General features: G+C 40.8%; 4 protein-coding genes across 4 annotated transcripts in view; 2 read left to right on the forward strand and 2 right to left on the reverse strand.

Annotated features, from left to right (window-relative positions):
* Window positions 1-941: 941 nt before the first annotated feature.
* LOC307269071 (solute carrier family 24 member 2) lies at window positions 942-41767 on the reverse strand (the record flags this gene model as incomplete). Its single annotated transcript, XM_080051897.1, has 11 exons — window positions 942-1191; window positions 2895-3061; window positions 3739-3828; window positions 3925-4059; window positions 10877-10959; window positions 13238-13336; window positions 16744-16794; window positions 21179-21193; window positions 24135-24243; window positions 25643-25687; window positions 40892-41767. The coding sequence occupies 11 exons, from the start codon at window positions 41765-41767 to the stop codon at window positions 942-944; spliced, it is 1920 nt and encodes a 639-aa protein (XP_079908023.1).
* Window positions 41768-60101: 18334 nt separating this feature from the next.
* rpl34 (ribosomal protein L34) lies at window positions 60102-63191 on the forward strand. The gene is made up of 5 exons (XM_080051756.1): window positions 60102-60136; window positions 60585-60656; window positions 60770-60869; window positions 62740-62843; window positions 63064-63191. Exons 2-5 carry the CDS (start codon window positions 60592-60594, stop codon window positions 63146-63148), a joined length of 354 nt encoding a protein of 117 aa, XP_079907882.1. The 5' UTR covers window positions 60102-60136; window positions 60585-60591; the 3' UTR covers window positions 63149-63191.
* Window positions 63192-64490: 1299 nt separating this feature from the next.
* On the forward strand, window positions 64491-68150 carry ostc (oligosaccharyltransferase complex subunit). The gene is made up of 4 exons (XM_080051721.1): window positions 64491-64688; window positions 66499-66592; window positions 66982-67179; window positions 67603-68150. Exons 1-4 carry the CDS (start codon window positions 64550-64552, stop codon window positions 67619-67621), a joined length of 450 nt encoding a protein of 149 aa, XP_079907847.1. The 5' UTR covers window positions 64491-64549; the 3' UTR covers window positions 67622-68150.
* Window positions 68151-69897: 1747 nt separating this feature from the next.
* Window positions 69898-72089, reverse strand: part of etnppl (ethanolamine-phosphate phospho-lyase) — a 10683-nt gene continuing 8491 nt past the window's right edge. Inside the window, exons 10-13 of the mRNA XM_080051716.1 lie at window positions 71599-71688; window positions 70710-70840; window positions 70559-70611; window positions 69898-70434 (exon numbers count right to left, since the gene is read on the reverse strand). Of these exons, the coding sequence (XP_079907842.1) occupies window positions 70333-70434; window positions 70559-70611; window positions 70710-70840; window positions 71599-71688 (376 nt within the window). The 3' untranslated portion in view covers window positions 69898-70332. The remainder of the gene's footprint in view (window positions 70435-70558; window positions 70612-70709; window positions 70841-71598; window positions 71689-72089) is intronic.

Here is a 72089-nt window from a genome sequence, read left to right on the forward strand (position 1 = left end):
GAATTAAAAAAAGAAATGAATGTAATCAAAAAAAAGAAGAAAAATCCTCTGAAGAGACATTTCAGTGGTGAAGAAAGACATCCGGCAGGGGGGAGGGGAAGCTTCAACTGGTCACACAGACTGAGCACATGATGAATGTTGCAAATATGAAGTAACAAAGAAGTCCGTCTGCCCAGTGAGAGGGTTCCATCCCTTGTTTTTTGAGTCTTTTTCGCTCAATACCATCAGACGGAAAACAACTTTTTTGGAACTCAATCTTCATCCACACGGCCTGTCATTTTCCTCATCCGCAAATTCCATTCACTCTACTGGCGACATCGTCTCTAGTCTGTTACACTAGTGTGTGCGTGTGCTCAAATATGCTCACAATTTCAGCTCAGCCACTGCATTTATTATTGAGAGTCTTAACACAGTGCATCTCTTATGTCCCCCCCTCCCCCCCCCCCCCCCCCCCCAACGTCCAGAGGAGGAGATTCTCTTCAACCTACCATGTCGTAGTCTGGATTCCAGCTCATCTAGTGACACTAATGGCATGCATATAATGCTTCTATATTTGGCTGGTACACCCATAACCTCTCCCCATCCCCTCCCCCTGCCAATTGAAAAATAATAATAATAAAAAATAAATAAAAATCCACTCGGGTTAGGCCTACGCTAAACCAGCCAATCCAAAGTCTTGTGCCCTTTGTCCACCACCACATCTGCTTACTGAAAAAGACAGGTATAGATTCCATATTTTTTCCACGTTTGAACAATTATTCTCTTGTCCAGTCCAGTCCTCCTATGTTCTTCTTCTGTTATTCCAGGGGGGGAGGGGGGGTTGAAAAAGGATCTCAAGGGTTCAGGTGAGAGCAATGGCAGAACAAGAAGGATGGTAGTGTTGTAGTTGTCGTGGTAGTGGTGGTGGTAAAGGGAGATAAAAAGCACTGTACTCAGTCCTTTCAGATGGACACGGGACATGAGATGACCTTGTCTTCCAGCATGACACTGAGCACCAGGAAGACAAAGTACAGCAGGAACATGATGAAGCCCAGCAGCTTGCTCATGCGCCACTTGCAGGCGGCGATGGAGATGATGACAAAGAGCAGCATGAGGAACAGCAGCACGATGGCACAGAAGAGGCCGTTGGAGCTGACCTGCACCGGGGACATGCCGTTGATAAAGGACCACATGAGCCAGGGGAATGGCAGCCTGCGGGGAAAAACACACAAATACACGTTTACAGACATCGTTACAAGCAGTTTTTTCTTGCATTTTCTGGCAGACTAACCCTTTAAAGGAAAACTTCACAATTATTTTTTTTAGCTATTTGCCATACTCTCGGGCTCAAGAAAAGGTAACATAAATTGTTCATGAAACTGGGCGTGCATTTTTGATTTAGAAATGGGCAAAGGTCGCTCATCCAGGTTAGCGCAGCTCAAACACTGGTAGTCATTTCTAAATTAAAATGCACACATTGTTACAGGAAGTTTTTCTTTGTCGCCTTTTCTCTAGGAAAATAAGGCAAAAAGAAAAAAAATTAAGAAATTGAAAATGTGACCATATATTTAAGAAGAGCCATCCATTTGACTCATCCTGTTAAGAAGAGAGACACACGGAATAAGATTAAAGCACATTTAAGCTAAAAAAAAAACGTGTTTTTGCCTTTCAAAGTAAAATTTCCATGATCAAGGTTTTTTGATTATTGTGTCCGAACAATTATAGACAAGTTTGAAAACATTTGACACATGTTTTAGTGCTTTAGTATGCTACACTTTGAGTCTATACAGTTAGCACGATGTCAGCCCTAAACTGCTGCATCATGCCTATTATCCAAAATTCTGGGGTTGGGGTGATTTGTGCCAAAGGGCCTAGGTGAGTTATAAGTAAGTAAGTAAGTAAGTAAGTAAGTAAGTAAGTAAGTAAGTAAGTAAAATATATTTATAAACGCACATTTATGACAGTTTGCACTGTCCAAAGTGATGTACATAGTGCATTCAGTAGGTAAACAATGAAGGTAAAATAACGATAACAAAAATAAAAGACATAAAGCCCATACATCCACAAATATAAACAAAGATAGTAGTGCAGAGGTAAGATAGTTAATGGGGAGGAAAAACCAGGGTGTACAGATGGGTTTTGAGCCTTGATTTAAAGGCAGAAATGGAGGGGGAATCACATTTGTCAGGTGGCAGTCACAAGCATGGAGCAACTAGTGCAAAGTACATTTCTGAGAGTTGTGCCAGTGGCATGGCTGTATATGCTGGTCACCAAAAAGAAAGTGATTGTCTACAGTAGCTCAGAAGAGACTGACATCTCCATTCCACTTAACGACACCACTGATGAGAGTTCAGATGGCCAGAAAGATGATGATGGTGACTTTGTCATTGTGAGCTTTGCAGGCAAAACCACCCAGATCTGCTAGGCCTTGTTTAAGAAAATTGACCTTCAATCTTTGTAAAATATTTACTTTATTTACTTTAAATAAACCTTAAATAAGTAATTGTCTTATGGATTTGTCTTGCATTACAGTTTATGAGATATTTATCAATGGCACAATTTACCCCATGGTATTCTCTCTTGTGGCACAATTTACACCACACCGGGGGCAAGTTGTGCCACAAGACAACTTTTTTTCCGAAAGCTATATTTCTTAAACAGTTTATTCCAGATCCAAAGTTTTTATTGCCAGGGATGCACAACACCCTGAAATATATGTTCATATTTGAGTTGGAGAAATAACTGTCAAGGCCTCACTTTAAAATCACTTTGAGTAAAAAGTGGCACAATTTAGGCCACTCTCCCCTATCATTTAAATGTAGGACACCTCAGTATTCATTACCGAACCAGTTATCACATTGTTGATCTGCAACCATTTTGTAAATATCAATAGATACAGTGCTCAGATGGCGTACCCAACGGTGATGTCAAAGATGTTGGATCCTACGGAGCTGGATACAGCCATATCTCCCAGGCCCTTGCGTGCCACGATAACACTGGTGATGAGGTCAGGGATGGAGGTTCCAGCTGCTAATATAGTCAGGCCCATAATCTCCTCTGTAATCCCAATGGTCTCTCCAACCTGCAAACAAAAAGAGAGGAAACTAAGCTCAGGGGTATATAAAACCTAATCTTTTGTTCCAGTTATATTTAATATCCTCGCAATGCTTGGAAGCTGATGGAGGTGACAAAACACCGGCTCTGACAATCTCTTTGATTTGAATGAGACAAATGAAATTATTCACGAGTGGGTGGATTAAAGAATTTGGTTTGGTTTTAAAGGTGGAGTGAGCGATTCTGTAAAAGCTTGTTGTCAAATTCAACTTTTTTCAAAATCAGTGAATATCTCCTCACCATCCGCTACCTGTCCGTACTGTGTGTACGCTGAGAAAATCCAGTGTTGATACACAGCCTAGGATCTGTAAACGGACATGTTGCTAGCTACGGGTGGGCCCCCTTTGTTTACATACCAGTTTACAGAGCCTAGACTGTGGATTAAAATCAGATTATTTTTCAGCACGCACACAGTACAGACAGGTAGCAGTTCACAAGGAGATATTCACAGATTTTGACAAAAAAGTAATGTTGTCAACAAGCCTTCACCAGAATCGCTGACTCCACCTTTAAATGTCAAGGATGGGGAAATAAAATACTGTTGTTTTTGAGAAAGACTGTGCTCATGTTTGGATTTTATTTCTATATATTAGACTGCTGCGGTGCTAACATAACACCAGGCAGGTTTGAGATCTGACTGTGTACCTGGTGGGCCCACCACACCATTAGGTAGGAGAAGCACGCAATCCAGCCGATGGCGCCCAGGAACGTGATGGGGAAGAACTTCTGGGCCGACTGAAAAAAGCAAAGAAGAAGTTAGCTGCGGAAACGTGTGTCGGCCATTTTGTTTCAAATGTTTTGATTGGGTGAACTCTCTCTGGTCTGGCACACCTGTTTCCTGACGTCGGGCAGCGTGATCCACAGTGGGAGGACAATAGGGATGATTAGGAGGTAGGTGATTCGCTTGCGGCATGTCTCGGGCCAGGACAGGCTCAGGGGCTGGTCCTCCTCTTCCTCATCCTCAGCCTGAGAAGACACAGGGAAAGGAAACACATTACATTACATTTACATTAAAGGAACATATTATGCCCATTTAATTGTGATTTGGGTTTCCTGCGACGTACACAGACGTTTACAGTGACGTCATGATGTTGCTCTCTTGCCGGCTCTGGTCGGTGTGAAACCACAACCGGTTCATAAATGGTATAAGGCTGTAACCAGTTCTGAACTGGCCCCAGCACCAGCCCGGAGCTGGCTCTTGGGTCCTGCTGGTGTGAAAGGGGTAACAGTCCCTATGCTGAATCTCCTCTTTTAAGCCTCCGTCTAGAACGCCCCGTTTTAGAGCCTGTCTCTTTAAGGCCCGCCTTTCAAAAATCCCAGTCTGCTCTGATTGGTCCTGAATCTAACTGCTTGTTTGAATCTAACTGCAGGTTAGATTCGGTGGTATATGGGGGTGTGGCTTATCACAGGTGGAGGTAATGCTAGGTTAGGTTGGTAATGAGGGGCCATAACAGTTTTCTTTAGCACAGGTTTGCAGAAAGGTGGATGCGGAGAAAAAGAGAGAAGGTTGTTTTTTCTCATACTTTGGGACTCTCTTGTCACACCCGGAACACGTATTAATGTTGAAGAACCATGGGAAAAAATTCCTTTTTCTCATAATGGGGGACCTTTGAAAAGTGCGATGCTGTTCTTGCGTAATAGTGGTCAAATGTATCACAATCAACTTAACACTGGAGGGTAAACATTAGGCAAATATGAGTCAATCTGAACATTGAGTCGAGTCATTGTTTTTTGCATGGTTCTAAGGGGAAAACATGTCTGAACAATTAATTAGAAAATCAGAGTGTCTCCTCTGGCTTGATAACTTGTCTCATTGGGATACACCTCTCCATAGCAACTATCCGGAGAGGCAGGGAAGGAACATTCTTTGCAACACAAGCACTTCAAAAGGTGTGGGGGGAAAAAAGAAGAGGTCGGCAGAAAAATTGACGGAAGGACCTGGATGTGCACATGCCTTTGCTCTGCGGTGACCTTAAGACAGAGCAGGCTGATGACTGTGATTTGAGAGATTGCCTGAAGGGCCGTGCCTCTCCAGTCATCAGAGGCCTCATCACTGTGGACTGCTGATGCTGGACCCTGAGGTATGACCAGGGCCTGCCAGCGTAATGCCAAGGCAAGCCAATGACTGTCCCCTCTTCTCCGCAGATCAGCATCAAATTATTCGTCACTGTGACCGTTCATTGTCAAACGGTCAATTTTTTGTTCATTGTCAAACACATTCTAAAAAGCACTTGCAGGGAAGAAGACTAAAAATTATCCTTTTTTTGCAACTAAGGTAACCTACCTTAAAGGTGCACCCTTTTTCTAAAGAGACACCAAAAATGTTTGCTCTATTGTGTTTTATTAGTGGGTGTGAGTCTTTTTAATATCTATAGTCTACACTTTTTATACTTTTATATTTCCATATTTGCATATTTATTATCGTATTGTTGCCTATATTGCTGCTGTCTGTTTTTGCATTTTGCACTGTGAGTGGTGAGCGCCACACCAATTTTTGTTGTACAATGCACAATGAGAATAAAGTCTGAAATCTGAGTCAGCACTTGGATAATGCTTGTTGTCAAAATCACTTTTGGTCAAAATCATGAATATCATCTTATGATCCTCTACCTCTCCGTACTGTGTGTGTGTGCTGAAAAATACAGTGTTTATACACAGCAAAGGCTCTGTACATGTTGTTAACTACGGTGGGCCACCCGTTTACAGAGCCTAAACTGTTTGTTAACTCCAGATTCTTTGTCAGTGTACACACAGTACGGTACAACAAGCAATTTTCAAGAATCACTAACTCCACCTTTAACCGTAACTTTAACTGCCTACATCTGCAAACGGCAGCACACTTTCAATTAAACATTCTGGTACTAGTAAAGCTCAATGGTACAACAACAAAGTCTTCTGAGACTGGAAAGATGTCTTGGGTCCCTTTGTTTCCAATTATACAGGATGCTAAGGAGCCGTGGGGACCTGCAAAGGACAGGTCCACACATGCAGATCTGAGCAGAGCACACTGATGACCTAGAATGTGTCTCGTGCCCTTTTGAGAGTTCCACTAGGAAGAAAATCATATAGCAGGGCTGCTGTTGATGACAATTGTTGATCAGTAAATAATCATTTTCTCACGGAAATCATTTAAGTCTTAACAGCATCAAATGGCATCAGCTGAGCATGCCTAGACAAATATTTTAAGGCTCAAATCATGAATCATATGGAGCTTATCCTGCTGTGACAGCTACTGCTGTAGAGTATTGCCTGGTAACCTTGGCAATCAGAGCTGCCAAACAAAAGGCAGCGCTCGTATCTCTTACGCTGCAGCATTCTGATGTTGCCTCCTCTCCATATCTAGATGGCTGCATTGTTATCTGTTAGAAAAGGCCCAAAACCAATGAACCTGGGGCTATAAGGAGGGCCTGCGCTTTTTATAGGTTTAAATTAGGGCTGTCAAATTAACGCGTTCATTTTGATTAATTAATCACAGAAAAATGAACGCGATTAAAAAAATTAACGCAGATTAATCCCACTTCTATAATGCACTTTGACCCGGTGCAAAAGTGGTGCGCAGCTGCACCTGTAGCTTGCAGACAAGGCCCGCACGGGTAAAAGGGAGAAAAGTAAAGAGAGATTTTGTTTTGATTTTGTATTGATTTAGTGGGTGCAACAATGTAGGTTCAAAACAGTATCTCTCAATCTTCCTCCGTGTGTCTCAATTTTGTTTGCTAGCTGTCTCGTCTCCCGCATAAACGGACACCCGTACGACGATGGTGAATGAATCGGCATAGGCTATATACGCATCTGTGGCAGTGCAGCGCTGTCTGTTGTGCTGTCTGTTGTGGGAGATGGAAAGTCGTCATTTAGTCTGCTTGCTTTTTTGAGAAAATTTGGCGCTAGTTCCTAATTTTATTTCATGTAGAAACCTGGCTGAGGGGAGGAGACAGAAGTTACGAGAGAGAGAGAGAGAGAGAGAGAGAGAGAGATAAACAAACTGTACTAGGCTATACAGCTGTTTATAAACAGGTATAAGAGTGTCATAAAAGAATGGAATTAATTTAGATTAATGAATCACAGAGCCTGTAATTAATTTTTTTAATCGCTTGAAAGCGATCTTTATATAGTTTAAATATATGAGTGGTTTTCAATTGTGTTACTTTGTTCTGACTTTGGTGTCTGCAGGATAATAATAGCATGCAGCAACAACAGCTTCTTCTTCTTCTTCTCCCTGTAGGTTCTCGCAGCAGAGGTTGCATTATATTGCCCTGTAGCTCTTTTATGGATATGTGACCCCATGCAGGTGACTATTTCTGGCTGACACCGCTCACTATGAGTCTTTCATTTGTCTATTTTTTGATTTTGCTTTACCGCCGTTCTCTGCTAAAGGTACCCCATAGAGCTGGTGCTCCCTACTCCAAGTTGGCTTCCAAATGTCAGCCCTTTGGGGGCCTTTACTGCCCCGTGGTGCCTCAGTTGGCAACAGTGCCAAATCCTAGCTTTAAGGCACTGACTTTTAACAGGCCCCACAGAGCTGCGAGGGGAGGCGTGACATTTGCTATTTTTCTTTCTTCCCGGAGGGTAGCGTGTGTGCGCGCTGGCACCTCAAGTAAGGCCACGCTTACACTTTTTCATGTGGTCACAAAAAGTGTAAGCACTTACTCTAAATGCAGCTGCAACCAGGCTAAATACAGCCGGCAGCATTAGCATTCCTTTGCTGATCCAACTTTTTGTATTGGTCCCGAGCGCAGCCATCTATCTGAAATGACTTATATCTTTATCTGGTCCAGTTTTCTTTCTCAGAGTGTTAATGGTAATCTTCCATCCCAGGACACAAATACAAAGCAGTGCTCTAGAACATAGATCATTGTAATTTAGACAAGTTAGTAAGTTAGAGTTAAGAAAACCTTTAATGTATAGCTTGCTTTCACTCTACAAGTTGTTATTTAATTTAAAAGTTTGCCTATAACAAGTTTCACGTTAAAATTGTCCAATTTCTCACACAGAGGACTCATCTTTTTGGAACATAACTCGTCACTGTGGCAGCTGCCATGTCGTGAATATCGGCATCTGCTATTGGGATTTAGTTTGTTTCTGACACAGAGGCTCCATCTGGATCTGAAATTCTCCTACCATTTAGTGAAAAGAGAAAAAAAGACGAATGGACATTCAGTCCTGATGTTAGTCCATCCTAAAAAACAATGATAAACCCATGATACGCACAGAGGCGCTTTCTGTCACAAGACGTTTTAGTTGTGTTAGAGGAGGTGGGATGAGTCATAAATTCCTGTCGTTTTGATTTTCTTTTCGGTGTCCAGTATGTTATTTAAAGCAGCGTATGCTCGTTTGAAATATTCAAAATGGGCCCTGAAAGCAGAAAAACCAAATACAATTTGCTGTGAGTCATACCATGGATGTGCTCATTATGTATATTTGGAAGCAGAAAGCATTATACAATTTGAACCAGATGAATAAGTTTGTTTACGCTTACACACTACAAAAATGTGCTTTTATGAAAAACTAACCCTTTAAAATTTCCGTTTCTGAAAATGTTACAGTATATGATCATTGCAAGGGTTCAATGGTTTTTAACAACAACAAAAAGGGAGGGAGGAAACTGTGCCACTAGTCTGCTGCAGATTTTAATGTCACCCTCCCTGTCCCCTTATTCTCCAGTCTTGGTTACCAAGGCATCCAGGAGGAATTGAACAAGTGGTGAGATGGGGGGGCCTGTGGCGTCATATGAAAGTGCATGCTGTTTCATGCCACTTCCTAGCCGACTCAGAGAGGTGCATTGTGGGACAGACAGGCAAAAACAAAAGCGTCTGGCTCTTCCATATTCAGGGAATAGTCTGTGTATTCCATCTATTAGATTTTGTTTCCTTCATCTCAAACAGTGAAGTTCTGAGGCGAGTCTAAAAATGATCTGAGGTAGGCTGAAGTTCAAAATGTTTTCATCTTCCGGTGGGAGCGATGATTCATTAAGATGGACCTGAAGAACAACTTGCAGTGCAGTGGAATATATCAAAAGGACACATGGTCATCTTGCAAACCGGGCTCTCTTCTTTGCAGTCTATTTCGAGAACCCATCGAAATGCGTTCACACCAGTTTGCCTTTATGGGCTACTTAATCTTACCCAGAAGGGACGCTGTATGTCAAAGTGTTACAGTGTCTATTATGTGGGCGCAGAAAGATCTTATTTTTGAAGAATCATGCAGTTCCTTCAACTCAGCTTACTCAAGTGTTTTTCAAGGACAGGGCTTTGATCCAAAAGGGTGATGGTGCAAGATTAAAATCCCTATAGTTTTGTGGGGACCTTTGTGTGGAACACTACTAGTCACATTATTGTGTTGGCAAAGCCTTACATAAATCCTTGCTATACAAGATTAGACGGATATAGGGGTTAGTAGCTTGAATCAAGGTTAACTGCATCGGATAAACCCCTATGAAATTGTTTTATAGACCTTGAGAAAAAATATATGAAAATGTTGGTGTGCAAAAGCTGAGATTTGAAAACAGTTTGTAAGTGTCACACTTTGCCTTTGTCTTTCAAACAGAGTAGCTGGTCACAGCCCTCAGTGATCACTTAACATATAAATTCCAAAATAATTCTGAATTTGTGTTACTATAGATATTCTTAGCGATACCAGCAGTAACCACAGGTGTTGCCAGATCAAACAAAACGGTCAATTGTCAGTGTGTGACCTCACAAATGCGCTTCTTGAAGAATGGTAAAAAATTCCCATAAACACACTCCTAAAACCTTGTGGAAAGCCTTCCCAGAAGAGTTGAAGCTGTTATAGCTGCAAAGGGTGGACCGACGTCATATTAAACCCTATGGATTAACAATAGCATGTCACTTAAGTTGCCAGTCAAGGCAGGTGGGCCAATACTTTTGGCAATATAGTGTATGTGTATTTCACTCACTATAACTCACAAACAGCAATAACATGTTTGCAACTTCTTGAAATGATTTGTTAATTATCATCTGAAACTTGTTTAAGCCCCCCCCCCCCCCCCCCTCCCCAAGACCAAGGTCAAAATGATTATGATGATATATTTGCTGGGTGCAAGAAATGGTAGCTCATGCTCAGGCTGTCTTGGGGTTACTCTTGGTCACGACAATGTAGGCCTATATGGGGTGAAGCTCCTGCAGGATGACCCACACGTACACTTCCTCTTCCCTTTTTCACTTGAAGTGTGCGACTTTGAATGGCTGCCCTCTTTCCCCAGGACCGTCTGTTGGCCTGGCATGGTCGCTGCGTCCCACTGCAATCGCTCCTGCCAGCACGACATGCTGCAGGTGCCATTCTTAGGCTTCCGTGCCAGGCCGTACGTCACGACTGTGTGTGTGTGTGTGTGTGTGTGTGTGTGTGTGGGTGTGTGTGTGTGTGTGTGTGTGTGTGTGTGTGTGTGTGTGTGTGTGTTCATTTGGAGCACCCAGCGGTGGGGAGCAGCAGGTGAGTGAGGAGTATGATTACAGAGCTCAGTGGGAGGCGGGGCGGGTCTCTGGCAGGCTCTGGCTGTAGATGGAGGAACTCTCCCCAGTTGCATGCTGGGAAATGATCCGCAGCAGTGACCCGTGCCATAGTCGGCGCAGCCCTTTGCATCAATCACACTCAAGGTGGAACACGGGCAGGGGTGAGAGAGGCATAAAACATTCATAAAGGCCTCTCTCTCTCACTTTGATATCCGCCCCTCCGCTTTTGTTGCCTTTTCATAACACGTACTGGGTTAAAATTCGTATAAACTGTATGTCCTTTTTTCATTTGTGCACGTGTGTACGGCGAAATGTCTTACCGCCTCGCCCTCTTGCCCCGCCGTGCCGTTCATGGGTGGAGTCACTTCCACTTCCACGCTGGAGCTGTTGGGAAGGTTCTTATCTGTGGGGAGGTTTGAAAGAATGATTTAGGTGCAACACACTGTTACAGGGACCAGAAAGCTGTCATTGCCTCAAATAGAAACTAGTGTGAAGCTGTCATGACGTTGCAGAGGGTGGTGGGACGTGGCACCGTTGCTATATAGAGAAGTTAACCCCTTCAACTCTCGCTGGTTCATTATAATGGGGTATTTTTCACATTGTGCTAGTTTTTGTTGAAGTGAACCATCTAAATATAATTTCCACCACTTCCGTTTATCAGTATTTGATTCATGAGATAGATGGATAGATAGATAGATAGATAGATAGATAGATAGATAGATAGATAGATAGATAGATAGATAGATAGATAGATAGATAGATAGATAGATAGATAGATAGATAGATAGATAGATAGATAGATAGATAGATAGATAGATAGATAGATAGATAGATAGATAGATAGATAGATAGATAGATAGATAGATAGATAGATAGATAGATAGATAGATAGATAGATAGATAGATTGATAGATAGATAGATAGATAGATAGATAGATAGATAGATAGATAGATAGATAGATAGATAGATAGATAGATAGATAGATAGATAGATAGATAGATAGATAGATAGATAGATAGATAGATAGATAGATGGATACATATACCCTGAGCTAAAACATTTTTTGACCCAGTCCAAAAGCATTTCAACATTCAACATTTTAATAACAAATACTACAGCCAATATGTATTATATACTGCAAGAGTGCTCTGAAGTCTGTCCCATTAATACAGTTGTATTTCCATATTATATTCAATGACAGTGAGGGAAAATCCAAATACTACCACGCTCATGTTCATTTCAAGTATCTTTTTCTGTGTGTGAACAAGTGTGTACATAACTGAAGCTGTTGCTATCGCCGTCCCCACCGTCACACATCCCGGTGGCTGAGATGACTCCATTTAATTTGAGGGGCCGGACTAACATAACAGCCCTTATTAAAAAATACAAAGGGCCGAAAAGCCGTTGTAATCAGATGATGGAACTATAATTGCTGTGGAAAATGCTTTAATCCGAGTGTTGTTATGATAATTAAAAAGATTCCCAGATTGATAATGTGACTTTGGTCCGGCACATGACCTCTCCTCCCCTTGTTTTCGAATGCATGTGCTATTACAGATAAAGACCAAAGATTTATGAATCCCGATCACGTGCGTCGTATATGCTACACTAAGCCACGGCAAATGTAAATCCTTCCACTTTTATACCGCACACTAAATTGAATGTGATGCCGGAAAAGTAGAGCATGCCGTGATGACTATACAGTCGTGGGTTTTTAATCAAGATGGTAATATGTTAATGCGGGCGCTGTTAGCATAATTTCTGCCTTGTTGATACACATCTGTGTATCTGCTTTGATTCTGCTGCTCTGACTACACTGAGGCCATGAAAGCATTTTCCTTTGGCCTTCTGTTTATCCCATGGTCAGGTGCTCTTTGAAGTGAAAAGAAAGGCACATAAATTACCCATTGGCAGTGACGGTGATTGATTTGAATACTGCTTGAAGACAACAATTGGTCACTTCTTGATAATGCCATGCTTGTTTAACATCAGTTGTGATACCCAAAAACAATTTCAGTGGGCAATCCATAAAACTAGTAATTTAAGGAATATTAAACAGATGTTAGGGACACTAAACTAATATCTGTGAATGATCAGCTGATATTTGGTTAAAGGAATCGTTTTTGGGGAAAAATGCTTATTCGAGAGCTAGATAAGAAGGTTAATACCTCTTTCATATTTGTATGGATGTTTTGTTTCAAATTAAAGGCTGTATAGAATTCGATTGCACAACCTATGCTACCCTAACTATTTCCCCAATTGTTAAGCTTTTATGCTAAACTAAGCTACGTTGTAGCATCTTATTAATAGCACAGACAGAAGATCGCTATCAATCTTCTCATGTAGCTCTCAGCGTTAAAGTGAATAAGTGTATTCACCAAAAGTGCTGAATCATTACCTTAAAGGAGAAGTAAGTGCATTTATTTATTGTTAATATACTGTACATGTTAAATCACTCTATATTCATACAGCAATCACTTAAACATAATGCACAGTTAACACAGGTCTCCCAGTCATTCAGCTTTGAAGTAATTGCCGGATAAAATGTTGAGTATCCTGCTCGTTTTATCCAATCAGGAGACAGAGCACTATAAAGAGGCGGGTCTCTGTGCCCGTGAACGATGACTTGCTGTTCTCCATCACAACATGTAAGGAAAACACGCACAAAAGAGCTTTTTACCTGAACGGCTTGCTACTCCATTGGCTTTCTCGCTGTCCTCCACCTGGCATTTCTTTTTGGCGATCTTGTGAAGGATGGACGCCTTCTCTCGAAATTTACCTGCAGAAAAAGAATGTCCAGGAGGGTTAAAAGGTAGGCCCGGGGAGCTGCACACCGCAGCATCTTCAAAGCCTCTTCTCTCGGCTTCATCCCAGCTCAGAGCTCCTTGGTTGCGTCACCTTTGACCCCCCCAGACAGACGGGTCACATTTCAAAAAGCACAGTGCACACAGAAGGCCGGTGGCTCCACACAAAACTGCAGAGAGTCGATATGACATAGCATATCATATACTGATGATCCTGCAATGTCCTGCAGGTCCTGAGTGGCGAGAGGCGAAGCCAGCAGGGAGAGAATGTATTGTGGAGAGTGCTAGCCTTCTGGAGGTCAGATTCAATCCTGTTCTCGTATCAGAAACTCACAAGGGATGGCGGAAGGAAGCCAGCGGGCAGGGCAGGGGAGGGGTGGGGGGGGGGGGATTAAAAGCAACCAAAGGTTTAGCTGGGAACAGCATAACAGCATAGAAGACAACAAATTAATTGGTTTGAGACATTGTTTTCAAATTTTCAAACATGGTAGCACCTGTCTTGAGCCTTTCGATCTGTAACATTACTAATATGAGAGTGCCTCCTGTTTATAGGTAAACCAGCTGTGTGCTAAGCTTCTTAATAACAGAGATAAGGTAGCATGTATACGAGACATCTGCTAATTAAAGAATTCATTAAATCCCTGTATGGTGATGGGTATATGTTGTTACCGATAACATTTATCGATTCAATTACTCCATTCTGAGAAGGCGCTCTAGTGACGCAGTAGTAGACTGATTTGAAATCAGTCACCGAAAAAACAACAACATGACCTTGTGGCTTACATAAGCAAGCATGTCCTCATGACATCATTGGCTCCCACAAGGCAGTTGGGCCGATCCACGTGGTAATGACTGGACATGGCTGGCTTCTGGCTTTTGGAACAATTCTTTTTTTCCGAAAATCAGGAAAACCCCCCCAGCGACACAAACGCAAACAACAATTCACTAATTCAGTACACAAAACGAGAAGTAATATGACTCCATATGCAGTGCATGGTTATAAGATCTCATGTTATACAAGGTAGATTTAAGCATTTGATATCTATGCTAGGCTAGAGGGCATACTGAAGCAGTAGTACTTTTCATTTGAGACCAAACCATGCTGTAACAAAATGTTTGTGTCTCAACTATCGTGTTCTTTTTAGTGCGTCATTAACATAGTTGCTGCCAAGTATCCATATTTGATTTCCCTGACTTCCTGTGCGTGTCACGTTGTATTATGTCCTGCTGCCTACTCCCAATCAGCGCATTGCAATCAATTTTTTTTTGCTGATTTGTCAGTGCATGACACATAGACATACGTCGATACGTACTCCACCCAACCATGTCAACACCGTCTGTGACCTTCTGGACTAAATCATTATCCATCCCGTCAGTCCAGTCACCGCCGGCCATCCTGCCATCTCGCTCTACATTTCTCCATGGTTACTACTGTGTTTTTCTCAGCCCTCTTTTTTATTACACTTTGTCATTGTTCGGCCCCTGCCCTGTCTACTCCAGACACACACACATGCTCACCAACACATACACACACAAGTACTGGACATTTTTCACAATACGTCATCGCACATTCCATTGCCTTGACATCACTCACCTTAGGCGGTCATAGACAGTTGGCACAGGTGTACAGATTTACAAATGTGGATGTGTGGATCATGACTTTTGCTTGGGTACAAGTAGCATGGTTGGGCTATCTTAGTACTATCGGGGTTAGTAAGTATGTCAATTCTCAGATGTTAAAGTAAAATCGGTTTCAGCAATAGACGTATGCCTGATGAAGGTCTAGCACCGAACAGTCGCCAACAAATAAATAAATATATTTTTTCGCAAGTATGCGGGAATTCACCTTTATTTTGGATTTACTTTTCCCTCTCTGCCACAAGTTACGGATGTGCGGACTACCGTTTTGTTTTTTCATTACTAGATGTAAAAAATATATATTAGGCCTAAAGAAAAAAAGGCAGAGGACAGTTACTACAGAAGCCACTGTCAACGGCCCTTTTGCATTGTTTTTATGTATTTAGGTGATTTATTGTACAAATGAAATGCCACACAAACTGCATAATAACTAGATGCAGAAACCTCACTCTGGGTAGGTTATACTCACAATGCAAGTGGGAAATGCATTGAAACAAATGAGCACATTTGGCTTTAACCTCAGTTAAGGTTAACCGTGTGCCAAATCTCGTCAGCTACACTACATTACATTTTGATGCAGCGTTCTAGTTTAGTTTTCAAACTAATGTAAAAAAAATAATCATACAGGCCTCAACTTAGTTTTGACAAAATACTGTATGTAGTTACTGCATTTTGCCTTTACATGCTATGGTTAGAAATGTCATTACACCTGAGCTCTAAGGGCGAACAATGAAGAAAACTCACAGTTTCTACAACGTCCCTGAATCAGAGAAATAAAGAAATAAAAATCAAATAAAAAATCCCATTGCTTAGGTCTGAGACAAAGGTTTTGACACTAAAAACTAAGCAAGATTTCTTTTTATCTTGATCATATGGGGGGGGCAGAAAAAAAATCTTGACAGATCCACTTAAGGTGTACAAATTGTCCGAACCACCCACTTTGGATAATGATGAAGCCATTGCAAGTCCTTGACAATAAGCAGCCCTTCCCCTGGCCGTCGCTGCACAGCTGTCAGCTCTGCCTGTTACGCAACCACTGGGCGGATGAGTCACTCCAGTTTTGCAAAATTCAGCAGCGTACGTGTGTGCACCCGCTGCTGGTGCAGGTGGAACCTCCGAGTGAGTGCAGAGGGATTGATGATGTACTCCATTGTATAACAGGGCCAAAAAAAAATTTAAAATGAAAACCTTGTGCTTTGTGTTTAACCGAATGTGCGGCATGGAATGGTTGTGCTTGGGCGGTTTGTTTTGCGCCTTTACCAGCCTGCATATTGATAAATGTCTTGAAAATTTGACAGAGGAATCCATAGAAGAAGAAGCACTGGCTGTCTCAGAGAATCAAACATAATGTATACGACTGCAATTTTTTTATTTTTTTTTAATATATAAAAATACATGAATATATATTTTTTATAATAAAAAAAATGGAAATCCATAGAAACACTACACACAGTTAAACACAATATATGTACATATTCTCTGGACAGATATAAAGAAAATAAGCAAAACTAAATAAAATAAAATTATAAGCAAAGCATGACTTAAAATAAAAGAAAAAAATGGCATGGCTACCATGATTTGCACTTATGTCAGTGAAATCTGGGAGAGATTTTCAAAATAAAAAAAAGCAAAAGACTGTCACAAGCTAACAAAAAATATGGGTTGAAGGTGCTGTTTTTAATGATTAAGATGAAAAACCAAGGGGGATGACAGAAGCGAATCAAGTGAAAACTTTGGGGCTTACCTTCCTCAGTCATTGAGTGATAATATTTTAGTTTCCCATAAGTCCCAAGCTCTACAACATCACAGCAAAAGACAGGGGTAAGGCAACGAACACAGAGAAAAGGGATAGAGTGAACATGACAGAACAAACACAGGTCCGCTGGCTCTACCACATCACATAACACTCACACAGGCACAGGGAGTGACATAGAGGAAGTCTCTCCCAGTCATCACTGCTTAAGTGCAAAACAAAAGCGGCAAAGCGCTTGAATTACAAAATAAAATACATTATGGCATTACAGTAAGTCATTCGGATAAAGAGCCTCCCAAGGGCACAGGTTAGACGGCTATCAGAGATAGATTTGCGGGAGGGAGGGGAAAGGGGGTCAGTCCATATACTAGAAAAAATAATAAGAAGAGGTTCATACAATGATGTAATTCAAAAAACAAACAGAGCAGGAAGAGTCAGAAGAGAATTAACTGGGTCAACATGCAACAAAAAGATGAGTCCTCCTCTCCTCTGCACGCAAGCTTATTCAAAAGCCTGATGATTCGGCGTTTTATTTCCACAATGAAACCCCCGAACAATTAATTTGATTCCCTTACTGTAGCAGTTCTTGGTGTTGCTGGTAAATAGACGGTCAGCACGTCTGCATGATGAATTAGCCCGAGAATTCAAACCTACAGCAAAAGCCGAACATGAAGCAGCAGAACGGAAGACAGCGGAGCCTCCCACGCCACACCGTGTCATGGAAAAGTTTAGCTCACAGCTTGGAGCGGATCTGCCCGCTTCAAAACATGACAACTAGTCGAATGGAGCTTTTTGTTCAAAGCGTTGCAATGCCCTACATTTTCTCCAGCAATGTTTTTTTTTGCCAAATACAAGATCAAGCTTCTGACAAATTGGATCAAAAATATTTACGGGTTGTTGTGATGTATTGACGTCTACAGTGGAATAAACCAAAACATCAGCATTTTCTCATGTGTACGTTACAGTGCCTGTTCTTGAAAGGGTCGCTCCACCGAAATTTCCCCAAAAACATACCTAGATTTTTTTCTGTCAAGCTGTGCGGCAAGGTTTTTTTTTGTGTGTATTCGATCAAGTGATCAGTTTTCATAGAAACTGAAAATGGTTGCTCGGTTTATAACTGCAATCAATGACAACTTGATACCACTAGAAAAAATAACACTTAACTCATATTGACTCATGCACTCATAACTCTAATCTATATTTCGGACCGTTGAACTCTCATAACAAATTTTCTAGTTGTAACATCATGTAATGTTTTCCTACAACACAGTAAGCACTGCGTACAATATTGCCAACACACACAAACAGACATGCACACACACTAATATCCAACTCTGCCCAACAGTGGGCGACCACTCCACTCGCATGCGAGAGGATTATGGTGCAAATCTCATGCCAAATGCGGGACTTGGCAGCAATAAAACAGTCTAATGAAATGAAAACACATCCCATCCCACAGAGTGTCACGACTCATCTGCTGCACTGACAAGTGCCGCAATCCCACATGATTAGGGGACTCGGGTTTGAAGTGCACTATCGCCCTGAAGGCCAGCCACTAACTGAGGCTGCTCTGAGGCCAATTAACCCAAGACACAATCAGAGCTCTTCTGCAACCACTGAGACAAACAGAGAGAGAGAGAGAGAGGGAGAGAGAGAGAGAGAGAGAGAGAGGGGGAGAGAGAGAGAGAGAGAGAGAGGGATGCTTGCTTGCTTGTTGTCGTTTACCAGGGGCCTTCTTGTCCTTGTGGTCTGACCTCTAAACCTCTGGTAAGCTGTGTGATATAGAGTGTGTCTGCTGGGGGGGTTGGGGTGTCAGGGAAACTCACAGTCTGTGCTCAAGCAAAGAGGCTTTTAACATTGATTCTGTCGAGCGAGGGGTGGGGTGACGTGTGTGTCACTGTGTGTTGGGAAAAGGATGATGGGTTCTGGTTGGCTAGTTGCATGGTTACATAACATACATATCCATCACAACATATCTGTCCCTTTTATATAAAGCCGGAACCAGTTAGCTTGGCATGGGGCCAAAGGCTAGAAACAGGCTAGCTTGGCACTGTCTGAAGGTTAAAAAACAGATATAAAAAAAAACTAAGCTAACGGCTAACCTCTAGCACCATGTTTGCTAGATACCTACAATGTGTCGATGTCTGTGTTGTGTGTAATCTATTGCTGGAGATGTAGTAAGAAGTTAAGAATAAACTAAAAAGGACAGCAGAATTTCAAGCTATCTTCACAAATGGAAAATATATTTCCCTTGCACAAGTGGTGGGAGGTCTGTGACATTGAGTGCATTATTGAACCATGTGATCAATGGGGCCTTGGGTCACAACACCCAGACAGTACTGCTGATGGGAGGGGAGCGGCAGTGCGGGGGGGAAATGGAAATTTTGCAATGATTGAACGGAGTCACTTTATACATTAAAGGTGCACTATGCAATTGTTGGTGTGTCAAATAAGTGAACATTTCCTAAGGTATATTCTCTTGATGACTGAATAAAATAACTTTCCTCTAGGACAATTAGAATCCCTGGAACACAGTTTGAAGTTAGAAAGCTACCTTTAAAGTTACTGTTTCACTGTTGTTGTTGTTTACAGCAGCAGGGCCCACAGTTCGGTTTACAAACATATTCTACTCTTACTTTTGGATCAAGTTGCCTCAAAACTATTTTGTTTTGATTTATAATGATATAATTTTTCAATACTAAGAATTAGATTTAGATCAAATGTATTTTGTAAACTAGTTGCAGGCTCTGCAACTGTGAACAAATTCCCCTCCCTTGAAACTGCATAGTGCACCTTTAAATGGATGTTAAACTAAGGGAAAGTCATTCAAACTATATAATGGAGCTTTCCTTTTCCTTTATCCCTTTCCTCGTTGGCTTATTCATTTTGTCCCTGCCAAGTCTAAAGTCTCATCAGTTTTACCTTATAAGTTTGCTGCCTGCCAACAAGGGTGTATACCGGTTTAACCCAAACATGACCTTGTCCTCTTTATGCTAAACCCGTTGAGGGCTCTGGCACGGCGTCTGCTCAATAAAAAATGGTCCAACATCAGCAAAGACGTCCAAGGCCGCAGTGACATTGTGAGCCATCTTTGCAGTCTGCGTCACTGAGATAATGATCTGCAGGAAAGCAGCCATACTGTTTATACAGTACTGCGCTAACACTACAGACCACTGAGATTGGTAACAACTTCTCACTTCTAGTACAGGTTAAAAAATCTAAGCATTTCATACATGTCCCCCTACTGTTATGGTCTATGGTCATATGCAAGCGGCCGTCTTCCACACTGAGGTAAACATCAGCTATGGATATGAGCAAACTAACTATAGAGTTCAAATCTAAGGTTGTTCATTTTTTTATTGAAAGTGTTTGAGCCGCGGGCATGCACACAGCCTGGATTCCGAGAGCTGCTTTAGGAAGCTTGCTTCAGCCATCCACTGAGAGATTGGACGGACGAGCCAATGGAGAGCCACCACTCTGCTCCTCTCTCTCCCCATCTCTCTTTATAGTTCAATATTTGATGCGGTTCCTAAGTGATATTCTTTGTAGCTATGGACTGATGGGGGAAAAAGTGATGCAGGCACTTGTGCCAGGAACTTACTGTACCAGACTATTGCGATGTTCCCTCCAACAAACCATGCAGGCCTAATGGGCCATTATTAAACTGAAGGACATTGGAGATAACAAGAAAGCTGGTGTTGGGCATCATTTGAATGCTGAATTAACATGTAAACCTTTGTATCTCTTAAAGACCGTTTTGAATGCTTAAATCAATAACAGTTTGGTGGGAACAGATCATTTTGAAAGGCCGAAGAGGGCACCTCATTTTAGTTCACTGCCATTCATTGCTTTCAAGTTCTTATTTACTCTGAATCCCGAGTGAGGGACTGAGAAAACAGCGTTCTCCACAAAAATGTGTGAACTAAGCAGAGCGTTGTCAACTTGAGAGAACCTAGACCGTGATGCTCCCATCTTCTTCATACCGTTCATTTGCATATCTGACTAGATGTCTGCAGGGTGAAGGACCTTCAGATACCCGGAGTTGGAGGTCAACACGGACAGTACGGACCCAAATCACTCATTTTTAGGCTTCTGCTTGTAACACCGAGAACATCAATACAAAGCTAGAACTAAACAGGAGTTGATAAGAGGAGAGAGAGGATTAGGGACAATGGGGAAAACAATACAGAAATGAGTCACAGAGAGTCTCCGGGGAGAATACAATCCACAGAAGAGAATGATATATTTGAAGGCGAGAGTCTGCAGGGATGGACAGTATACAGAATTGACATACAGCACAGCGGCGCTTGGGACATGTATACATAGGGGACACGTTGGGCAAGAAAAGTTGTCTCCAGGCTGTTGGAATGAGAACAAACACAATTTGTTTTTGGGAGGGGATACAGAAATTAGAGGAGTAACTCACCAGAGTCAGCGAATTCTGAGGGGACAGTAGAAGAAAGAGAGATAGGAAGACAAACAGAGAAAAGATAAATCCAGGTGATATTTTTAGTGAAAAAGCCCACATTTTATCATTGAGTATTAGTTTCCAGATGAGAGTCAATCGCCTATTTTTGTAAGTAAAATAATTAACATAGCTATTTTGGGAAATGTGCTTTTTTTGCTATCTTGCCAGGGAATTGATCGCACACCCATGTTTGCTCACGCAAATATGAAATAGGAGAACGAGGAATGTTTAGCTTAGCTTAGCATTGCATAGCATAGTGACTGGTATAAGATGGGGGATCTATCCTGGTTTTCCACAATTTAGGGAAATAAATATAAGAAGTTAGCTTTTGACATGCTATCAAGGAGGTCTGTCTTATCTAAGGATACAGCCAGCTTTCCTGCTTTTATGCTAAGCTAAGCGCTAGTTTCATAATTAACGGATAGATACGGTAGTGGTATCAATCTTCTTATCACACTCTTGGCAAGAAAGCAAACAAAGCCATTTTCCAAAATGTCTAACTATTCCTAGACACAGCACACGCATGCCAACATATACGCTCAGATATCCAAAGACATTAAATAAGGATTTTCCTGCATAGCCAAACCAAAAATGTGGCACTGGCCATGTTTGCAAAAATGAAAGCTCCTTGTGTTGCTGCAAAAGGAAATTTGTCATGATCAAAATCTGAAGGAAGAAGGCTACGATAAAGGAGCAAAGAGTTTGTGCCTTAGCCAGGAAAATCCCCTAAAACCTTTACAGCACATACAAACACACACACACACACACACACACAAACACACACCTCTGACTCCCCCCACTCTAAGAGAAGAACAGGTGAAAGCTAACCAGTTCCCAGCACTAGCAGAACGACCTAAGACGTTCCTTCGGCATCAGAATTGAAGATGACTTTATTTTGAGAAAGGTCTATGAAAAATGCATGGATGGAGTCCTGCCAGCTCCCGCTGCGGCCCCCGCGGAGCTACACTTAAAGCCTGAGAGCACACAAGGACAGGCAGCACAGCCTGCGTGTTTGATTGGTGCACCTGGTCATACCCACCAACCCACCCTCACGCTGTGAGCTCAACCAACTAAAAATGCTCCTTTGCATTAATGATATGAGTAAATGTGCATAGAACACAGTCATTCATCTCTGTGTGAGGTAGGTCCTTTATTCAGCCCCTTACGAGTAATGGAGCAATGACATGATTTAATGCACTAAACAAATGAGGCAAAAGGCACATTTGCATTTTGAGACGCACTCAAGGTCCAATAACACCGCAGCTACACCATTCGCTGGAGCGTGTGAAAACGACCTACATGGAAATGTCTTAATTATTGATTGGAATCAAACTGTCGCCCAAAGTGTTGCTTTTGTTCTCTGTGCTAATTAATTCCATGTTCATGTCACGTTGTCACGCTGGACTTGTTGTTGCTGCAGTGCATTTGTTTTCCAGTCAGGCTTTTGCCAAAAAAAAAGACTCATCGCTCAAATCTGGTTTCACATCCTTGTGTTACTGCCGCAGTCATACTGAAGCAGAATTCGCCTGTTTGGCCATTAAAAATCCACTTTTGAGAAAGCAATTTTTTTTTATTAACACAAGTTGATTTTGACATTCATGATTTAGACCCATAAACAAACAAAACAGAAAACAGGTGGCGTCCAGTCCATTGTTCTTTATGCTGACCTACAAGCACGACCAATGCCTGTACAAGAAGTAGCAGGGGTGGAGTATGCACAGCCCTCTGATATACAACCAGGTTTACGGACTTCCATTAGCCCAGCAGACTATGATTTACATTGTAAGCACCCAGACACAGTACGCCCTGGATTCAACGACCATTTGATGCATGTTAATGGGCACTTTAAGACCGGTCCAGCCACAGCTTATTAATCCTCCCTGAGCTGACTCACTCCAGGTTTCTGCATTCAAGGAATGTACAGTCATTTCAGAGAAAGCTACGGAGCAGACCTTTGCTAATTTGATCACATCCATCCAGGTGGGGAATATTTAGTCTGGCCCATTGTTTTATGCTTATCCGTGGTTATTTGACCTTGACCGATGTGTATTTTATTAGTTTATATTATTTTTTCCTTTTAATCAAGCAGCATACACTTTAAATACATTTCTATGTCAAATGAAAGAGCAAATGTAAACAGGAACATTAATATTTATTTTATTGCTGATTCATCACTTCCTTTTAAAATACTTCCAAAACCAAATCCAAGATCTTCCATTACAGCACTTTAATTTGACATTCTTGATAACCACTGTTGCTTGTTTGCTAGCTGTTAATGTGAATATTTTCCTCCCTTTTGTCATAGTGGATTTAGAAGGGGATGATGCTGCACCACCTCTCCCCCGGCATATTAGCATCTTGATCCCCTGCGCCGAGCACTGACACTGCCGTTTTACATTTCCTTTAGCTAAGCTAATAGGCTTCCATCTTGGATTAAAGGAGAATAATCTTCCACCTCCGCCGCGCTATGACTCAGCACAAAAGCTCACCGTGTCTCACACTGACTACATGTAAAAAAAGGGAAACCATTGTGTCGGCAGAGAGGGTGCTAAAGACGAATTTCTAAATGTTAATATTGTATATTTTTATTTTGGACTGATGGTAATTTCTAGCTAAAAATGGCAATTCAAGTTGGGCGCATAATCATCTTTCATGTGCTCTTTTTTTCAGTAAAAAGGTAGGGACTTTTTGGTTTAGGTACATTCCCAATACATCTGAAAAACATGATTGCGGACGCTTTAAGAGAAAAAAGTAAGTTCATAAAATGATCAACTGGATAATGACCATTATTGGCAGAAAGAAAAGAGCACTGTGCTCGTGTGTATCCTGCTAGCTTGAGACTTACAGATGTAAAAATCCATCTCGGACGACTTGGTTTCTATATATATATGTGCCCTTTGTCTGACTGTCTTACCTTCACTTAACGGATCCAATGTGTGAATCATCAGCTGGAAAATGCTGTTTCTCATCAAGCTGTTGTGCAGGGAGGCGGAGCTACCTCCCCTCGAAAGCCGAGGCCTGGCCTGTGAGAGGAGAAAACAAGCTGTCAATCAAACATCTCGCCTTCCATGGGACTATTATACCTGAGAGATGTTTCCTACAAGCAGATAAGACATCCACTTTGGTAAAAACATCTTTCATGAAGCCCATATGTTGATATTAACACCAAGTCTATCAATTGTAAGCACTTTACTAGTGCCATTTCTAAGCTGTTTGGAATATGACTCCCTATACTAATCCTCTTTTGCATAAAACCCCTAAGCGTAAAATGCAACCCAGTAAAACTATCACAGAGTGCTGCCTCCGCTTCTCCAAAAAAATATATAAGCCCCCACGGGTTGAGACAGGCATTCAGAGTTATTTGCAGGGACATATGAGTTCTTCTTCTCCTTCTGTCTCCCGAAATAACTCTCGCCAAGGTCACGACAGCAGTCGAAAGCTGAACTTGAGAACTGTGGGAAATTGGGCACCGTTGCAAGGCTGGCAGCTGTTTGGAGAGCGTTCCCCATTCGGCTGCCCACAGGTGATGCCTATATAGGCACAGGAGGTGTCAGGTGCTAATTCACAGGCCCACATGGGTGTGAGCAGGGAGGGCAAAGGGAGACATGTATACCAGGGCCAGGGCTGGGCTGAGAATGCGGTCTCTCTCTCTCTGTGTGTGACCCTGACGATTCTCCTTCCGCTGATCTGTTTCCATCTTCTCCCTGATGAAAAGCAAACCTTCTGGCATGCTTTTTGGGTGCATACAAGCGTTAAAGGGGCAGTCAGCCAATTCTGGAGAATGTTTGTTGGCAAAATCTATTTTTGATCAAAATCAGTGAATACCTCCTCAAGGTCCACTACCTGTCCGTACTGTATATGCGTGTACTGAAAATAATACACAGCCTAGGCTCTGTAAACGGGCATGTTCCTAGCTACACTGCCCCCCCCCCCCCCCCCCCCCCCCTTTGTTTATAGAGCCTGTGTAGGGCTGTGTATTAGCACCAGATTTGTTTTCAGCCTTCACACAGTACGGACAGGTGGGCAGATCGTGAGGGGATAGTCACTGATTTTGACAAAAAGTGATTGTGTCAACAGACATTCTCCAGAATCGCTGACTCCACCTTTAAAAGAGTGCGAGTCTTTCCAGACACATGCTCATTCGTCATGTTGTTTTTTCGCCATGCCGTGTACAAAAAAGAAATGTTGCAAAAAAAAAGAATAAAAAAATTAAATAAGAAAATAAATAAATAATAAGAAAAAGGCAGTATAGCTATGTCTGTGCACAGGGGGAGGCTGTAGGTTGGAGATACGAGTGCAAGCGTCTTGTTCACAGTATGGTGGGAGAAAGACACGTTAACGCCGTTAGATCTACACACACAGACAACAGCGACTAACACATAATGCAGACGGGTTAGAGAGTGTCAATCATACGGCACCTACCGACAGCTTGCCGTCATCCTCGGGCGTCACAGGACTCTGTGCCTTCTCATCCAACACACAGAGAAAAGGAAGTAAAAGGGGGGAGAGAAGGAGAGAGAGAAAAAAACAAGACATAGATGTGAAGCATGCCGTACACAAGAACACAGACAAGATGAACAGACCGATAGAGGGAGAGAGTCACATTAAAAGCACAGTTATACTAGTGATGGTGATGACTGACTGTGATGTAAGCTGACAAGACTTGAGGGACAAACCCCCCACACACACACACACCCTCCCCCCACGCTGTGTCAGTTGCAAGTTCAGCAAGATTACACTGTCGACTCGAATTTCCTCCAAATTCATTCACAACTGTCAAATCAATTTCACTTATTTGAGTCAAGGACATCCACTCATATAGGACTGGCAGGTGCATCTTGGTACACACTGTATAACTTGAGTTGAGTTATAGTGAAAGAAAGCAATGGGAATAGCATCCATAATTGGTCATTTTGGGAAATATACTTATTTACATTGTTGCCAAGAGTACGATGAGGAGATTGATTGCAGCATGACGTCTATGTGTATGGTGATGAATATGAAGCTATGGCTACGGTTAGCTTTTTCTTAGCACACAGAAAGTGAAAACGTGAAAACAACTAGCCTGGCTCTGTTTTGTTTCACCTGTATATCAATTCAAGGGTAACAATAGTGTAGTCAACTTGACATACAGCTAACAATATGCTGGCTAATAGGGTCATATGCACCAGCGAAATGTCAGTGTTAACACAAATACAGTAAAGAGTCAGGAGTATTTTCCACAATTTCAAAACTATTCATTTGATCCGTTCACTTCGCTCTCATGCATCAACCACTTCAATTTCAGTTCGTTTTTTTTCCCCAAACTAACGCTTCTGTTTTGACAATGTAAATAATAGTTCTCAACCTTCTGACAGAGCTGAAGTGGAAGCTCTCTCACTTTTGTAACACATCCCACGTTTTTTTTTAAATGGCAGTTGTTGTTGTTGTCTGCAAAGCTAGCACCTCTTCAAAAGATGCCAAGAGCAGAATACAATGTGATATAAAGAGTTTGACATTTTGGGGCGTCAGCAAACTAGCTTGATAATAGACAGGGACAATCATAATGCCCAGTCAAGTAGTGGCATGTGCAAGGAGTAAACAAACAAGATATAATATGTCTATTAGTGAGCTTTAAGTGTGCTGGTTGTTGTAGGACGCTTTTGTGAGACAGAGATGGTTCTCCTTGTGTCCATTTTTCATGCTAAATTTAGCTTAACCGTAAACCTTACATATAATGGAGCTGACATGAGAATGGTATCAATCTTCTTAGCTAATTGCTAACTTTGTCTCAGAGTGGGTACGTGCCAGATCATTCCGATCGATGTGGCTCCAGTTTTTTCACAATCACTCAATGCTCTAGTATGGTTCTCAGCGGGCCGATTTGTAGGCTAGCAATGTAAAGGGGTCTATTTTTAAAACACAAGCCTTTCACCAACTGCCTGACTAAAGTGCACTCACTTTATCTCCACAAAATGTATGTGTGTGTGTGTGTGTGTGTGTGTGTGTGTGTGTGTGTGTGTGTGTGTGTGTGTGTGTGTGTGTGTGTGTGTGTGTGTGTGTGTGTGTGTGTGTGTGTGTGTGTGTGTGCGTGTGTGCGTGTGTGCGTGTGTGTGAGTGTGTGTGTGTGTGTGTGTGTGTGTGTGTGTGTGTGTGTGTGTGTGTGTGTGTGTGTGTGAGTGTGTGTGTGTGTGTGTAAAACATAGCAGCTGTTTAAAGCCTCTGTTTCTAACTGCAAGGAAGGGAACAAACAACACAAAGCTTTTCTCCAGATCTTTGCATTTTGAGGCTTTGTGACACGGCCTACACAGCTTTTTAGACGAAAAATGGAGAAATGTGGAGGGACTGGTGTTTGTTGATAGAGTTCACAAAGCCAAATGCAATGCAGAGAGTTATCCGGTTTGATCCGGTGAGTGTTTGACAAATGCAAAAATGAGCAAACATGCACATTTTTATAAGACAGAGGCTTTATGCCAGTGATTCATTTGCATGGTGAATGACGCTGCATTGCATTGCATATTAAACACATTATATTATATGTTATGTTAATGTTGGTCTTAACAGTTTTCTGGCTAAAAAAAAAGAATGAAAAAGGAAATAATTGATGGCTTCTTTTGTTCATAACGGCAAAATTATAAACATACTAAACCAAATTATATTCCCCTCACTTGAAAATATTTTTTTTTGGTTTCTTTTTGAGGACAAACACGCCAATGCACACATTGTGAATGTCAGTACGCAGTGTGTGTCCCACTGTTTCTGTTTAACGGCTCATAATTTACCATGTATTAGCTTTGCCTCTGTATAGCTATACAGAAAAATAACAGAAATGAGGGAATAGCTGAAAATAAAAATTTGTCAAAAACATTGCGAAGCTATGCTAATCCAGAGATTCAACAATTCCACTATAACCTTACCCCCTGCTCCCCCTAAACTCTAGAATTATTCTATTACATATCCTACAACCCTCCTCAAAGGGACGTCAGAAGGGTTAGGGGAGAACAGATGAATGTGCCAGATAGAGATTACTCCGTGGGTCGCTCATTAAGCCAGCGTTAAATATTATGACTAATAATCACGTAGGGAGATTAGTATGTTCTCTGGAGTTAGTGTGTTCTCTCTAATACAGCCGGCTCTGCTTGCCTTCCAGCTCTTACGTAATGTCACAGCAGCAGGATCATTCTTGGAAGCGGATCAGCTGAGGGAGATAAATGTCCCGCTGTAGCCACATGCGTGTTACGCCGCGTTACGAAGAATTATCGATGAAGAGTTGTGACATCATGCGAGAATGCTTCCGCCTTCACCACTCAAATTGCCTACAGCTTAAAGTGTGATTCAGTGTGTGTGTGTGTGTGTGTGTGTGTGTGTGTGTGTGTGTGCTGGTGTAGGGGGGGCTTTCAGAGAAAATCTTCGTACATTGGTGAAATGCTCAGAGCATAGCTGGAAGAAGTTACTTTTCCAACGTCGGCAGAGGATTACAAGTCTTCTCAAATGCAATCTGAGTGCACAATAAAGAGGTTCTATTCCTGGATGAATTTGAATTTGCATTTCCTTTATGCTTCATCATCCAATCCAAATGACCCAATCAGGATAATAGATCCTTGTTCTTGATCATATGAACACAAGGACCATCATTGTGGAAACTGCCAATGGCATGCTCACTTCTCCTGTCATTACAATTCCAAAATTTAAGTGGCAGCACATAAATATTTTTTAATTGAATAAATCATCTCATGACAAGGAAATCCCTGAATTCATTAGATAAAAAATCTACTAAATCTATTACATTTCATACATTGTTTACCTTTGGCCGGAGCGGTTTTCCCAATTTCTAGCCTTTATGCTAATATAAGAAATACACTGTCACTGATCACGCTTGAGAGAAAGTATCAAACTTCTATTTTAACTGTCGGTGAGAAAGCAAATATGCATTTTTCTCATAATGTTGAATTGTTCCCTTCACAAATCAGCATTTACAAGAAACTAAAAGGAGTAAACAAAGTGCTTGTCCATCTCTATGATTTCCTCGCCCACTCAACAACTTTAACAAAAGTTAGTAGTAGTATAGCGCTCCCGGCTCAAACTCCTCCCCTTCCCTTTCCCGCTGTAGCCTACCGTTCATACTCCGCTGAGAATGGGAGACAACATAAAGTGCGAGCGTGTGTTTGATATGGTTTGATAGTATCCAGCTCATAATGTTGCTGCACTCACACGGCACGTGTCATTAACGATTTTGGGTCGGCACCTTTTATAAAAGGTCCATGGTCGGCATCAAATTGCACTATTTTGAAAGGACGCGTTGCGGCTTCCGGGGCAAGATGATTATGATTGGTTTAAAGAAATAAAAACAGGCCAGCCCAGTTTTCCCAGTATTCTCAAAACGTTATGGCTTGGGCCCAGACCATACTTCTAGCTGTAGTTTGGTCTGGCTGTGCGAGACTACATCCGATCTGACATTTCTTACACGATAGATTCTTACATATTGTAACTTGTAATAGATGTAGAGGTATAGGATAAACCAAAGCATCGGTGAGTCTGTGTGTGTGTATAAAGACATGTATGTGAAAACCAGAGTGGCTGGCTTGTTAAGCAAAAAAAAAAAGTGAAGTCTTGCACAGCTGCAGGCGTTTGCCTTTACACACGTGCTTACAGTAGGCAGGCCTGTCTGTCAGAGCATGACAGAACACCCTTGGAGATTTGTCCATCTAGATGCATCGTGCTAGAGTTAAACTGCTGAGCGGCACGACTGAGCAGCATCTCTCTCTCTCCCTCTCTCACCCTCTCTCTCTCCCTCCCTCTCTTTTTTGCCTACAGACGATAATGATGATCTTCAAGGAAAGGAGGGGAAAAGATGCACAACAAGTCAAGAAGCCATCCACTTGCTAATTAGTAACCCCTTCATTTTTTCTTCTAACAAGCAGAACTAATTACAGGATCTGCCACGACACTGATTTCCCACAAGGCAACGCTCACCAGGACTAAGCCAAAATTGCTTCCTCTTAAGTCCTCCCCCCCCCCCCCACCCAACCATGAACCAATCAGACTTAGGCTTTTGGGAGACAAGTAAGAAAAGAGAGAAAAAATAAAAAATGCTGTGTCATTTTTGCAAGTACATGCAATCTACCCAGAGCTGGATTTGTGTCGGTACGCAGTGTGCTTCAATTATAAGGTCGTTTTTTTAATGTGTTCCTGAAGCTTGAGTTAACAATCATGTTCCAAAAGTGGATAATTCACATATTCACTCACTATTCAATTTGAATGTGTTTCATATGCAACCTACTGTTACAGCTGAGTAGAGGTATTATAATTGCAATAACTGATCAAATATGTAGTGTCTTTTCAGGTCATAGCTGATTTTGAACTGCAGATGATAATATAAAGGGGCTGAATGGGGGTTTGTTGCTTTTGAGATTGTAGCAAAACATCGATCAAAAGTTTCTTCCATGCAGTCTGAATTTATATTCCGCAGCACGTCCGCTGTCCTCCCACTGCAGCAGTCTCTGCCCTAGATTTTTTTTCTCTGCCCTCTACTGTTTATCTCTGCTGGCCCGGGGCTTATGATAAACTTATTCCTTGTCTTTTGGTTGGGGGTTCAGCTTTATCAGTATAGGTCCTATACTGCCTTGATGCGATGCCTGCATGGTGCTAAAGACTAATATAGCTTTATGGAGAGAACTGCCTCCCAACATGGAGCCACCAGACCAAACTCAATTGTTGACAGCGGTCCAAACTGAGTCGCCCCGTGGCATTCGTGAGTTCCTGCAATGCAATGATGACGTATGTTTTCTACGTACGTCAGTGAGAAGCAGAATAAGCTTAAATAATACATAATAAATAATAATAAACTTTAATTAACTTTACATTTTACAACATGCTTTACATACACACATAGACACAGTTATTCTGGTGATTCTAGTATTCGTGTTTCAGTTGTCCACCAATGTAAACTCAAACCAAGCTACAGTACTATGCTGCACTAAGTTCCCCTGGATACTGAGATCATTGTCAATATCACTAAGTGAACAGGATCTCGCCCATAACGGGAGAAGTTCAATAATGGCTAAGTAAACAGTATGAACAGTTCCAAAACCTAATACTGTATGTAATGCATCCAGGGCCTGCATACCGTAGGTGCTGTGGGACAGGTGATTTCTCTGAATAGCAATGGAACCAGGAAGCTGATACTTTTATTGTACTGAGCAGACCGGGGGCAACGACTTGATATGCACCCAGTGTTTGTTCTCGAAACTGGCTGATTTATCTTTAAGTTCAGAAATTACACAAAAGTCGATTGAAAGTCATTCTCATTACCTTAAAGTCAAAAGCTGTTTCTGGAATTGGTTTTGGCTCTAATCCTAAATGTAAGGCCACAACCAAAAATGACAGTATGTAGGTCCATCACTCAATACTTTTTGCCAACTTCAAGTCTATAATATACTGTAAATCTTTGAAATGGTTCACAAATACTGTACAAGTTTAATATAGTCGTTTTATTGGCTCATAAATGTCTCAAGACAGCAGTGCACTAGTTTGAATTAAACGTTATGCAAAGCAAATATGCTGATAAAAAAAATTAAAAAAAAATTCCGGACACCTGTGTGTGTGGGGATGGAGTTGGATGGAGGGGGCATCATTGAAGTGATGGACATAAGTGCTAACCCTCTCAAAAGACGATGGAGGAGGAGAGGCTTTTAAGCAGATTCACTGCAACCTAGGGCGCTTTGTAAATAGCTCATTAGGGACTTTTGATTGCAATCACTTCCATTGTAAGACTGTGAGATCCTCCATACGCCAGCACTAGTCTGCCCTGGTGCAGACATCATCGCGCCTGGATTTCACAAATTACGTGTATTACGTGGGTCACAACTCTCCGAGCTGATGACATGTTCATCTGTTGCGGCTTAGCATAGGCTGAGGTTGAGGGGTCAGAAATCCCCCCCCCAGAGGAAGGAGTTGAGTATGCACTGTTTTCCTGTCTTGCCCGGGTATAGTGCGTGTCATTTCATACACCCACGAGATAGGGATCGTTGTGCCCTTCACATGATGCTTTTACAGTGCAGTTACATTAGCTAATTCGACCCCTGCTTTCAAAAATAGCCCTTTGATCGATAACGGCTTTCGGTTTCTTGCAAGCCAACGACGTTTCACCTTCAGGCGCTCTTGCAACAAAAAAAGGAGTGGGGGGGGGACCTCAATCTCTCATTTCAAGTTTTCTAGAATTTCTTTGCAAACAGGGGGCCGGCCAGCGTTACTAAATCCGGAAACGCTAATGCTTTGACCTTCATGGCCTTGAGCTCCTCTCCTGCTTTAAATAGACCAGGGTAATATGAAAATAGACCAGGGTAATATGGCTGAAAACACTTGCGTCTCATTTCCTTCCTAACATCAGAGACAAAACTAAAATGTACACTTAGGAATAAGCTGATGTGGTAAAACACATCAGTCTATATCATATATCTAATGATCCAAATACTTTCTATGCTGAGGAACTAAAAGTACCATTAGGTCCTCACAATGGATGCATCAACTAAATGTGATGACAGCAGTTAAAGCTGGAGCCAGAGCTATTCAGGCTGTCTAGGTCACTTCAAAAATACACACTCATTAAGCATTACAGACTAACAGCCTATTGAAATCCACTCTTCAGCGAAGGGGCCATCAAACGATCGGGGCAGTTTGTGTTGATGCCAGATCCCTAGAGCTAGATTAAGGTAGCCTCTTTAAAAACAACACTCTTACCTATTTCAGGAAACTACAAACTACAAATCTAAAATAGTGTGAAAGGGACAAAAGGAAAATAAATACAGCAGGCCAGACACTAATGTTAAAACAGAGTGTACTGTAGACCAGTGAGGCAGAGGTGGTGCTGTCCATGGTACTGCACCAAAGGGAAAGAGTGGCTTCAGAGTTACTGACGCAGAGAACAAGCATATCTGTAGTGAGCCGCAGCTCACTTAGGGTAACACTTACCACGGCACTGCAAACCAGTGCTACACCACGGGAGTTAAAAGCTATAGTGAGTAACTTTTTCATATAAATGAATGTCAGTTTCATTCAAGTCATGACCAAATGAGTTGACACAAGGTGGATTAAGTCCATCAGCTCCACAACATTCTCTCTGTATTTCGTACGAACGTGTACAACCTCCCCCCCCCCCCCCCCCCCACAAACACACACACACACACATTTTTAAAGAACCAGCATTGTATAGAATAGAGTACACCTTATGTACAGTACAATAAATCTGGAAACAAATTCTCAATAAATGACAGATTCATTGTCTGGTCAATGGACAAAAAAATTTCTTAAAATAGTTGACATCTTTAAATTGCTAATCAAAACTAAAGGTTATTCAGTTCGCTACAATAGACAGCTGAAAGAAAAGGAAAAAACAACTAATCAGCTTTACAGTGATTGTCAGCATCAACACAAAGCATTAATGAGAATTGTGGCTCATCTTATACGATAAGGATAACCCCATTAACTACACTGGAGGAGGCAGTGAAGAGACACTGTCCACTCTGGAAAGAATGGGGGGGGGGGGAACTAAATGCTGCAATAAGTAATCGAGGATGACCTAAAAAGCAGCCATCGGCACCTGTGATGCAAATGAGAATGCCGCTTTGCACAATTATTAACATTGAATGTAATTCAATTGGATTTGGACAAAAGCAGTGCGCCGGCGAGGAAAAACAACACTGCAAAGCGAGAGAGAAGGAGAGAGAGAGAAAGAGAGAGAGGGAGGGAGAGAGAGAGAAAGAGAGCGAGAGAGAGAGAGAGAGAGAGAGCAGAATAATTGTATTGTGTAGACAGCAGAGGAGAGACAGTGAAAGAAGCAACTCTGTCTCAATAGCCCTCCATCCCGGTTCCCTAAAAACCAGATACTGTGCGTTTTGATTGGCCCATTACTTTATTCTGAAAACTACCTTTATCTCTATTGACTGGTCTAAAAAGCCTAAAGACAAAAGTAAAAATCCCCTAAAACCTAATTACTGGCTTTACAGTAGCGCCCCCCCCCCCCCACACACACACACACACACACACACACACACACACACACACACTCCCACAGCCACAGCTGGAACAGATGATAAAAACTTGGACTCCTCAGCGTCACGGTGAGATCAAAGACGCAGGCTTTTTCTATTTTTAAATCATTGGATCCTTGGCTCATGTTGTCGCGGGCTGAGCTCAAACAATTCCATTTCTCTCGGACTAGGTACATACTGTACTGTATACTCAGTTTGCAGACTCATGCGCAGATATAATGTCCTTAAAACTACACACAGCACAGACATCTGACATTTCAGAAACCTTGGGAAGCACACACACACACACACACACACACACACACACACACATATATCACCAACGGCTATTTTTCAGTCAGTTTGGACCAAGGTCAATTCCACAACTCTCCTTTTATTAAATGGATATAAACAAGAATACTGTCACTGCTTTCATATATTAGAGGACACGGGCACTAACCTTACAAATGATGAAAAAAAAGCAAGAAAATCCCATCATGGTGGTAGCCCACAATCTGTACACACCTTCAATTAAAACATAAACAATGTACACACCCTTTTACTGTGATTAAAGATGGGGTTTTCAAGAGGATCTTTTTTTTAAATTAGCTTGACAACTGCCATACAAATTTAAAAAAATTACAGCAAAAACCATTAAAACTCAAAGAAGCAATCTGAAACAGATGTAGTGTATAATCTGATCATGGGTCAGCATTGCACTTTAGGATTTTTCAGAAATTAGGTTGATGACGTCTGTCATAATGGGGGATAATCCAAACGATAACGTCACATACATACAGCTCTGGAAAAAAATTAAGAGACCACTCCAAATGTTCAGTGTCTCTCGTTTGAATATTCATAGGCATATGTTTGAGTAGAATGAACATTTTGGTTTTTATAATATGAACATATTGACAGCATTTCTACCAAATTCCTATACATTTTTTGTCATTGAGAGCATTTTCAATAAGTTATATAGAGATAAAGATTTAAGAAAAATCCAGACTGGTCTCTTAATTTTTTCCGGAGCTGTATATGACTAAAATAAAGAGCTTGTGTGTTGGACTGGTAAAAAAAAAAAAAAAAAAAAAAAGAAAACGAACAACATACAACGTCAGGTTTTCAGGGTGAATATACTGAAGGGGGAGGGGGCACATCATCTGGCCTGCTTGCCCCCTGGATGTCCAAATTGACTGGGAGGAAGCACCCAGACAGCCTTGCTCGCTTAGCAGAACCCTGCCTTGTAACTGATCTTTGAAGCGCATCCTGATGGAAGATCTCGCCTTGCCGTGACACTATTTATAGCTCGGTAATACATTAGAGGTCGCACCTTCCATCTCAGCAGAACCAACATCTGCCTCGATACACACACTGGCTTAAACACGCTATTTCAATTCACTTTCCTCTACATATTACTAATACTGATCAATCATTTCATTTGACGATTCTGAAACCGACTTAACACTCGTTATATTTAATGTTTATGAACTAGTAAAATCAAATGTAGATTGATTGTGAGTTGAAACTAGTGGTTGTTGCTGCAGTTGTTTGTGAAGGGTTGTCCGATATGAAATGACAGTGAGAGACTTTTGACTTCATTATGATAACTGACAGGCTCTGTGTGTCACCATGGTCATAACGAGCGTGAGGGGGGCTCGTCACTCCTCACTGTCTTTCATTAAAAAAAAAGCGTAGAGCCCAAAGTGCTGGCTAATCAGATCTGCTTGAGCCGCTACTTTTCAAAAGCAGCAAGTCAGTCCATCAGCCAAACAATGAGACAACATAACCAGATAAGCCAGGGCCGGTCTGATGAGGTGGTCCTGAGGGGGGCATGCTACTAATGCTATGTACAGACAGAGCCATAGCTTGTAGAGACAGAGCTAGCCTCCACTGCTGTTCCAGTTAAACCAACTCAAATGTACTACAATAGCTTCAAAATATGTAACAGATTGGAATAGGAAGAAAAAAATCTACTTTTCTTTTGTTAACGTGGAATGCGGTTAAGATTCGAGGATTGATTGGCTTAGCTTATTTTTTTTTTTGTTGGCTTACTTTTTTTTGCACACAAGAAAGGGTTAGCCAAATCATTGCTTTAGTGGTACACCATCAGCATGCACAAAGCCAACTCTAGTACACACACACACACACACACACACACACACACACACACACACACACACACACACACACACACACACACACACACACACACACACACACACACACACAACCACACACACACGTACAGTAAATCTGCCGCTTTTCGTGTGAATAATGACTTAGGTTGGTGATATTCATACTCCTCCATCTTGTCCTACATCTTATGAAATGTGTTTAGAAGGTGGCGACAAAAGGTCTCCTGACTATTCCCGCTAAATCACCGCCCATGTCAGCACTGGTAGGCTTAACTGTGTGGTGGGCACGTGCTAAAATTAAGAGCAGTGCCACGGTAACGGGACGCCATCTTTGACCTACGAACCCCTTCTAGCTCGCGGGGCTAAGACGTGTGACACTGTGGTCAGCAGTTGGCACTAACGCTGAGTAGGGCTGCCCTCGACAGATGTGATAAGATAACTGCAGCGCACCACGCATACAGCACGTCAAACACAATGAAATCCTCAACAGATATAACAGACATTGCACTTGATTGCTTTACACTGCAGTGTTTTGTTATGGACAGGCCGCTGAGTTTTGTGTAGCCCTGCTCTCTTAATAAAGCCAGGCACTGCAGGCAAAAGCATTGTTTTTTCAAGCAGTGGTCAATTTAATATTTTTGTCTTTTTTTCTTTCACGTGTCTTTTTAATACTATAAATCACAGGTCCAAAATGTACATTTAGGTCCATACCTTGTCTGTTTGCATCTGTATATTTTCTCCATACAATGGCCATTATCTCAACATTAGTTTTTTTTTCAATATCTCTGAACCAAAAATCCATAGCACATAGCACTATTCTAAAATGTATTCAACATTTCTGAAAAAGTTGTAATAGCTTAAATGTCGGTAATCAACTGGCAAAGTTTCAACAAGTTAAAACACTTTACCCTATTCACCTTCACTGTCTTTGCCTTAAGTCAGCATAGGATCAGTACTTTTGAAATAAGGATCAATCCTCCACAAACTATTGGTCAGTGTCCTCTAAGGCTTCAAAATAAAAAAAATGGATTTGAATTTAAGAAGGAACCTGAAATCGGAGTGTTTCTTTGTCACATGACAAACTGAATGGTTGAAAGTAGATGATGCAGCCAGTCTTTCCGGCCCGTGTCTCATTAGAGTTAGTATGGCGAGAGTGCCCCCAGTTGAGAGATTAACCAGCAGCTAAGCACTCAATAGGTAAACACCAGAGGTATAATGCACCAACCAGGATAGAACTGATAGGTAAATACGTCCTTCCAACATCAGTTTGGGTCAAAGATGAACAAAAAGCTATCACTGATAGCAACTGTGGGCTGACCAAACACACCAGGAACCCGACTGAGATCAGATGTTTCTTTATGGGTTGCCTCGATAGAGTTGTGCCTTGCCCCTAAGCTAAAATATTATTATATTTTTTTTCTAAAGACACAAACAAAAGACACCTCTGATCCGCAGAAATAACTAAGATGCGTGTCCCCGCTCATGCTCTGCCCGGGGGGGCTAAGGCATCATTTTTCGAGAAAATGAGAGAAACAAAGCCTATCTATCTATTTTTAACTTTCCAGGATCGGAATGAACATAGTTACTCATAAGAGACGTCAATACAGAAAGAGAATGCGGTAGAAAGCAGTTTACATAATGAGACGATCAGGCAGCGGTCACAGACAGTATACAAGGCTACACAATTGACTGATGACTTCTATATGTGGAACATCACACTGCTGCCCAGGTTACTTCTTAGAAATCTAATTCTACCCTGTATTTATAGCATGCAGGACCAAAGCAACCTACGCACTTTTATCTTTAGGGTTGACACCAATTCACTTTTGCTGCTGACGGCCTGCGTTTCTGTCCATGGCAGACATCCCAATAGCATAATGCGTGAAATAATCTCAGGGAAGCCCATTTTAATCAAGCGTTAGGTCCAAGGGCATGGAGGCGTCAAATGACAGGCCTATGGTCCCTTACCATGCAATACGTCACACTTTGGACAGCAATGTATGGTGTATGAGAGGCAAGTCGGAGCTCAGTCATGACAGCGAATTGATTCAAAAATAGAATAAGGAGCTGCTTTCAGTTCATAGTAGTGAATGTAGAACTAAAAATAGAAAGACAAAAAATAGACGCACAAAACCAGACCCTTTATCATATTCTGCACTGCAGGACACTTTCATAGAGTTAACTCACTCATCCTCGTCCTTGCCCTTCCGCTTTTCACTCTCTCCATTACTCATGCCTGAATTTACACACGCACGCGCCCCGCTATATTACCAATTAAATCTCAAAATAACACTTAGTGTCCTGAAATACACCCGTCCCCAAAGTGTCATGGCTTGATTAAAAAAAAAACGGGTGTTTAGATGATTATATTCTAATAATATTTTTGCCTTTTCTGTTTCTATTAACCCCGTAGACCCTGACTACAAGGTTAAAGAAGTTAACTCGTCCATGCCTAAAATGATAGCTTCCTCTAAATTCATATATGTCATGTATGTGTAGGTTTTATATGTTGTTTGTTTGAAGCAGCAACTGAAGAAAAAAAAGAGGGGAGAAGCTGGATTTGCTGTCACAGGAGATGAGATGCGATCGTGGGGTTTGAAAAGTTGTTTTTCCACACACACACACACACGCACACGCACACGCACTCGCACTCGCACACACACACACACACATACACACACACACTCACACTCACACTCACACAGTTCTACCCGAGTACCCAGAATCCATTGCAGCTCAAGGTCACTTGAGTCTTCTCTGGCACTCAGCCCGTGCACCTCAGTACTCACTCTTTTCTTGCGCACAAGCCCAAAACCAAACGGGCATGGCAGAAACGGGACCTGTACGGAAACTAAACCATTTGTTGTGCTTACTCTTCATTATCTTCATCATCTTCTTTTAGCTTTGAGGTTTGCAATGGAGATGTTTGCTTCCTCGTGAGTCCCCCCCACACCACCCCCCCCCCCAACATTGTGTAACCTGCAGTTTGAAAATCCTTTGTGTACTCCCGAATAATCCAGATTTAATTAAAGCTCTACAATGCAACTTTTCTCAAAATCTAATTTCCATTTCATGTCACAAATAAATCTAAATCCGTCCTGATAATCTCTACAGCACTATCAAATTGCACTGCAGTGTCTTTTGCCCCTAAGTGTCATTGAAGGGCTGAATGTAATGTGAATCATTTTCTGTAGTTTTTGACCACGGCGTATTTACTGCTACTATGCATGCTATTGAGTAAAAAAAAGCAGGGGATTACTTCAAATAAAGAACCCCCCCCCCCCTGAGAGCAAATATAACAAATCAGACTCCTGCGGCAAACCTTGAGGCCATTTAAGGTATGCGTGGTTCACCTCACTGTGCTGCATGTGGTCTACACGTTTACTCACCAGTTTAAATACAGTCTTTATGTAGGAAAATCTTTTAACTGGGAAAAAAAAAAAATAGATCCTGAGATTCTCCAAAGGGATTTGTTTGTCAGACCAGGACACAATTCGTAAAAGCTTAACCCAGAAATTACACATTCTGTTTTATTAATCCCACGGTGAAATACTGCATGCGGGGCCCTGCGCAGCATCACTTGAACCACATTAATGCACAATGGTCAGTAAGAGATGATGACAGATCACTCTTTACACACCCATTCTGCTCAGATAATGAGTCTCATAAAACATGTGTGTGGCATGGGTAGTTGCCAATTGACTGATCTAAGATGAAGGGGCATCTGAGAGAAAAATGCTCATTAAGTTGATGAGAACAGAAATAAAACAAGATAACTGCAAATGAAAGCATGCCTCTACTAATAATCAGATTTTTTATTTTTGGCTTAACTAGAACAATTATCAAAGTATGGCTGACATCATTCAAGCATTAATCAGCTGCATGATGGGTGTATAGGGATGAGTGTGAGTGCGTTTCCATGCCAGAGGAGACACTGAAGGTCAGCGCTATTAGCCTGAATGCTAAAACGCATTACTGCACATTAGGGCTGCACAATATATCTAAAACTGTATCGTTATCGCCAATGTTGATATTAAGGTATAGGTATCGCAAAAGGCAGCTCGTACTGCGCAATAAGTAGCATAATATGCCATGCATTCACAATATACTGTATTTGGCCAATCAGATGAAGCCATGCTGCTTTAGATGCCCGCCCACCATGTACAGGCCAGTGGTTGAGGTGGTAAAGCGTTAGGCCACGGAACTCAACAACTGGGTCAGACTACTGATGTGATTTGTTACGCCTGGCATAGGGCTAATAATATGCATAGGCTTCTGACTGCCACTGCCCTCAAAGCAGAAAGACATTTACACTGTATATTTAAGTATTTGATTAATAATCGCATAGTGGTATCATCATCGCGATATTCAACAATGTTAACACTAATGGCGTGTTTTTCCTGATATCGTGCAGCCCTATTGACATCTCCTGCATCTTCCACGCATTTGTATTTTCACAAGAGAGATGGTGGCAAAGGGAGCTTAGTGTGGGGAGACATATAAACACAGATCTCAAGAACCCAACTCACCTTGGGCTGCACTGCGACTTCCACCACTTCGTTCTTGCTCATGCAACCCTTGACGAAGCCCTCCACCGAGCCGTTGAACTTCATGAAGATCACGTAGGCGAAGTACATGGAAAGCAGCGTCACGCTCTCCCATATGTTGATGATGTTGTCCAGGAAGAAGATGATGAGCAGCACCAGGTCTATGATGTAGAAGGACACGTCCCTGAAGAGGGGCCACCACGTCAGGTTGAGGATCTCCCTGGAGAAGATGGCGCACATCCCAATCACAAACAGGATGTTGAAGACCGCCGAGCCCACGATGGTGCCGATGCCCACATTGCTATGGGAGATGAAGACCCCGATGATGGAGGTAAAGAGCTCCGGGGCCGAACCGCCCGCCGCCATGAAGGTAGCCCCGGCCACGTCGTCGGAGATGGCGAACTTCTCCGTGATGACCGTCAACGCCGGCACAAAGAACTCGTCACACACTATGGCTAAGGCCACGAACATGTAGATCATGCCAAACATGTGGAGGATCACCGCTCCTTGGCGCCTCTCCTGCAGGGTAAAAAGGTCTCGCGGGTAATCCCCATGGCTCTCGTTGCTGTCTGCCGTAGATCTCATAGCTATGGGCATGTCGTCCTCCGACTCGTTGGAATCCCTCTGAATGTGGGTGAAAAGTAGAGTCCTGTGCGGGTACCTCTCTGGCTCGCTGGGGCCCACCGCTGCCGAGCTCCAGGTCAAGGCACCGAAGGAGACGGCACTTAGGGCCACCAGGCTGAAGACCAGCGCCAGGATTCTCACCGGCCGGAACTTCTTGCGCACGCAGCGTAGGCCCCTCCGTCGCTGGCAGGGCCTTTGCTCTGGGGAATCCATGCAGGGCTGATCTGAACCCATGTCTGCAGCAAATTGTGGTGTCCTCCTCACTCTTGAAGTTGGAAGAGAGGGGGAGAGTGGGTAAGGGTGGGGGTGGGTGGGGAGTGCAGGTTTTTACCGGGGACAATGCATAGTGACACGGTCGATTTTTAAAACGAGGTGAAAAGATGTTAGTAGGTGCTTCCCAGGGTCTGGTTTGCCAAATGATGTCTTCATATTAGCCTCTGCTGATCGAAAACAAAACAAAAAAACAGTGAAGAAAAACCGTTTGTTATTGAGTCAGGACATGAAACTCAAGAGTTTGAAATGGACAATAACAAACTATGACATTTGGAAAGACTGTTTTGGTAATGATTACAACAAGGTTTATTTCAAGTTTCTGCTTGGTCAATTTTTGTGCAGTGAATCAAATGACACCAACAAGGAAACAAATACTTGATTGATAATCACATAATGATCAGAAAGAGGTAGTCTTTGTCAAGTGTGGTGATTAAACATGTCATGATATGTAAAACATTTGATCTATAAAGATTCTCAATCGCGAGCTTTTGCTGCTTCCCTCTTTATTTCGTCGCATTGCAACAGACTAACTGCTAATGTGTTACGGACAATTCATTTTGACCTCTATTATTAACTATAGATGAATAAACAACGGCTAGATTAACCAAAAATCAATGTTGCTGTGGAAAAGTCTCCTTCAAACAAGGACTCTGTACTGCCTTACCCCCTGACAACAACAACAACAAAAAGAAGAAGCTTGAAATATATATGAATCAGGCAAAATGGCAATGTCAGGCTGACATGTGGAATACTTAATGTGCTGAGAATGCATATTTAAAACACATCTTGAGTTGTAAAATCGCTTTATGGTCTCAGTGTTGTCACTGTCACAGCACTCTGAAACACATCTCTATAATTATGGGCCAATACATATTGTGAATAAACAAATAAATCAAATAAAAACATGTTGGACTGTAATTTAAGTGGGCTATTGCATTGTGGCCGTCATGTGGCCTATGTTCTCTAAGTAGCACCTTTAAATTGTTTTGGTGATTTGAAATACATTACATTATAATAAATATATTAAGTAGGCTATTCCACTGAAGAATTCACAGGATGCAGCAAACAGAAAAAACTTAAACGCGCAGATGATGCTGCTGGTTCACCTATTCCAATTGAACAACTTGCACACACTAATCGGAAACGTGCTGTTTTTTACCTGGTGGGGAAAAAAACGTGTCCCGAAATGAGAAGGCCGACGGTTTATTATACGGACTATCACTCGGCTGCAGTCAGTGAAAAATGGGTACGCGCTATGGCGCTGCAGCAGCCCAGGTAAAGAGCAGATATAAAAAAAAAAAATTAATGAAAAAAAAAAAAAATCATTGTCCTGTTTGACTTTTCAATGATGCTCCTCGGCTCGTCTGAGTAACCATACGCCACTTCCACTGATAACTCTTTTTTTTCTCTCCCACCACTGTCTGCCCTTCAATCACATGCATTCGCCCTTCCAGCTGTATCATCACCACACAACACAACAGCTAACCTCCATCCCCAACCAAAACAAGCCCAACATTATAGTAGCCTATCGTGACGCGCTTGGGAGGTTGCAGCAGGCGGTCTAGCCTACAGCGAACATGCCTCCATCCTTACCTTGAACAGAGGCGAGAACACGGCCGCACGGCACAGCAGCACGTTGAAATTAGGAAATCCTCTCCGGTGCCCTCTTGCTCTCATTGAGCACGAATGAATGTGAGCGCTCTGTGCAACGGCAGAGGAGGAGCTTGGTATGGGGGGAGGGAGGGACGGAGGGGGGGGGGCTTTAACAACTGCGCTCACCTCTCTCCCTATGCAGCATCCCTACCGTTTCAGATGAGAGAGGATTAGAAAAAAATACCTCTAATGTGTCAGAATATTGTCCCGGGCTGGCCACGTGAAACGCTTGGGTTGATTAATAAAGCCAGGTATAAGCGGCAACGGACAGCGTATCCTATCCTGCTGTGCTCACGCGGGGACGGGGGCTTTGGTGATGTTGCATTTGGAGGGAGGAGTTGCCGTGGTTACAAAGCAAAGGCAGTATTTCCAACCGATTTAGATTATAGATTTTTTATTAATTCTATATTCCTCTGGTGACGGAACAGGTGGATACGCTTCTGCTCAGTTGCAGATGTAAGCTATGTGCACGACTGGTCTGAGGTCATTTCAAGGTTGTACGCAAGTGGTGGATCCCGCTCTCACTACTAGGCTGTACACTGTCTGTGATGTGCAGCATTGCAGATTTTTTCAAATCACCCATGTTTACACTGCAGCGAGAGTAGCCATAGCCTACTGTTTCATTATAAAGAAATTCTATCAAACGTTGTTAGATGCACATATTTGCATTAGTTCCAATAGATTAGAAGATCGATACAACTCTCATATCTAAATGTTCAATATTAAAGGTGCAGTGTGTAATATGACATCATCAAGAAAGTTCTACAAAGTTCGAGAATGCAACACTCCCTGGGTAACCCCACCCCTTTTGAATAATAACAGAAGCTACAGTGGCCTTCAAGGACAAGAACAATTCTAAATTTTAAACAATGCACCAGATGACATTCCAACTATGACACTTTCAAGATGGCGGCACTAGGCCTTGGTCCAAAATATGCAGAAATATGGACATATATGAGACCCTTTCTAAGGGAAAAAATAATTCTCAGCTATTATGCACTAAATTAAATGTACTTAAGGATATTATAATTACTTTCTACAAAATCTGCTAGGAAATAAAACCCAAAATTCTACACACTGCAGGTTTAAGCCACATCAACATCAACTGGGAATGGGTCGCTTATGAGGACTGAAAACAAGTAGGCTAGCCTAACACACTAACTTGGCTCTGTCTGAAAGTAGCAAAAATGTGTTCACAAGCACTTTTAAAGTTCACTTATTAAATCTATTTTACTTATTACGGTACTTACACAAACCAAAGTGTTAAAAATTACAATATGTGGGTTTTATATAGCATATAGGCCTATACTGTAAATATATGCCTATATATAGGCTATATATAGGGGAGCCCGGGGGCAAAGCTTGTAACAACAGATCTCATAGCTTCATATAAAAATTAAGGACCACAATAATCTTCCTATTAATGCAGGGAAATATAGGGGAAACTATTTAATATCAATTGGAAAATTGATTTCATATCAAAACAATAAATATTAGACATCGAAAAAGTGCGTTTAAAGAATTAACATTACTGGAAATGCTTGTTTCATTATATTTTTAATACATGCTTAAAAAAAACGTTAAAAACAAACCAACTTCAAACCATAACTTCAAAAACTAACGATCAGATAGCTTTCCTATAATTTTTTTGTATTTTAATGTAGGCTATAGCATTGTTATAGGGTCGGGGGCAATTGTAACACAGTGTTACAATTGCCCCCGACCATAACAACTTGACACAAACTACCCTGATGGCTAGAAACAATGGAGCCAATGTTTAACAAATACAGTCCCCTCCATAAGTATCGGAACAGTGAGGCCAATTCCTTTATTTTTGCTGTAGACTGGAAACATTTGGGTTTGACACCAAAAGATGAATATGAGACAAAAGATCAACATTTCAGCTTTCATTTCCAGGTATTTACATCTGGATCTGATAAATAACTTAGAAGATATCATTATTTGTAAAGGAACACCACATTTTTATGTGAGCAAAAGTATTGGAACATGTGACTGACAGGTGTGTTTTGTTGCCCAGGTGTGTCCTATTACATTGATAATTCAAACAATAAATAGCGCTGAATGTCTATGCTTTGTTTCAGATTTGGGTTTTGCCTGTGCAGACTGCAATTATTATAGTTAGAGCTGTAACCAACATGAAAACCAGAGAGCTGTCTATGGGTTAAAAAGAGGCAATTGTGAAGCTGAGAGAAGATGGAAAATCCATCAGAGCCATTGCACAAATATTGGCCATGGCCAGTACAACCATTTGAAATGTCCTGAAGAAGAAAGAAACCACTGGTGTACTAAGTAACAGATGTCGAACGGGTAGACCAAGGAAAACAACAGCAGTTGACGACAGAAACATTGTGAGACCTGTAAAGAAAGACCCTAAAACAACTGTTGTTGACATCAGCAACAACCTCCAGAGGGCAGGAGTGAAGGTGTCATCATCTACTGTTCGCAGAAGACTTCATGAACAAAAGTACAGAGGCTACACCAGAAGATGCAAACCACTCATTAGCAAAAAGAATAAGAAGGCCAGGCTGGTTTTTGCCAAAAAGTACAGAGACAAGCCTCAAAAATTCTGGGACAACGTTTTAAGGACTGATGAGACGAAGATTAACCTTTACCAAAATGATGGAAAGGCTAAAGTTTGGAGAAAGAAAGGATCTGCTCATGATCCCAAACATACAAGCTCATCTGTGAAACACGGTGGAAGCAATGTCATGGCTTGGGCTTGCATGGCTTCTTCTGGGACGGGCTCATTAATCTTCATTGATGATGTAACACAGGATGGCAACAGCTAAATGAACTCAGAAGTCTACAGGAACATTTTGTCTGCCAATTTAAAGAAAAATGCGACGAAACTGATTGGAAGATCATCCATCATGCAGCAAGATAATGACCCAAAACACACTGCAAAAACAACAAAGGAGTTCATCAGGGGCAAGAAGTGGAAGGTTTTAGACTGGCCAAGTCAATCTCCAGACTTAAACCCTATAGAGCATGCATTTTACCTGCTAAAGAGGAGACTGAAGGGAGTAACCCCCCAAAACAAACAACAACTGAAAGAGGCTGCGGTGAAAGCCTGGAAAAGCATCACAAAAGAAGAATGCACAAGTTTGGTGATGTCAATGGGTCACAGGCTTGATGCAGTTATTGCAAGCGAAGGATTTGCAACAAAATATTAAGTCTTATTTACTTTAATTTATTTTAAATCTATCTGTTCCAATACTTTTGCTCACATAAAAATGTGGTGTTCCTTTACAAATAATGATATCTTCTAAGTTATTTATCAGATCCAGATGTAAATACCTGGAAATGAAAGCTGAAATGTTGATCTATTGTCTCATATTCATCTTTTGGTGTCAAACCCAAATGTTTCCAGTCTACAGCGAAAATAAAGGAATTGGCCTCACTGTTCCGATACTTATGGAGGGGACTGTATGTCATATCTTACATAACAGTAATGCCATCAAAACAAAACATAATTAATTTAATTGAAATTAAATATTGAGACTTTATGAGAAAAATACTGTAGATTTTACTTTTTACTTTCGTACCTCAGAAACGTGTTTTTTCTGAAAAAAAATGTTAAAAAGGGAATATCAATTTTCCCTTTGGTATGCAGAGAGACATCATCAAAATACATGTGCAAAATAAATTTTGTGTATCTACTTTATTTCTTATTGGTGCAATTTGATGTGTTACAATTGCCCCCTGTTACAGTTGCCCCCGGCCTCCCCTATTAGGTACACCTGTTCAATGGCTTATAAAAACAAAAAGCTAATCAGCCAATCACATGGCAGAGGTTTAATGCATTTAGGCATTTAGACATGGTCAAGACAATGTACTGAAGTCAAACTGAGCATCAGAATGGGGAAGAAAGGGGGTTTAGGTGACTTTGAACATGGCATGGTTGATGGTGCACGGCAGGATGGATCCACACTTTCATGTAGTTTACACCAAATTCTGAACCTGCCATCTGAATTTCGCAACTGAAATCGAGACTACTATAAATATATATATATATATATATATATATATACAGTCATATGAAAAAGTTTGGGAACCCCTCTCAGCCGGCATTATAATTGACTCTGCTTTCACAAAAAAAATATAAAAGTGGTATGTCTTTAATTTACCAGGAACAGCTAAGTACTGGGATGTTTTCCAAACAAAGATTTTTTGAAAAGCAGTATTTAGTTGTATGAAATAAAATAAAATGTGAAAAACTGGCTGTGCAAAAATATGGGAACCCTTGTGGTTTTGTTTATTTTAATGCCTGTAACAGCATGTAAAACTGATGACTTTAAACACAAAGTTGGTTGGATTATGTTGTTGAGCCTTGAACCTCATAGAAATGTCTGTTTAATCATGAGAACATTTATTTTAGGTGCCTAAATGCAAGTTGCACTTCTCTTCAGAGGTGGGTCGTAACGCGCTACATTTACTCCGTTACAAATACTTGAGTAACTTTTTGAATAAATTGTAATTTTAGGAGTAGTTTTATTGCAACATACTTTTACTTTTACTTGAGTAAATATTTGAAGAAAGAACGGTACTTTTACGCCGTTCCATTTGGCTACGTGACGGTCGTTACCTAATTTTTTAATATATTTTATTTATTACATGCGAGAGCCATTTCTCTCATGATTTCTCTCCCCGGGGACGTCTTCAGCTAACATCTCTATCACGTGACTATTTCAACCAATAAAAATCACATTACAAAAGCTTGCCAATCAAATGCAGCCACTTCAGTCACATGACAAGTGTTGTCATGTTGTCATAGGGCTCAACCATGGGCTCAACAATGTCCGCGGACTTTTTTAAAGGCTGCGGTTCCGCACCGATGTTGTGTCCGTGGCCGTGCCATGTAGGTTAAACGCATATTTTACCGACTATCTTGGTGGGTCGAGAAAATGGAGGGAACTGCTGATTCCGAGGAGCAATAGCCACACCCCTGGCCTCAAATACAAACTCACACACTCGCAAGCTCTCAATCACATTAACTCACAAAATAACAATCACACACTCACAATCACAGTGACACAGACTCCCACACACTCGCAATTACAGAGAAACTGTTCTTCTTTGACACATGTCCTGTTCTCCCGAGAGCCTACTCACTTTGCATGCCCCAGTCTGGCTGTGTGAGAGTCTGAGTGGTCTCTTTGTTCAGCCACTATACGTTAAGTGAGTGTGCCAGCAGGTTTTGATGTGTAACGAAGTTTAATTTTGTGTTTTATATTTTTGGGGCTAAACACAACCTAGATCATTTTCTCAGGGCCAGTGACATATTGTAGGAATTTGTTTTAAAATGTGTATGTGCAAAACAATTGCAACAGTGTTATAAGTGTATTGGTTTTAATTAATATAATTTTGGACAAGCCTAATTTATTATCATTTTATTTGAAGGGTGATGTATTTAATTTGGCAGATAATTAATTTATTATTGTTTGAGTTCAAGGGTTATTCATTTGGTTTTTAAATACCTTATTTATTGTTTTATTTAAAATTATGTTATTTAACATATCTTTATTTGAACATTGCTGTTTTATATTATGTTCGTGTCTATTCTGTACCGTTTGTGTTGCTCTGTATATTTCAAAAATAAATCTGGAGTAATTCAATAGGCCTACTTGTACTCTTGAGTACTTGAGTAGTCTTTTCACTGCATACTTTTTTACTCTTACTCGAGTAATAATTTTTATGAGTACTTTTACTTCTACTTGAGTAATTATAATCTTAAAGTAACTTACTTTTACTTGAGTACATTTTTCGGCTACTCTGCCCACCTCTGCTTCTCTTTGACTCTCTGCAGAAGTGAGACAGAATGGGATCATCAAAGCAGCTCCCAAAAGATCTGAAAAACAAAGATTGTTCATTGTCATGGTTTAGGGGAAGGCTACAAGAAGCTTTCCCAAAGGTTTCAATTGTCAATTTCGACTGTAGGGAACGTTGTCAGGAAATGGAAGGACACAGGCATAGTGGCAGTTAAACCCAGGCATGGCAGACCAAGAAAAAAACAGGAGCGGCATAGGTGGAGGATTGTGAGAATGGTTGCACACAACCCACAGATCACCTCCAAAGACCTGCAAGAACATCTGGCTGCAGATTGTGTATCTGTACATCGTTCAACAATTCAGCGCAATTTGCACCAAAACATCTGCTTTTTATAAAGACCAAATAACTTAATTTTTGTCTCATCAGTCCAAAGCATTTTCTTCCAATATGAAGCTGGCTTGTCTAAATGAGCTTTTGCATACTCCATGCAACTGTATCTGTGGCGTGGGCGCAGAAAGGGCTTCCTTCTCATCACCCGGCCATACAGATGTTTTGGTGCAAATTGCACTGAATTGTAGAACCATGTACAGATACACAATCTGCAGCCAGATGTTCTTGCAGGTCTTTGGAGGTGATCTTTGGGTTGTGTGCAACCATTCTCACAATCCGCCGCATATGCCGCTCTTGTACTTTTCTTGGTCTGCTAGACCTGGGTTTAACTGCAACTGTGCCTGTGTCCTTCCATTCCCTGACAACGTTCCTTACAGTAGAAATTGACAATTGAAACCTTTGGGAAAGCTTCTTGTAGCCTTCCCCTAAACCATGACAATGAATAATCTTTGTTTTTAAGATCTTTTGGGAGCTGTTTTGATGATCGCATTCTGTCTCACTTCTGCAGAGAGTCAAAGAGAAGTGGAACTTGCATTTAGGCACCTAAAATACCTTTTATCATGATTAAACAGACCTTTATATGAGGTTCAAGGCTTAACAACATAATCCAACCAATTTTGTGTTTAAAGTCATCAGTTTTACATGCTGTTACATGCATTAAAATCAGCAAGACCACAAGGGTTCCCATATTTTTGCACAGCCAGTTTTTCACATTTTATTTAATTTCATAAAACTAAATACTGCTTTTCAAAAAATCTTTGTTTGGAAAACATCCCAGTACTTAGCTGTTCCTGGTAAATTAAAGACATACCACTTTTATGTGGAGGAAATAAGTGGAGGAAACCCCATGTGATGTAATAGAGTGGTCAGTCAGAATAAAGAACAATCATGCTCAGATCAATCTTATTTTCTGTTTAAAATAAGATTTTGTCAATTTCCCAAGATGCCAACATGCTATTTGCATCTTGGGAGAGTGTATTACTGGCATCGTGGGACACAGTGATTCAAGTCATTTTAATGGGCAATTGTGTCCTTTTACATTTAGATGGTAAAATTGGCATATTGATTATTCCAAATAGCTTTTATTTTATTTTGTTCTGTTTATACTGGGCGGCAGTGGCGAAGTCGGTAGGGAGATCGCCTCTGGAGTGCAGGGTCGGAGGTTCGATCCCCTGTCTCCCCGCCACATGTCGAAGTGTCCCTGAGCAAGACACTGAACCCCAAATTGCTCCCGATGGTTCAGAGAGCGCCTTGCATTGCAGCTTCTACCATCGGTGTATGAATGGGTGAATGTGGTAAGATATGTAAAGCGCTTTGGGGCTGAGAAAATTGGCTAGAAAGCGCTATATAAGTCAAGTCCATTTACCATTTATACTAGCTAGCTAGCAATAGGCATCACAATTATCATTAGCACTGCCAGCTAGCGCAATGGTAGTTTAAGTGAATAATTGTTGGGTTCATCGTTTTTTGATTTAGCTAGGCATTATAGATTTACTGTAGATAATCTGTTGCACCCTTCCTTTGAAAGTAAAAGTGATTTTTTTTTTATTATAATTGCCAGTTTTTGTATGCCAATTTGATGTGTTTTAATTGTCCCAGGATGCCAATACAGGTGTCCCAAGTTGACAGTAATGCATTGAAAAATTTAGTTTTGGTCAATGTGTGTTTGAGGAAGATTCATCCATCCTGTGTTGAATTTGTCTTTCTTTCTTCGTCTCTGTTGTATGGGGATCTTAAGCTGTTTAGAATGGTATCATGTGATGGGAAAAGACATTTGAATCATGCTTAAAAATTACGCAAAACATATATCTTCCGAAAGTGTCCCAAGATGCTTTTATTCACCCTATATAAAATGGTAATTAGTATGGTTTAGAGTTGTTTAGAGTTGTATTTTATTTCTATTTTTTTTACAATTTTCCCCCTGTTCCTGGTCTAAATGCTAAGCTAAGCTAAGCTAACTGGCCACTTGCTCCAGCTTCATTTAGGATGGATAGTATTGCGTTTGTGGCATCGATCTTTAGCCAATACCCTTCATTCTGGAAATGTTGAGCCATTCCTTAAATATTTGTATAATATTTATGAATTCCCTAAAAAATGTGTTCCATGCATCCAACATTTAAATGGAGAGCTAACGTATAAATGTAACGCATGCTTTATACCAGTTTGCTTCATTTCTAATATGTTGAGCCATACTAAGCCTCCATCTGACATAACCATCATCCCTAACCACCCCCCACCCCCCTCCCCCACGTCAGATAAAGCTTCCCAACCACTTAGCATTAGTCGTCAGGCCAAACCCTGGATAGACGCAGACACGCAATCTCTACACAGTGTGACAAAGTCTGTATGACACTAATGGCCTCGTGCTGTATAATAAATCATGATTCAGTGACCTCATTGATTGGCCCCTCTCCCCACACACACACACACACACACACACACACTGGAGCTGGCTTTTGTTTCATATAAAGAAACACAACAGATTAAAGCGTTAACTTGAGTTACTTCTGATTATCAATAGATCATTTGTGGTCCATTGTGTTTCATATTGAGTTTCTTTAGCTAAATTAGATGAATTAGCAGTAGGCTACTCTGTTTGAATTACGGAGTTGAATGTGCTTTGATGTAATTAAAATGGAGTCTTTGAATAACATGCCTGTCAATATGAGAAAGTTCCTTAAAGGTGCTCCGAGGAACTTTCAGCCTTTGTTTTTTCTTGCATCCCCTTTGGACAAAAGCGGTAGTGTTTTTACTACGCCAGCTGTTGTTCCTGGTACCCATGACAAAGGCATTATGAAAAACTATATAAAAATAGCATTATTTGCACTGATGGTCTCGTTTGCTGTAACATGTCATTGTTTTGTCATTCAAAAATTAGAACGTTTCAGAAATATAAAAAAAAATCTTTAAAGCCATATTTTGACTTTATGTTATGTGGTATAACATTCTTGCCAAGACATATAGTTTGACAAGCAGATCGATACCATCTTTGCCTCTGTCTGGTAACCTGCACTCTAATACCTGCAGCCAGTTTGCATAGTTTATCATAAAGACTGTAAATATGTTTTTATCAGCCAATGAAAAGAAGTAATGAAAAGACAATTTGCTTCTTTTTTTGTGGGTTACAGTATGTGCCAGACAATGTCTCCAGGCCTTATCGATAATATTGTGAGGTTGGCAGGCAGCCAGCTAAACTAACCGACTGCTGGCTGTAGTTTTTCATTGACTGGACAGATGATATAACAGTGATGTTTTTCTTGTCATCTAAATTGTTGGCAAGAATGCAAATAAGCGAATTTTCCTCAACTTTGACATATTCATTTAACCATGAACACTTAAGCTCCATTGTGTAATGTCAATCATGATTCCCCCAGGACCAAAATTGCTGCAAGCTGCAATGCTGTCGCACTCCACAGCCCTGAAGACTATTCATTTTGCTGCCAAGTGATTGAGTCTGATTGCCTAACTACATCCATAATGCATTGTTCTTCACACTGGAGCTACATGGTGTCCGCGCCAACCAGTCCCACGTTAGAACAAACTGCTGGCTGTACTGTCAAGCTGATCGAAATGAGGTTTTGATTGACGAATGAACACACAACTAGGCTACGTTATCGATTTTACAAATGTACCCTCGGTTCCTGGTAACTCAGCCTGTGAAAACAGTTTTATGATGAGAGAAAAGTAAGAGAATGCCTGCATTGCAGGAGTAAATAAGGACATTGACCAATACTAAAAATAAACAAAGTTAGTGCTTTTTAGTTAATGATGCTTCAATACTGATTTTACTTATTAAAATGTCTCTTTTGTGAGCCCCACAACTCTATGGAAGTGCACTGCTATATCCAAGTATCCCTTTATGCTATAGAGCTACCAAATAATAGAAAATAGTAAGCTGAACAATTGACATGGTGCCAGGTCCTTCCTCAAGGATATTGTGATGGGCGATATTCCCTTTTTTTAGTTTTGTTTTATTGTTTTTCGAAGTTTGATCGTTTTGGAGATGAAATGCCAACAACTTAAGCAATCATCCTATCTGGGTAACAGAACATTTAGCATAAATCAAAGTTGGAATTAATTTCAGCTGTTTTTGGACCTTGTGTAGATCTACACATTGCCTTGGAAGGAAATGTGATGGTAAATCACAAGGTTAGTCCAGCTAACAAGGGCTGGCACAGTAGCTGATCAATTCAGTTTAAAGTGATGGCTTTATAGCTGTATGAGCACATGCATCTGATCAGTACACATCACCATTACAAAGCGCCCTCTCGGCCTTTGACCCCCCCCCCCCCCCCCCCCCAACTCATCAAATCAGATCCATCAATAATATTGCCTATCAAATGAGATCAAATCCAGGCTGTCAGCTCTTTTTCAAACAATGGCCGCCAGAGCTCACACACACACAGCCTCTCCTCCACACCACCGCACCAAGCACGCTCCCGATCTGGCTGCATTTCCAGCATAAAAGTGATGACTGGTCCCCAGGTCATGTGGGCTGTGGTGGGAAGGGGGGAGGGAGGGAGGAAGGGGGGGTTTGGACAGGGTGACGGGCGGCACTTGTTTTGATTCGTCTGAAATCTGTGCTCTGACAAAAACAACAGAAATGTCCATGCTGGCCGTGCCCCCCACCCGGGCCCATCCTCGCCTCGGCCCGGTAGCTAAATCCGAGCCTTTGTGTCCCACATAGTTGTATGGATTTGTCAGCAATGGGGCAGGGGGGTAAGTGGGGGGAGATGGAGGGATAGGGTAGATAGGGTGATGGTGATAACCAAGCAAGTTTTTTTCCGGTGAAGAGGGGAATGACAATTGACCCGGAGCAAGGTATTGAATTAGCTCTTTTTAAACAAATCCTTATTAAAGGTGGAGTCAGCGATTCTGGAGAACGCCTGTTCTCAAAATCACTTTTTTCCTTAAAATCAGTGAATATCTCTTCACGATCCGCTACATGACTGTACACAGATATATAGTGTTGATACACAGCATAGGCTCTGTAAACTGTAATGTGAAAAAAATGTATGTAAAGAAAGGGGGCCCACTGTCGCTAGCAACATACCTGTTTACAGAGCCTAGGCCTGTATATAGACACTCGATTGTTTTTCAGGGCACACCCAGAACGGACAGGTGGCAGATCACAAGGGGATATTCACCGAGTTTGACAAAAAGTGTTTTTTTTTTTTGCATTTTTATGCTTTATTGATAGTGTAGAGACAGAGTTGAAATGGGGCAGAGAGGAGAGTGACATGCAGAGAACGACCGCGGGCTGGAATCGAACCCGGGTCCGCTGCTGGCCGAGGCCCATGGGGGGGAGGGGGGGGGACGCCCTACCAACTGAGCTAAGGGCGCCCCACAAAAAGTGATTTTGACAACAAACATTCTCCAGAATCGCTGACTCCACCAATATTAACCAAAGCTGTTTGGTCCTGAAGATGAGGGAAGCAGTGGAAACCGGAGAGTCCCAAAGATAAGCTTTTCCTAAGAGACTTTCTCTGGATTAGATGTTGAAAGCCTCATATTAGCAACCTCCCGCAACCATCACAAGTCCTGTACAAAGAGGCTTGGAGAGACCACCTGCCCATAAGGAAAGTGTGGTCAGCTAAAAAGAACTACACTGAGCACGGAAACCAATGGGATGCTCAGGTAAAAAAAAAAACAATGAATACACAAGGCTCTTAAAAACGGCTAAGTAAATGTATTCAAGACAAATGGTCTGCCTGAGTTTGAACACAAAAGCAAGATTTTTCAAAGATAACATTGGAGAGATCATTTTAGCTAGGGGTTGGAATAAATAGTCATTCTAACAGAGGTAGCTCTAAAGAGATTACCCCATTGATAATCCACAGGCAGGTCTGATCGCTAAGTGCTGCCGCTGATTAGATACCAGATCACAGGGTGAAAGTGAGCCCATGTTTTTACTGGCGGCGGTCCATGTGAATATATGGTGCAGCCAGGATTTTAGAAATACAAAAAAAGTGTAATACATTCATGCATCCCCTCCTAACTATTGTAAAGGTGCACTATGTTCTGGTGTGTAAAAGAAGTGGAAATATTCTGGTATATTCTCTTTTTTTTTTGTATAATTCTTTTTATTTTGTTTTTTTGTAACAATAAGCAAACAAACAAACAACACCAAACAGTACATACAAACTAAGAAGGGAGAGAAAAAAAAGAAAGAAAATGGACAGATGTGTATGTTGTTCATTATTTGATCTTCTTGACACCCTCTGAAAACATGCAGAGAAATGCATCCTTAAAGATTTCAAACCTATATATAAAATAAATAAAATACTTTTACATGAAGTTATTCATCGCATGAACACACACACACACACACACACACACACACACACACACACACACACACGTAACATTCAAAGACACACACAAACACAAAAAGAAAAATCCATGTCCTGTGATCTCCACCGTAGTCCCCCCCCCCCCCCCTTCTTAGCAATGCTACAAGCTTTCTTTCTCATAGTGCCTCGTAGATGTGTTTCCATACTTCATTAAATTGTTTTGTTTTGTTGTTGTCCTCGGATAATGTATTTTCTATGGTCAGATAATATTTCATAAGTTCTTTCCAGTTCTTTAATGTAGGGGCCTCTGCATCTTTCCAGTATTTTAAAATTAGTTTCTTGTAAACAAACAAACAACAATTCTGGTATATTCTCATGACTGAATAAAAAAACTTTTCTCACAGAAAAAAATTGGAGCCCTTGGACACTTTTGGAAGTTATGAAGCGACCCGAAAAGTCACTGTTTCGCTGTTGTTGTAGTAGTAGTAGTAGAAAACTTTATTGTCCCCGTGGGGCAGTTGGGTTTGCGGCACAGTCGCACTTCATGACATGACATCAGACAAATGACACAAACAGATAGTCCATACATCAGACACTGACAGACATAACATGAAGAACATACATTACACACTGTTATTATTGTTGTTTATAGCAGCAAGTCCTTTTTTGTCAAACATAATCTAAACGTTTGGGTCCAGGAGCATCAAAAGGATTTTGTTTTGATTTCATTTGATAGAATTATTCAATAAGATTTTTTTTTTAAATTGTGAACTAACTGCAGCCTCTGCACATGTAAACAAATCCCCTTCCCCTGAAACTGCATAATGCACCTTTAAAGTGATTTTAATTATACTGGATATGTTTTCATATTTATATCGCATTTGATCTACTGTATTATTTGTGAAATTATGATGTTTACCATGTTCACTAGTCATTTGCTAATTAGCACAAAGCACAGCTGAGGCTCATGGGAATGTTGTTACATTTGCTGGTATTCGTATAAAATGAAATGTGGAGAAATGTTGACCTGCTGGTGGCGCTGTATGAAAAGTCAGCCACAAAGCCATGGATGATCGGTAGCTTTGTGTAACTTTAATTTCTCCGAAAAAAAACAAAAATGAAGCTATCTAATTCATGACCTCTAAGTGTCCTTTATGATAGCAACAGCTGTGAGGGAATTATGCATTTGTATAGGTGGAAGAGTAGTTTCCTTCTCAAATCTGCAGACTTTTACTAAACACTCTACTATTAAAATAGCTTTAAATGTATATTTGTTTTATCAGTGAGGTGACTCAGTTGTAAAATAAGGTGCTTTTTAGTAAGGATACATTTGATGGCGCTGCAAGCAAGAATAGGTAAAGTAAAATACATTATCTTAAATAGATTTCTATTCTGGGGTCAGGACCTTAGCTGTTGTTAAAATCAAATCAATATTTGCCTTTTGTGACTTTAAAGCATTTAAGAAGTGCAGGACAATACAACGGAAGCACAAAGAGGACAAAAAGGGTCATATTGATTGCTGCGTGGGAAGAGTATAGCAGCAGAGTAGATTCCACGCAAGGGTTCGACTAAACCAAGACTTCACCACCCCTGACACAGGAGCATATTTTTTATTTATTTGGGTGTTATCCGTCATTGAGAAGTCTGATATGAAGGAGGATGGCATTGATAGATGCAGGATGTGTGCTGCATTATGAGGTTAATCCTTATGTCAACCGACACACAGATGGGCTGACCTGCTGGCTGGGCTGCTGGGATGAGGTTTTTTTTTTCGGGTAGGAGGGGTGTGTGTGTGTGTGGGGGGAGGGGGGTGGGGGTTGAAATCATGGCTAGCGCTTGTCTGGTTTTGGGCAAATAGGATACAGGAATGGGTTAGCTTGGGTAAAAAAAAAAGTTGAAAAATGTTTCATGCTCTGATGTCCTTAGGAAGGCGAAAGCAGAGCTGTAATCCTATTTTAATCGCAGTGGATTTATTAAACAGGAGCAGCAGGTTTAAATCTCAGCAGATTACACAGAAGGCCCAAGGAGAAGTGAAAGGGGGTAGGGGGGGGGGGTAGTCGGAGGGGCTTGCATAATCAAGTGCACTTAAGGTGATATGTTTCATCTTTGACTATTCGGGCTTGATTGAGAGTGAGGGTGCCCCCTTAAAATACTATGAGTAGAGTCAATTTGCGTAAGGAAAATAAACTATTCAATTGATTTATACCACCATAAATTCATTGATACTTTGCTGGATTAAGATCTCAGTTAAATATTCAATTTGGATGTTTAGCATAATTACTTCTGACAAGATTAAGACAGCCATGCCCGCAGATGTTACTCATTATGTGGACGTCTTTGCGCGTTTGCCCCACTGCCACAAAATCTCCTTGGCATCCATTGTAAAGGACCCTGATTCTCATGAAGAACATCTGGCTTAAAGGCTTACATCTGGACATATTCAAATCAATCCATTATCACAACCTGTGAAACAAGCTTGGATGTCGAGACCTCTCACCTCTGCATTAATAAAAAGTTTCCAATAAAAAAAAGGTTGTTTGCTGGTTAGGTACTGAAGTTTTTTTTGCATTGTTAAGTAGAATTATTTATTTATTTCATATATTAAAGCAACACCATTTCCAGGTGTTTTCATTCATTTAAATAAAAAACTGCAAAATAATGAACTTGTCACGGTTAACAGCTAAATTCAGCTCACAAGTTCTGACTATAAGTTCAGAGTATAACCACCAGAGTGAGTTGCATGCCCTTCAAATCGATGTGCCAACACACTGAACAAAGCCTAGCATTGTCACTGTTCTTAGCTTTTGCCAATGACTTTAGCTGAAAAGGATGCCAAGCTCACCATCTGTTGGCTGAGCTTGGCAAATGTCTGCAGCACTGCACCTCTTTGAAAGGGAGCCATTTTGACGCACTTCCCACGTTTTTGGAGCTATGGTGTGTGTGTGTGTGTGTGTGTGTGTGTGTGTGTGTGTGTGTGTGTGTGTGTGTGTGTGTGTGCTGCAGATTCTAGTACATGGATATTGGTCGCCAGTAGGCCTATGCATGACACATTGTTTTAATATTGTAAAAAAAAAAGTTGCTAGTTATTACACTATATATGGAGATTTTTAAGAGGTGATCAGCTTTTAAGTGCTAATTGATTATATAACATTAATAAGAATTGACACATTTATCAAACTAATTTTGATAAACATAGGCTATTGATTAATTAATTATTTTTTTAACTTAACTTTTCACAAGTCATGGGTTGTTTACCTGATATCGGGTTAACCATAAAGTCCATATCTTCCTTTAGGCTACTCTGTATGACCTCCTTACTGACTTCTAGCCATTTTACAGTAGTGTGCAAATAATTTATCATTAGCTATGAGGCAGCTGAATGACCATTTCAATTTAAACTTAGCATAGCCAAGACAAAACTGTCAAAATAAAAAAGCTCCCACTTTTTTTATTTATTGTTTTTAGGAAACTCTTGGTGAGCTTCTGTTCATAGCCACATAGTTTTAATGTCCAAATATATAGCCTAAGTCAAGGGGCTTTGCTGTAGGCCTATCTAAACCTTTTAAATAATATCTATGATCTAAACTGAATCGGGCACGTAGGCCTACGTGTGTGTTCATCGTCTACAAGCAGAAGGAGGATAACGTCCTCAAGTAGGCTAAAGACAAAGAGAAAAAAATGGAGAATACCAATGCTGCCATCTGCTGGACATGCATTGTTTATAGGCCTACATTATAAATAAAATTCGCAGTCACATGTTTCCAGTAGACTAACTGTAAAACAGGTCAGCAGGCATATAAGCAGAATCACTGGAACTTGAAAAAACTGTGCCTACATTGAAGGCAGCGATTTTAAATATTAGGCTACTACTAGTCTCGCAAAGCCAGACCAAACTACAGCAAGTAGTATAGGCTACTACTGACAAACCTGTGTTTTTCCTGCTGCGACATGTCAAAAGGAACTGTGAAATGGCAAATCTCAATTGGTTGAAAATAGTTTATTTTATTAGCATGTACATTTTAGAATATGTACACTTTTGGTCACCCTGCCTGGGCCCCTTTGTTCATATTTGCTTTAATCTAACCATTCATCATGTCATTGTATATTTTTCATTGAACAATAAAGATTTGCAGGGAAAAAATTGACAGCCTTTAACCTTTAACATCCGCCTCTCTCCTTCCTCTTCCGGTAACGGCGAAAGCAGGTATGGCGGCCCCTGCTTTACTCTCAAACATTATACGTTTGTAATCCACTGTAATCTTACGTTTTAGAATATAATGTGGTCGATTTGAAGAAAATACAATACTAATAACGACTTCTGGCTTAGAGTCGTGTGATAATTTCATTAGTTGGTGCTTTCTGTGAGACATTTTAAAGAGCCCGTTAGTGGGTCTCTGAGGCCGCTATGTTAGCACTGAACTGAGTGTGCGGTATGGTGCCGTAGCTAACAACTACGCTGCAAATATATTGCCATGCCGTATCGACTTGTATATAAGATTCCCGTGAAGTAAAATGGGCCCTTGAACTTAATTTCGTCATTGTTTTGAAAGCTACTGCCGGCGCCAGTTACTCCTCCAGCCCTAGCCCGGCTAGTAGGATTAGCATCTTAGCATCATGTTCCCACATTAACTAAATATTGAATTTGTTTTCAGCTTCAAAATGGTGCAGCGCCTGACATACCGCCGTAGGTTGTCCTACAACACCGCCTCCAACAAGACCAGACTGTAAGTGAACTCTTTACAATATCTGTTTGGGAACCTGACAACACCGTTGTTGTTTGTGCAACTGTCGCATTTTCTCATTCGTGTTTATAATTACTATTCACTCTGTCATGCAGGTCACGGACACCCGGTAACCGTATTGTGTACCTGTACACCAAGAAGGTCGGCAAGGCCCCCAAGTCAGCATGTGGCATCTGCCCAGGAAGACTGCGTGGAGTAAGTAAACCCATTGTAGTTTCCTATGAAGACTCTTTGCTTTACTCCTAGTAATCTGTACTCCTGTGTGAAGATCAGTGTATGCTGTAATGGTCTGTAGGGCCCTCATTGGGCTTGTCTCATAACATACTGGCATCAATCAAAATCACTTGCATCTTTTGCATTGCTTATGATGATCCTAGATTTGTAATTATGCAACAACCAAACAAAATTATTCTTCCTCTTAGTATTCTGAATATAGATCTGTGGGGTGGATGTCCTGCTTATAGCCTGTTAACACCCAGGGATGTGCTATTACTGATGTAATGTTATCAACACAGCTCACTTGATCTAATGTATGGGGAAATTGCGGACTTTCCTTTGTAAACATGATTCTAAACGGTTGGATAGAAATACTTTTTAGCTTAGTGAACTATACAAGATAAGTTAACCATGTCCATGCGTTGTCTTGAAGGTAAACAACCTGTTGTGTTAAATCTGGCGCTGCAAACTTGAAATTGACTCAAGCTGTCACAGCAGCAGAAGTCAGGTGTTCTTCTTGCTTAGCGTCCTTAGGTACAAGTCAGGAGTAATGTATCTTCCTGTAGCCATTCAGCAGTATTTCCCCCAGCTTTGAGTCAAATAATGGAGTAAGCCTGCTATCTGTTTAGTCTGAGCGAATGTGGGACATATCAGGCCAAGTGACCTTAATATACTACTAAATGCTAAGATTATGGACATATTTTAATCATGTTATGAGAGTTCACATGCTCCTGTCAAAAGTTGACGCTGTTATGACTGATTTTCCTAAATGTTTTATATTTATACTTACTGAACATGCGTTTATTAAAAGGAATGAATTGGGAATATGTTGAAATTGTGAAGAATAAATCTAGTGGCTGGAGGGATCCAGATGTGGTACTTTCAATTCGAAAGTTCTATCATTTCATTCGAAATGATGGAGCTGCTTGTTAGCCTATTTGTGAACTGGTTATCTAACCTCAATATGGAGATGCATCTTCTTGTATACTGGTCTGTTCTTTTATGGTCGTAATGTCTGAAAGCAGAATATACACCAAATTAAGAGTCATTCTCTTGATCAGTTATTAACGAGAGACATTAGTTGATCTAGAAGGACAACGATATAAAGTGGTACAATGCAATTGTGCACAGAATTTTAAATGTTTTACATGTATTGCATTTAAGACCATTGTACTTAAAATCCTTGTGCAAACTAAAATGTTGAAAACCAGTTGAAGTATTTTTTGCCTTTGGGTCTAGGGCAGGTTGCTACAATCGTTGTCCTACAGAATGCATGTAACTGTTTCTTTTGCCATTTCAAGGAGGAGCGTATTGTTTTTCATTTCAGTTTGTGTTCCTTTACGGAACTCGTATAGACTAACTTTAACCCTGTTGTGTTTGTTTCAAACGCACACCACATTGGTTGCGTTCCGAATTGCATACTCTTTCTTTTTTCTATTCTACATACTACATCCGACGATAAAAAGAATCTAGTTAGGATGCAGTAGGCATACTATTGGCACATACTTTTCTCTTATTTCATCATAACATTGCGCCTTGATCTTGCCTCTTGCTTTTATATCCGTCGCATCCCCGTTTGTTTTCATATGGAGGCTTCGTCGATGTTACGTCACTTCACGTGCGCACTGGATTGTGGGTCAGAATCGCCCAAATAGGATGCACTTTTCAACACTAACAATCTTGGCCGCATGAAGTAGGACATCCGGGTACTTCTAACCATCCTAAATCTGGCCACAAGAATCGGGACATCCTAAATCTTTTTTCTACATACTATATAGTAGAAAGTATGCGTTTCGGAACGCAACCATTGTCTACTGTGATCTTATTGTGGTTCTGCTCTGTCTTGTAGATTAAGGCTGTCAGACCTCAGGTTCTGATGAGGCTCTCTAAGACCAAGAAGCACGTCAGCAGGGCCTACGGAGGCTCCATGTGCGCCAAATGTGTGCGTGACAGGTAAGCATCCATTTATTTAATGAGAAACTGGAATGATGTAGTATTTGCCCTGGTGAATAAATCAACAAGGTGCTGCGCGACTGCTATAACGCACAACAGTTATCTAAACCTTAAAGCCTAAAGATGATAATGGCAGTAATGGCTTCAGTCACTGTTGTTGATGTGAGTTTTGAATGGCCCTTGCTTTATGTCTAAATGTTCTTCTTTTTTCTCTTCTCAGGATCAAGCGTGCTTTCCTGATTGAGGAGCAGAAGATCGTTGTCAAGGTGCTCAAGGCACAAGCACAGAGCCAGAAAGCGAAGTAAAAAGTGTAAAATTTGTATCGCCACAATAAAAAAATGACAGACACATCCTTTTCCTGTTGTGATTTGAAATGCCATGGTGACTTACATCTGAGACATTAGGATTTCTTCAGCTATTTTTTTAACCTTTTATTTATACAGGTATATCCCATTGAGACCGAAGACTCTTTTGCAAGGGAGACCTGTTTTCCTTTCCCACGTTACCATTCATACACCGATAGCAGGCTAACTATCGACATTCAGGCTAACTATCGACATTCACACAAGGCCCGATTGAATCTATTTGAAGTTTTCCCTTTTTTTATGTTTTACATTCAGCCAAATGCAGTATCTACATGTTTTTGAATTCCATTACTTTTAGAGTGGTGTTTCTTAATTTATGACTTTAAAATGTCTTCTGGTTCAACTTCAGTCAATATTCTGATAACGAATGGCATGTCTGACAAGGTGTATAAAGTAACTATTTATCCATTAGGAACTTCATTTGTGCAGAACATCAGTGCATGCAGTAAATATCTTTCAACACAACACTATATGCCACACATGCATCACATAGCAGCCAGTCAAAAAGACTTGAGTTTAAGTAAAGATACCTTATGTAAAACTGGTAAAAGTTGGTCATCCACACGAAAGTCACGTGAGAAAGTCTTGTGGTCATGTGTTTGGTATAAGTGCAAACACACCCAAAATAAAATATTTTTCCTAACTAGTCTGGATGCTGTTACAGACAGATAATGCAGCATCATTTCATGTATCTAAACTGACACTCAGAAGAAATATAGAAAGTAAAAGCTATCATTTGGATAAATGAATCACCCCAATGTAACTCAAAGATATATATTACTTGGTACATAGTAAAGCAAATGGTAATATTTGAAGGGTTTGAAAATCAGAAGCAGGTTACTAAACGTGTGCATTACCTACACAGGTTTTTCAAACATTTACATATACTTCACTTGTCCAAGTCATTGACATAAAAAGTGTGAGCTTATCAATGTCGTCACAAAACATCAATATATCCATACTATGATGAATTGCGTCACAAAATAGTTAGAGTTAGGATTTTTCCATAGACTATTTTATACCGGTAGTACATTTTGATTTCCCCCCAAACATTTCAGTACTGTCTCTTTAAGATTACGTCACGCACGGTACAGGCACAAAATATGTATATAAAAAATTACGAAGAAACGTTTAAAAATCAGTTCACAACCAATAAAATAAATGTAATGTAAATATAGTAAAGTAAAGCAATGTAAAATAACTTTGATGAAAGGATATACTCATGGACCAACAAAGGATATACTGCACATACTGCAGGGGGAAAAAAGTACTTCCGGGACACGTCAACAAAGCTGCGTATCAGACGGAGCTCGCCCGCAGCAGCAGATAGCTTTGGAAATCATGGAGTCCTTATACAGTATGCCTTTCTCTGTGCTGGAATGTCCAAACATTAAACTAAAGAAACCATCATGGCTTCATATGCCGTCTGCCATGACTGTGTATGCGGTCGTCATTGTGTCCTACTTTCTCATCACTGGAGGTAAAGTGTCTCGATAGGCTAACGTTAATACAATACTGCTAGCTAGCTTGTTAGCGATACGTCTACAGTGTGTCATCTTGTGATTTTAAAGTTTATGCCAATGCATGGGTGGTTGGAACAATGTCAGATATAATATACCATGGTTGCATTTGTAAAAGCAGCTTGTTTACTTTAGTGCCAGAATGTACGCACAGTGTTAGCATTATGGACGAGAGGCTAGGCTTACTGCACCAGAAACTAGTTGAATGCAACTTGGTTCATATTATCTAGCAGTAAATGTAGTAGTATAATCAGAGGTGGGTCGTAACGCGCTACATTTACTCCGTTACAAATACTTGAGTAACTTTTTGAATAAATTGTAATTTTAGGAGTAGTTTTATTGCAACATACTTTTACTTTTACTTGAGTAAATATTTGAAGAAAGAACGGTACTTTTACGCCGTTCCATTTGGCTACGTGACGGTCGTTACCTAATTTTTTAATATATTTTATTTATTACATGCGAGAGCCATTTCTCTCATGATTTCTCTCCCCGGGGACGTCTTCAGCTAACATCTCTATCACGTGACTATTTCAACCAATAAAAATCACATTACAAAAGCTTGCCAATCAAATGCAGCCACTTCAGTCACATGACAAGTGTTGTCATGTTGTCATAGGGCTCAACCATGGGCTCAACAATGTCCGCGGACTTTTTTAAAGGCTGCGGTTCCGCACCGATGTTGTGTCCGTGGCCGTGCCATGTAGGTTAAACGCATATTTTACCGACTATCTTGGTGGGTCGAGAAAATGGAGGGAACTGCTGATTCCGAGGAGCAATAGCCACACCCCTGGCCTCAAATACAAACTCACACACTCGCAAGCTCTCAATCACATTAACTCACAAAATAACAATCACACACTCACAATCACAGTGACACAGACTCCCACACACTCGCAATTACAGAGAAACTGTTCTTCTTTGACACATGTCCTGTTCTCCCGAGAGCCTACTCACTTTGCATGCCCCAGTCTGGCTGTGTGAGAGTCTGAGTGGTCTCTTTGTTCAGCCACTATACGTTAAGTGAGTGTGCCAGCAGGTTTTGATGTGTAACGAAGTTTAATTTTGTGTTTTATATTTTTGGGGCTAAACACAACCTAGATCATTTTCTCAGGGCCAGTGACATATTGTAGGAATTTGTTTTAAAATGTGTATGTGCAAAACAATTGCAACAGTGTTATAAGTGTATTGGTTTTAATTAATATAATTTTGGACAAGCCTAATTTATTATCATTTTATTTGAAGGGTGATGTATTTAATTTGGCAGATAATTAATTTATTATTGTTTGAGTTCAAGGGTTATTCATTTGGTTTTTAAATACCTTATTTATTGTTTTATTTAAAATTATGTTATTTAACATATCTTTATTTGAACATTGCTGTTTTATATTATGTTCGTGTCTATTCTGTACCGTTTGTGTTGCTCTGTATATTTCAAAAATAAATCTGGAGTAATTCAATAGGCCTACTTGTACTCTTGAGTACTTGAGTAGTCTTTTCACTGCATACTTTTTTACTCTTACTCGAGTAATAATTTTTATGAGTACTTTTACTTCTACTTGAGTAATTATAATCTTAAAGTAACTTACTTTTACTTGAGTACATTTTTCGGCTACTCTGCCCACCTCTGAGTATAATGAATATCCGTTTACAGTCGGAGCAGAGTACTGTAGTATGTGTGTTATCATCATATTTTAAAATGACCAATATATGAAATTATTTAATGTTCAATTGATTCCTATTTCCCACTCTATCTCACTCACACTATAGGGATCATCTACGATGTTATCGTTGAGCCTCCTAGTGTGGGATCAATGACTGATGAGCATGGACACCAGCGGCCTGTGGCCTTTTTGGCATACAGGTATGGTGACCATCATTGATGAACCAGTTTAACCTACATTGAAAATGGAGTCAGCCATTCTGGAGAACGCTTATTGTTAAAATAACCTTTTGTCAAAATCATTGATTATTTACTCGTGATCTGCTACCTACCATTCTGTGTGTGCTGAACATTAATCTGTTAATTCCCAGCCAATGCTCTTAAAACTGGTATGTAAACAAAGGGGGGGAGGGGGGACCATACAGTAGTTAGCAACATGCCCCTTTACAGAGCCTAGGCTTTGTGTATAATACTTTTTCAGCACCCACACAGTTCGGGCAAGATGCAGATTGTGAGGAAATATTCACTGATTCGTCAGGGATCACTGACTGCGCCTTTTAAATAATGCACTGCTAACGTTTATTCTCCAGAGTGAACGGACAGTACATCATGGAAGGACTGGCCTCCAGTTTCCTCTTCACCATGGGAGGCCTGGGCTTCATAATCCTGGACCGCTCCAACGCGCCAAACATCCCCAAACTCAACCGCTTCCTGCTGCTCTTCATTGGATTCGTCAGCGTTCTCCTCAGCTTCTTCATGGCCCGCGTCTTCATGCGCATGAAGCTGCCGTAAGTCTCAACTAGAAAAACAAACAACATTTGCTTGACTTGAAGGCGCACTTTCAGGGGAGTGGGATATGTTTACATTGGCAGAGCCTGCAGTTAGTTTACAAAACATATTTTCTCTACGTGTAATTCTTATTATTGAATAATTCTATCATCATAGACCAACAAACTGTGGGCCCTACTGCTGTAAACATTAAACAACAATAGTGAAACTGGTACTTTAAGGTAGCTTTCTAACTTCAAACAGTGTTTCTATGAGGAATGTTTGTTCATTCAGTTTTGAGAATATACCTCAGAAAATGTTCATTGGATTCAAAGTTACATGGTGCACCTTTTTTAATAGTAAATGATTGTTTGCAATTGTATGACTCTGAACTGACATTTGTCATGTCACGGTGTATTCATTTATTCATCTTGTCTTTTCAGAGGGTACCTCATGGGCTAAGGACAGAGGACATCAACACGCAGTTCAACTGAAATTAGGGATGTATACGACATTTGATATAATTGCCAACCATTATGAATGAGAGCACTGACATTGCTAAAGAAATTAGACCCGTCTTCAATGGAATGGTGTTCAGTGACTACCTGTCCTCTCCTTCTCACCAAATTACTAAACAAACGAACATAGCACAGGATAATGCATGTCGCTGTCGCATCATGGTCACAAATACAATATCCAGGTCCTGCTCAGTATTGTACATCTGCAGCAAATTTCAAAGACATTTAATTTCAGCAGGTAAAATTGATCTCAGACAACTGGAAAAAATAGAGAGAGCAATGGAATTCACTGAACACTGTTCGCGTGGGGCCACTGCTTTTCGGAATCGGCACTGGGTGAATCATTAAGAGGGGTGTCGGGATAATGTAGTTGCTGTATGTTTTTTTTTTTTGTAAGGAAATCTTTGAAAAAAGCCTTGAGTTGTCCCAGTTGCATTTTTGTACAAGGATGTGAAATAAATCTTCTTTTCAGAGCTCCTTGCAGTTGTCATGTATATATATATGTCCATCACATTTAGAGTATTCTTCAGTGTCACAAGAGCCAAACTCAGCCCAAAGACGAATGATGAATCCCACACAAGCACTGTCATGTGTCATCCAGCAGGTAGCGTCATACGTCTACCCAGTGATAGTATTTCCTGCTCATTGCAACATTGTATTGAGGTTTACCCTATGTTTTACAGTCAATCTGAAACCCTCACATTCTTAACTATTTCACACTCATTTGTTTTTAGAGATAAAGGAGTAATGTTATTAATTTAATGCTAAAGTAATTAGGTGCTTATGATTATTGGTTCTTAGGTGACGGCAAGAGATTTTATGGTTCTAAGTAACGGGGTGGGTTTTTCACTTCTGCAAAAGAAACTGACTCCAGATCAGAATGTGACCTTCATCACAGTTATGCGTAGTTATTATAGCAATGCATGCAATACATTCCATACAGATAGTGTAAGATGCCAAGTGTACTCTAAAACCTGTTTTTCTTGAGGTTAGAATGACTTTCCCTGCTGTCTGGAGACATACATTAAACAATGTAACTTGCGTATATATTACGTATACCTCAAATATGACTATGGTCAGGGTTATTCTCAAATATCTGCAGGGTTTTTTTCATGTCTTCGTTTCAAGATTATCCTTCAATCAAGATCGTTTTATTTATACAGTTTTGCAATTAAGTCTGAACTCCAGACTCCCTGCTTATTGTTCTTGGGGATTTTTAACAGAGCAAACCTCAGCTATGAACTGCTATGAATTTAAAGTTTAAAATACAAATCCTGCACACTGCCCAGTCCCCACTGTTTTTAGCTGTTTGTCTATTTTTTCCCAAAGTAAGTGTTCTTGCATGTATTTAGTGCCCCCCCCCCCACCCCCCGAGGCTTCAGCCAACTCCACGCCCACAGACAGACACTGCCTTGCTTTCCCATGAACACCACACGGAATGTATGTAACATATGTTTTTCCCCTCTGGGCAGCAAAACTCTCTTCACACAGACACAAACTCGTAGCTTTTGGGAACCACGTCCACTCTGTTAATAGGAAACATGGGAACATTGGTAAATAATTGCAGACTTGTCAAACAGTGTCCATGTTTGGTTGAGGAAGATACGTGGTAGGCCTATACTCAGAACAGCTTGTTTTCTAGTTTGGTGTATTGCTACACCAACCTAGTGGGTTTTGTACCAGTCACCACGAGGCTGCATCGCTCCCCGTATACATAACCCCGTATATAAAAAACTTAGCACAAGCCTTGACACATTGGAATTTTTCCAATCTAAAACCCAAAGAAATGCAAGAACAAATACAAGTGTCCAGAGAAGCGTTAACAGCTCAGTCAGTAAGAAGACTACCCTAGTGATCGCAAGGTTGATTGTTCAAAACCTCATCCTGACAGTGTGTTTAAAGTCAAATACCCAAATCAAAGAAATAATATATATATATATATAATATATATATATATTATATATAAGGCACAGATTAGTGAATAAAAATTCACCATAATGCACAGAATGAAGGGTTTGAAGCTACATTTTATTCTAGGGGAGTATCCTCAGACTCCCCCTCCCAATGTTGAAGCGAAACCTGCGCCTTTGGGTGTATATATTCCACATGCACTCGACTCAAGCCTGCTCGTACCTGGAAGGCAGAGGTCAGGGTGACCCTTTAAATCTCCCTTTAAGGATCAACAAAGTATCACAAACAACATTTTCACACATCATTTTATTTAATAAAGATTGATTCACACCAAAATGTGTAATGATCTGTTATGCCTTGACAATGTGTTGACATGTTTTGTGGTAAGACATTTTGATTTACTTAAAAATGAGATTCCCTTGACAATCATGGTCATCAAGTCAATGTTGGCAAACAATTATAATAAGAACACACAGGTTGTGAAGCACGGGCTGTTCACCCACATAATTAAGCGAAGAAGCTCGGTTCCTAACCTGTAATTAAAAAAATAATACACGAGAAGCCATTGCAATCTCATAGATTGACAGTTTGTCATTATTTATGTAAAAACATTTTTTATTAGCTTAAGTGCAAAGGCAGTTAGCGTTTTGTGTCCACCAGACTTTATGGTGTTTGACCAGCTCTTTCATTGTGTAAAAAGATCAAGTGCTGTCAATACACAGCTGTGACTGTTCGTGGCTAGCGTTATGTCTTGAGGCGTTTGCTTTGTTCGGTAAGTCCTTGACTGCGCCCTCCGTTGTGTGCCGACCCACTGTGATACTGGTGTCCATTTTTAGCGGCTGGCACCTTTGAGATAGAAACATGACAAAGTTGACAAAGGTCAATGAGTTTTGAAAATCAAGAAAAATTTAGTTTATTAAGCACTTTTATGCAAGTGATGAGACCTACTAGATCACATAGTCACACTTACTTTTCTTTTGCTGCTGCCATTCTCTGCATTCAAGCCCAATGCTGCTTCAATTTCTGGAAACACAGACACAATAACAGGCATGACTGAGAGCTACTAAGGCCACCATTACACACTAACCTAACCCCACAGATAGGGGGATAGATAAGTATACCTGTGAGAATGCAGTCAATTTGCTCCACCACCAGGTCAGCATCCTCCTCATTGAAGCACAAGGGAGGCTTAAACTTGAGCACATTGCGATGGGGTCCGTCAGCACTGAGGAGGATGCGCTGCTCCTTTAGCCTGGGACAAAATGCACTTGTTTGAATTTAAAAAGGAACTAATAACTTACAAGCAGCCAGGGAGCCACCTTATTAATGGTATTAAATATACCTATGCCTCTGCTGCTGTGACGAAATGTCAGTCAGGGTAAAAAAGCATATGCAGTTAAAATTGTAATATCAGACACTATTGGTAAGCCAGGGTCATCCATTGTCCTATGGTAAGAGTTATGTTACATTCCAATTTTGTAAAATCTTTAAGTCATGAATGGAGGCTGGAGTCAGGTTTTAAATTTTAGCAAGGCATTACATTACTGTGATTTCCCTTCACTTAAAAACACATACAAATAGGTAGACTCAATCAACTAAATATATCAAACTCCCATAGTTTGATTTCTCAATAATAATGACAGAGAAATCATAACTATACAGTATCATGATAAAGAGGCTATTATCAGCTCTCATTTTAAATTATAATACATAGTGCATGTGATGCAGTTTTTTTAATATTGAACTTGCTTATCCCACCTTAAGTTGATAAGCCTTGTGTGTGTGTTATGAGATAACTGCTGTTCAAAGTGTGCCAACTCTCTCATAACAGCTGTGCACCTTGCACCTTATTGGTTTACAACCGGTTTGCACCAGCACAGAATTATAGAAGCAGCATAGTCATGGTTTCCCCAGTACAGAATGTATCTGAGCGAACTCTTTGCTTGAAATGCTTCATATGTGTATATTTTTCATTATTATTATTAATACAACATCACACAGTCCACTTACTTATATATGACTTCTTGGGCTTCTGCTGTTGCAGGAGTTAGCTTCAACCGGTCCTTTACAAGCTCCATCCCCACAAAGAGGCCACAGCCCCTAAGGAATGTCAAGCCATTTGGGTTTGGTTTAGTCACTTAGTTTGACATATGTTTAAAAAAACATGAAAACATGTTCATGGTTATATGGATGAAATTAAAACTTTTCAGTTCAAATCCACCTCTTTTTTCATTGTATTTTTTCCTTTAAAAGTAGCAAAATGTGTCAAGTGTTCAATAGCAGGTTGTTAGAATATAATGGCAGCTCCAATTTAAACATATTGCAAGATCTCCCACAAGGTTTAACTGACAATCACTGGGAGGTGTGGCACAACTGTGTCAAACCCAAGAACATCTAACGGCAACATGTTGTTTCATTGTCGAGTCACTGAATAACATGTTGGTCCAGATATTACAGGAACATGATGTACATTTGCTCTGGTTTCACAAACAGGACACGCA

The sequence above is a fragment of the Ammodytes marinus genome (assembly GCF_949987685.1).
Source record: "Ammodytes marinus genome assembly, chromosome: 23".
NCBI classification, from domain to species: Eukaryota; Metazoa; Chordata; class Actinopteri; order Uranoscopiformes; family Ammodytidae; genus Ammodytes; species Ammodytes marinus.

Excerpts from the sequence above, each read along its gene's own strand:
- rpl34 (XM_080051756.1), top strand. The coding sequence starts at position 60,592 with ATGGTGCAGCGCCTGACATACCGCCGTAGGTTGTCCTACAACACCGCC. Across the intron at positions 60,657-60,769 it reads GCCTCCAACAAGACCAGACT|GTCACGGACACCCGGTAACC; the intron begins GTAAGTGAACTC and ends TCTGTCATGCAG. Across the intron at positions 60,870-62,739 it reads GCCCAGGAAGACTGCGTGGA|ATTAAGGCTGTCAGACCTCA; the intron begins GTAAGTAAACCC and ends TCTGTCTTGTAG.
- ostc (XM_080051721.1), top strand. The coding sequence starts at position 64,550 with ATGGAGTCCTTATACAGTATGCCTTTCTCTGTGCTGGAATGTCCAAAC. Across the intron at positions 64,689-66,498 it reads CTACTTTCTCATCACTGGAG|GGATCATCTACGATGTTATC; the intron begins GTAAAGTGTCTC and ends CTCACACTATAG. Across the intron at positions 66,593-66,981 it reads GTGGCCTTTTTGGCATACAG|AGTGAACGGACAGTACATCA; the intron begins GTATGGTGACCA and ends TTTATTCTCCAG.